This window comes from Saccostrea cucullata, unplaced genomic scaffold, assembly GCF_032062105.1.
Source record: "Saccostrea cucullata isolate Sc308-1 unplaced genomic scaffold, CSIRO_AGI_Scuc_v1 ctg340, whole genome shotgun sequence".
In the NCBI taxonomy this organism is placed as follows: domain Eukaryota; kingdom Metazoa; phylum Mollusca; class Bivalvia; order Ostreida; family Ostreidae; genus Saccostrea; species Saccostrea cuccullata.
The window spans coordinates 331,984-404,072 of NW_026932925.1; the positions used below are offsets into that span (position 1 = coordinate 331,984).

General features: G+C 32.4%; 1 protein-coding gene and 1 long non-coding RNA gene across 2 annotated transcripts; both read left to right on the forward strand.

Annotated features, from left to right (window-relative positions):
• Positions 1-18,315: 18,315 nt before the first annotated feature.
• On the forward strand, positions 18,316-19,499 carry LOC134236542 (uncharacterized). Its single transcript, XR_009985633.1, has 3 exons — positions 18,316-18,664; positions 18,859-18,968; positions 19,227-19,499. It is a non-coding gene; the product is annotated as an uncharacterized LOC134236542 (long non-coding RNA).
• A 33,473-nt stretch (positions 19,500-52,972) lies between these two features.
• Positions 52,973-70,295, forward strand: LOC134236525 (uncharacterized). Its single transcript, XM_062718701.1, has 7 exons — positions 52,973-53,061; positions 64,579-64,798; positions 65,930-66,046; positions 66,179-66,263; positions 68,117-68,262; positions 70,091-70,150; positions 70,273-70,295. Exons 1-7 carry the CDS (start codon positions 52,990-52,992, stop codon positions 70,293-70,295), a joined length of 723 nt encoding a protein of 240 aa, XP_062574685.1. The 5' UTR covers positions 52,973-52,989.
• The last annotated feature ends 1,794 nt before the right edge of the window (positions 70,296-72,089 follow it).

Consider the following 72,089-nt stretch of genomic DNA (forward strand, 5'->3'; position numbering starts at 1 on the left):
AAATATTTTAGCATTGTAATGATTTTTTGGGGTATTAACTTATTATATATTTTCCTCAAAACTCACATTATATAGAGGTGAAAGAACGTGTTGTATTGGATACTACTGGAATGAAAAGGAACAATCTTGCAAAGGTTAGGGAATTGTTTGCTCCAATCTTTGATTGAAACATCGAAAATACTACTGTATATTCCTAATTATACGCGTGGAATTAATTTCCGCGTAATTTCGCGAGAAGCGTCACTCGCCAAAAAATATTACTCGCTTTTATTTTCATGGTGCTGAAGTCAATGTAAATTCTGTTGATCAACCGTACATTCGAGAATTATAATTCTAGCGGTTTGACGTTAAAGACCAAGTTCGCGATAAAACGTACTAGCGAAAAAAAAGGAATCTGCAGTAATCAATCAATAACTATATTTCAAGTAAATTTCAAGTAAATGAAAGAACACATTTAACGTAGCCAAAAAAGGCTTCAGATCTGCTCTCTACCTTATCTTCATGATAAATTGTATCACGTCGTTGGTACTTACAGTATATAGATTTTGATTTTTAGAATGTGTGCTTGGTCATTTTGGTGAAAACTGTTCAAAACTTTGTCGATACCCAAGTTACGGTAAGGGTTATCAGAATAAGTGCACCTGTCCTGAAATATTATGTGTTCCAGCACTTGGTTGTGTTGAAATAGAGGGTAAGGAATGTCTGTTTCTTTATTTTTATGTTAAGTAATCTGAAATTTCTGAAATACGTGTACCTGTACAAGTTATAAAATATTTAAGACTGGTTAGTTTTTTACGTATGTGTTGATAACGATGAATGAGACAAAACAATATATTTAACAAGTATTTTTGAGACGATGCAAAAAATGCAAAACCAAAGGAGTACTTGGTATTATAGGAATGAAGAAAGGATCAAATATTACAAAGAGAGAAACAACTGTAATCTCAAACTCCCTGACCATTGGTATCGCTGGTGTCGTTGTGAGTCTTTTTCTCTTGATAGCTGCAATAATTCTAAAGACAGCCCTTAAAAGGAAACCCGAAGTTAAAGAAGAAAACGCCATTCATCATTTACAAAGCAATACTACTTCTGCTGAAAATAATCGATCATGTTATAGCCAACGAATGTCAAATGTTTACGATATCATTTCGGAAGATATCGAGACTTATCGAGACACTAAATATACAACAAAGTGTTTAAATGCTGGAAAGGTGACTAATAAAAGTGAAAACTTTGGTACTACAAATGAATATCTAGACACTTGCACCTTACCCCCAGGTGCACAGCCAATTAGAGGATCGAGTCATTTTTATTCACCCCTGTGAAAATATACTTTTTAAGACGAAAAGAATATACATGAAAATTTACATTAAGGACAATAAAAATGACCACGAACAAATGTGTGTTTTGAGTAGACTGGGGAAAAGGAGGGGTGCAATAATAGAGCAGCATTTTAAACATTGTTTCAGCATGTTCCATTTTTCTGTGGCTGGTGAGATATTAAACAACCTCTGAATGTCATTCTGCATTAACCACATCATACAAATCCTTTGAAAACCCTTATGTACCGTAATATATACTCTCTGCAATAAATTTTCTACTTTATTTCTCACATTAAAAATGTTTATGTTTTGCACTTGCAACAAAATTTTTGTGCATATTCGAAAAAAAAATCCGGATATTCAAAAATGATATTTAAAAAAAAAAACACACAAAAAATAGGCAATGCGTCCTTCATGTCTTTGTAATGATTTTCACCGAGAGGAAAATGTATTGAATTGATTTGATTTCTTCCGTTGGTATTTCGGTTTTATAAAAAAAGTTTTTAAAGCATGATGCCATTTGTACTAAATAAGAGAAAGGGAAGTCAATATTATTCAATTTTCCCTGAAATCATAAATTTAGTACCACGACCCTTTGTTGGAATAATAAGGACATCATTTAATAATTATAAACACTACACAGACATATATTCCATAAAAACAAATAATTATTAACTTTATTCTTAATTGATCATATTTAGGACATTATATTATATGAGAAAATTGTTAACACATAGGTATGAAAGAGATTTCAAAATACGTACGAAATATTTCACAGCTATCTTCATGGCTTTAGTATATATGGTTAGTTGTTATACTTTATATCAATTAGAATAATTTCCATATATACATAATTATTATGTGATAAGAAAAAGATATCCTAAGTCAGTTGCTTAAGAATTTTACAAGTGATCCTTGAATTAATACTCCAGTATTGTTCCAGAATCTTTAAATAAGCGTTTGTGGTAAGTTAAGTTTCATTCTTTTTGCGCCCGCAAAGCATAATCTTTCCCTAATTTGTTTTTCTCTTTATAAAAAATTAAAAAATGTTTTTAATACTTTTCTATTTTGGATACCCTAAGATGATTTTTTACTTAGAATTATATTAAATTGATAGGCAATTCCGTTGCCATGGCAGCCATTTTGTACAAACTTATTCCCTTAGACCAGTTTTTGTTATTTTTACCAAAGAAAAGCAATCGTTATTTTTTTATACAATTTTTTCGATTTTTTTTTTTGGGGGGGGGTGGGGGTGTTAAACTATGATATATATATTTTTAGTAAAAAAGAAAAACAAGATATGCTTGTGAAACTCTGTGCGCCCGGCGGTAACAAAGATAAAAAAAGCTATTTTTAGCATATAGGTTACAATCAAGGTCACAAGGTCTTTGACCTTGGTGTCATTTGAAAACACTTAACGAGTGAAGTATGCATACCGAATATAAAGTCTATATCCTATGGTTCAAAAGTAAGAGCGAAAGTTCGAAAAATCTATTTTTAGCATATAGGTCACAGTCAAGGTCACAAGGTCATTGACCTTGGTGTCAGTTGAAAGTGTTTAATTAGTGGAATGCATTCTAAATATGAAGTCTCTATCTCGAACGGTTCAAAAGTTACTAGTAAGGCGATAGTTAAAGTTGCCAACAGACAGAAAAACAGACAGACAACAGCTAAACACACAAACAGACAGACAGGACATAACTAATATATGCCCCAAATAAATTCAGTTGCATAAATATTTAACATTTTAACAAAAACTTGGTATTGAGGGACGTAGTTGTTGACAGGAATAAACTTTTCTCTCTTACAATAAGTCTGTCCATTGATGCAGTCCTTTCCGATAATAACTTTGTAACTTAGAAAAATTAGAAGTTTATATTCTAGAACATGTCCACGTATACATTATGATTTATGATTTGAGTAAATCTCTAATTCAAAGTCTTTTCAAAAATTGTTATACCATAATCATTTATAAAATTCAAATGACTGGCAGATGAAAATATGAAAAATGCTATTACTAATAATTGGATTTCATCATTTATCATTTTACGGAGGAATTCATAAAAAAAATACATCTGTATCATCAGCATAATTTTGCAATATGAACATTAAAATTTTGCATAGCATGAACATATTTGAAGTGCAGAAATAAGTACAGTGTGTAGTGAAACAACATATAGACTTGTATTTTTTTTTTTATATTTATGAATTTTTAATTTATGATTCTATAGCCAAAGTGTTGCCCGCGTGGCGCAGTAGTTTGAGTATCTTTCTATGGAGTCGCGAAGTAAGGAATCGAATCCCACCAAGGGACGGGGAGACCGGTCTTTCCTTTGACTTCGTATAAAATGAGGTCCCGTGTGTAGTAGGAGAAAGCACAAAAAGATCTCTTGCTGATCAATTACCCTAAGTGCCGAATTTCGGTTAGAATCTGTTGCCCTTCATCTGCAAGTGGTGGTATCTCAATATAAAGAAAAATTCTCAACAGGGACATTAAACAACAATCTATCAATATGTGTATAAATGGCAGTGTCCATGTTTTGCTATGGGAAACTCAAAATATATGTCGGATCAAAAAGTAAGATGTGCACAATGGCAATATGTAATAAAGATTCTGTGAAAGTTTCATCAAATTTCATCCAGTGGTATAAGAGGAATTGCGGATAAGAGATGGGTACCCCAAAGCGTAACAGACGGACGGACGGACGTACAGACGGACGGACGGACAGACGGAATTAACGATTACTATATACCCTCCTGCTTTTCAAGCGAGGGGTATAAAAATGTTAAAGAAAACACTACAAATTCATGTAACTGGCAATTCAGGAGATAAATAAATTCAATAAACAGATTTGTTTGTTTGATGTTTTATATACCCTTTCTAGAACTTTTTTCGAAATGTTATGTCTCGATTCCGAAATGAGATTTGAACCCTGTACTTAAGGATCGCTATACTCTGCCACTCATGGGCAAATGATCTAACCACTGCGCCACACAGGTGCACCAATAGACCTGGTGAAATACTGGAATCTTATTTTGATATCATAGAGGGGGAAGGGTGCAATCAGTAAAATATACCGAGTAATTAATGATTTTCTAGTCTTTTGCCTCTTCGATAAAAAATTAATTTCAACTGGTACAGTGTACTTTTTGAGATTTTTCTGAAAGAATTCAACTACACGGGTAACAACCTTTACTGAATTAAAAACTACGAAGGTAACAATGACACACACCACTTTCTCTACACTCAAAAAAATGTATTTTAAAACTTCCTATCTGTAGAGTCCGGAAAAGAAATCACAATGTTTTAACTAGTTAATTAAAATAAAAAAGAAATTAATTAGTATAATATTTAAAAACAAATAAAAATAAAATAGTTGAGGTAAAAAAAATCAAAATCATGTTGAGTGCTACTGCAGTAGGCTAATCAGTAACAAAAAATGTTTAGAGAAAGGGTATATGACTACATGTATATGTACATGTATAACGGGTTCTTCAAAATTCGTATTAATTTAATAATGCACACTATGATAATTTTTATAATAACAAATTTACCCCCAAAATTCAGAAATTAAATTAATGAATTATTAGAATTAAAAATGTGATGCATTTTTATTGTTTTGTAGCACCGTGACTATATAGATAAAATGTTGATTCAAAATTTTCCTACTATTTTTTTTTTTATTTATTTTCATTAAGATCTATTTATTATTTTTATTTTGTACATATAGATTATGCAATAAAATTAAATCATAGAAATATCAATATTATTTTAGTTGTCTATTTGTACTCAACATTTATAGAAAAAAAAAATATTTTAGTTGGCTTTATTGAAATTACTAATGCCCCGAACTTCTTCGAATAACGTTGAATTTTTTACACGTCTGGTTGGCCGTACATTTGTTGCCTTGTAAACAGGTAAACAATGAACGATACGGGAAGAAATGACAACGTATACATAAAGTAGATATGGAAATATGCACATACAATAAACGTATTTTAACATGATCAAATAATTTCATAAAATGTATACTGTGTATATATTTCTTTTATGAACTGATTTAATGTACAGTAGACGAAGTTCGAGCGATTCGAAGGTCAAACTTGATCATCGTGCTCCTTGTGATCCACACCCATACATTCACACATCAACAGATAATGTCGATACCGATAAAATATATTCTTTAATCACAAATTATATGTTTAAAAAAAAGATATGTCTAGAATTTATGTTGGAAAATATACATGAAGCAATCGATAGATGATGCTACCTTCGAAATAAAAAAAATTCAACACATGTCAACAACGTCGTCGTCATTCTCCGTACATGCCTGTGACGTCACGCGAGTCAGAAAGTGCTATTTTTCTCAAGGTTTTTTAATTTTTTAAGTGTGTGCGACTTTATGAACAAGATTAATTTTTTGAATGAAGACTTTTTTTGACAATATCTTTTACGTGTGTAAATATCTTTCTTGTTCAAGGCGTCGCACATACCTAAAAAAGCCGATAACGATGCTAAAAATGCCACTTTTAGACGTTTTCTTGTAAACTTAGTCACTTTAAACCTTCAATTCTCTGTATATTACTTAAATCAACATATCAATTTAACCATACAAGAAAAGTATAAATTCTAATCTTTAAAAAAATATCAATTTCATTGAGGTTTATTGGCGTTTAAATTGTAACAAAAACGGGGGCCAAACTATAATAGAAACCCTATATAGTTCTTTATCTTTGAGTCAAATGCTGACTATTGTCGTTCATACTAATTGTTAGTACATTATTTTTACCCCGAACTGATGACTGTTTTTTCAATATATTTCCGAATCATTACAAGAAACATACGCGGGTGCTCACTCTACCATGACACCTGATACCACCTCCGATGATTTGGAGGAATGTTTTGCTCTGCTCCTACTTTGAATTGTTTTATATCCTATTGATCGTGAATGCTGTTCGTTATCTCCATTTCTTTTATACAAAAGGTAAACAATGTATTTTTTAAAATAAATTTGGCACAGTCTAATTCGTAAAGCACAGTTTTTATTTAAATGAGAGATAGTTGATCACTTCAAGTAAAGCAGCACTGCTTTAAGAGCTTTACTGCTTAATACGATCGTCATAATAGTATAATCTTTTTTTAATACTAGACCTGGATTATATTTCAATTTTATCTCAGTATGCCATCAGAAAATCATCATCAACACATACGAACTGAGATTACTAGAAAATATAGTTATATTAGTATCTAGTATGTACATGTCTCAAAATACATGCTAATGACAGAAATAAACATACTATTAGAGATAGTACTAAGTCTTCGAACTTACACAAATGGAAAACATTACAATATATGTACATGTATGAAGAACTAAAAAAATGGAAATACCGTTTATAGCAAAATTATGTGCATGTACCTCACAAGTAAAAAAAGGACATAATCCAAGATATATACAGTATATGCAATATAAATTTATATCCCCTACCTTCAACAAAAATCTTAAATAAGACGATATTTTTGAATTAATGACCTTTAGACCTCAAAATGAATAAATTTCCTCCTCAAGGCATATACATCTATTATGTAAAATTTCATTTCAAAAGTACAAAAGCTTCTCGAGATATTGCATGGAAACAAAACTGTAAGAGACAAACAAGACTACAGATGAACAGTTGGCATGACAGACAGACCAAAATTTACATCCCCAACTATCAGCGGGAGACAAAAAATATATTACGTGGTCACACAATTATGGACCTGTACTTATATCAATTAGTTTACAATCACCCTTTTACCTATTTCATGTACCAAAAAAAGAAAAAATAAAGGCATTCATTTTCTATGACTTTTTTTGAAAATTCAGGTGTTTGAAAACAGGCTTTGAAAAATATATGTTCTTGAATTTTGCAGAAGACATGCGTATTTAAATACCTTAAAAAATTGAGATATTAGCACAACCCATGATCCAAAAATTAAAATATGTTTTTTTATCTTCAGAAACAGATCTTTCATTATATAATTTCATATCTTAGAATCGAGGTTGAGTTTGATATGAATCAATCATAAATTTATTTATTTGATTAGAAAAGATGACGCATTTTATGACGTCATGCTAATGTACTTTGACTCGAGAGAAGATTATAGCACGTTCAATAGATATGGAGTCAACGATAATAAGTTATAAGGTTATAAATAGTCGATTGTCCAAGTTATAAATACTGCTTAACTGAGCAGTTTTCATTTTTAAGAAATTCTCAGGACCAAAAATGCCCAAGTGCACGTGGTTCTTGCTCTTTATATTGCTTTGCTGTGAACAAACTTTTGAATAAAAGTGTGGGTGGCATTCGACTTGTTTTTGTTTTTTTTTTATATGCCTTTCTTTTATTTTACTTGACATAAATAAATTAAGGTAAAAATGGCAAAAACGTGTAGGTCAATTGATTGAAGATCTTAAAGTCAAATGTGCGTGTACACTCTCAAGAATGCTTTTGATATAAACTTTAAATTATTGCACCATATTTTTTTACAGCTACAATTCAATCATTAGGTCCATTACACTTGGAATGTATGGTAATTGTCCCCCGCTTTCGCGAAAGCGAGGGGACATTAAATCTCATTCGTCTGTCTGTCTGTCCGTCACAAAAACTTTAACCTTGCCCATAACTTTTGATTTAGTGGAGCTATGACTTTCATATTTCACATGTGTATTCCTTGTGACAAGACCTTTCTTTGGGTACCACCAAATTTGACCCTTTGACCTTGACCTTGGAGTTTTACCCACTTTTACACAAAAATTCCAAACTTTTACTTTGGCCATAACTTTTGAATAGTAGTTACTATGACTTTCATATTTCACATATGTATTGTTTGTGGCAAAACCTTTCATTGGATAACAATAATCTTGACCTATTGACCTTGATTTTGGAGATTTACTTACTTACGAAAAAACTTTAACCTTGACCATAACTTTTGAACGGTGAGGACGAAGGCTTTCGTACTTCACATATGTTATCCTTGTGAGAAGACCTTTTATTGGATTCCAATAATTTTTGCCCTTTGACCTTGACCTTGGAGTTTTAATTACATTTTTAAAACTTTAACCTTGGTTACAACTTTTAAACAGTAGATACTAGGACTTTTATATTTCACATATGTATTCCTTGTGGCAAGACATTTCATTGGATACCAACAGCCTTGACCTTTTGACCTTGACCTTGGAGATTTATCTACTTATGAAAAAACTTTAACCTTGACCATAACTTTTGAACGGTGAGGACTAGGGCTTTTGTACTTCACATAATTATGTAATCCTTTTGAGAAGACCTTTCATTGGATACCAATATCTTTAACCCTTTGACCTTGACCTTGGAGTTTTAACTACTTTTTAAAATACTTTAACTTTGGTCACAGCTTTTGAAGGGTAGATACTAGGACTTTTATATTTCACATAGGGTGAATTCACCATGCATCGGACACATACCTTGCTTCGGACAACTTTAGACAATAGATTCTCTTTCAACTTAAGAGTTCCGTGTATTTAGTTGTTTCTGTCTAGAAGCTGAAGATTTAAATTTTTCAATGATACCGATTGTGATTATCATGTTGTGATAAAAATAACCCGAGAATGGCCTTGAAGTTACATCATATTTTACATCATCAAAGGGGAATAACCAGAAATTTAAGATTTTTCGATTTTTAGAGTTATCGTTCTTAAAATTCGACTTCAGCGGAACGAGTCAGACTTTGGTAAATAAAGTCAAAGATTGGTAATTTTACATAGATTTTAAAGAAATTGTACATCAATATTCGTATAATTCTTTATAGAACTGGTTTTTACTAGTATGTTCATTTCTCCGTACATCGGACAAAAATTAACCATGCATCAGACACTTTCCGATGCAATGGTAAGTACTACCATTTTCATACAGAACCCATCTGATAGCTGTTTTTTGCGGGAAAGGAAAATAAAAACTCTATATTTTCAGTCAAAATACAAGTTATCGATATATGACGTCTGGAATTTGACTCAATTTATTTCTACAAACCAGAGTATGATAAACCATGAAAAAAGGGCGCGAATTACCGCATTATAAGCATTTTAAAGCATTTCTAAGGCAGACTGAGGTCTCTTGAATTGTTCTACATTTGTGCAACGATATCGCCAATTAAATTTAAGTTGAGGGTTATTTCTTAGATAAAAGATAAAAATATATCCATATCAAGCATTTTAAAGCACTTTGATCGAGGTATGATATTTTTCTGGTCAAAATACCGTCTGTCCGATGCATGGTAAACAATGTCCGATCCATGGTGAATTTTGAGTTATCACTAAAAACTCGATTTTTGAGGATATTTTCTCAATAAAGGGCATATAATTGTGTCCCAAAATGGTATTTTAATCACAAACTAAATGTTAAACTCTATTTTGATAATTTTCCGTCGGTAGCGATATAGCTAGAACTTACTGAAGTACAAGGGTATCCGATGCATGGTGAATTCACCCTATGTATTCTTTGTGGCAAGTCCTTTCATTGGACATCAACTTTGACCTTTTGACTTTGACCTTAAAGATTTATGTACTTATAAAAAACTTTAGCCTTGACCATAAATTTTGAACAGTAAGTGCTAGGGCTTTCAAACTTCACATATGTAATCCTTGTGAGAAAACTTTTCAGTGGATATCAACAACTTTGACCCTTTGATCTTGACCTTGGAGTTGACCTACTTTTAAAAAACTTTTTACTTTGGCCATAACTTTTTAACGGTCAGGATTAGGGTTTTCATCCTTCAAAAAAATCAACTTCAGTGTTACTTTCTAAATAAATGACATATGATAGGATGTTCGTATTACACACAATATGTCATAAAAATAACATCTCACCCACAAAGACACCGAAAGCGGGGGACCACAATTCTTTGAATTTGCTTATGGTAAAGTGGTTTTAATATCAAACGCCTGTTGACAATTCGAAAACCTCATAATATATCTAATAGGCTGTATAATGATTTAATAGGCGTATTAATTTCAAAAAGTACATTATAATTGAATTAATTACCTGCATCACAGCGTGCGAAGTGAAACTCTTGAAAAAAAAATAGTATGCGACTTCAACTATCACTTGGAAATGACAAAGATAGCTAAAAGAGTACTTAAAAGAAAAAATCATGTGCTTATAACAAAATTTCAAAATAATATATTAAGTTTTATCTCTAAAAAAAAAAAGAACTAAATACGTGAGAAAATGTCTGTAGTACTATAGATGAGGGATATTTATTAGTTCCCTCAGTGTATTTTTATCTTGCCCATAAGTTTTGTACGGTACTTCCGGTGTGGCGACGCACATGGCGTAAAGCGGGAACGAGGGCTGAGGGTCTTATCGTAGAGGTTTAGTGTGTGGGCCGTGGTATATTGAATGTAATGTGCTCTAGTCGGGTCCCCAAGTAGGTGCGGTTTGCGTTTGTGCAAGATTCAGGGTTGCTGCATATCACTGGATGCACCGGGCGGAGGGACCATTCTTTTCTTCGAGGAAATTCGAAAAGTTCAGGAAATAAGATGCCACGAACTGGAAATAAGGGGAAAGAAAAAGAAAAAGACAGTGCGCAAGGTGATGAAGTGTCAAATAAGACCTAAGAGACATATTTTCGAGTCTTATACAAAAATTAGAAAACTCAATGAGTGAGAGGCTTTCTACATTAGAGAAGAAGCTAGAGGAAACGCGGACTACTGTCAAGGAGGAAATTATAGAAATGAAGGCAGCTTTGCAGAACCAGGATGACCGTCTAACGGAACTGGAAACGATTGACAAAGAGAAAGTACAACCGCAGAGTGAAAGGATAAGCCAATTAGAGACGTCTCTAAGACAGTTGCAAGATCATATCACATATTTAGAGACAAGATCGAGAAAGTACAATCTACTGTTCTACGGCATTGCGAGAGAGGAGAATGAAGATGTGCCGGCTGTCATTCTGAACTTTCTACGCCAAAAATTGGGCGTGCTGTCAGCAGAGGATATCCTGATTCAAAATTGTCACAGAATCCCTAAAAATCCAAATCTCAATTACAACAAACCTGGAGCTCCAGATGCAATCATTGTCAAATTCGTTCGGATGGAAGACCGAAACCAGATATTGATCCACGCAAGGAACGCTACCTTACCACAAGGTTACGCAGTAAGGACCGATTTGCCGGGTCACCTGAAGAAGAAAGAGAGGGGAATTGGCGCAGAAAGCATACGAGCTAAGGAAAACGGGTAACAAGACAAGGATCCGGGAAGTCAAAGATGACTCATTCTTGAATATAGAAGAAAAGACGAAAAAGAATGGATCAAATTCTGTGGTCCGGCAATGTAGTTTTAAGAAGTTATTTTTTCTTCTGCAGATAAAGGTTATTGGACTTATGGTGAAGGTGTTTGAATGTTATAACTTTATCTATAAAGTGCTTTCAAGTGCTTACTTGTTTAGTTTATACTCAATGTACAATAACAAATATAATCTAAAGGTATAGAAAGAAAGATGTACATTACTTTTTTAAACAAATGAAAACTTAATGTAATCAAATGGCTCACAATCTGAATTTGATAATTTGACCAAGTTTAAGTGATAAGATAAGACCCAATGCAGTCTACAACATATTTTTTTTTCTCTGTAACTGTTCTATTACCATACAGGAAGTATTTTTCATTTTTGATTTATGTGTGAAAGAAATGAGAGTATGCAGCATGTATATGTTTTCATCTTTTTTCAACTTAACAATATAGATGTAATATGACTCAGTTCAAATATTACTTCTGTAAACTGCAGAGGCTTACATGATTCCGCAAAAAGAAAAGATGTATTTAACTATTTAAGAAATTTAAAATCATCTATATATTGTTTACAAGACACCCATTGCACAGAATCAGAGAAAAAATCAGTTTATGCCCAATAGAGAAATGACATATATATCAGCTCAGGAAAATCAGGTGCAAGGGGGACTTTAACACTTTTTAATAACAAAAATGAAAATAAAATTTCTAAAGTTTATAGTGACGGTGAAGGAAATTTTATCATATCAAATATAATGGTGGATAACAAATACTCAATCACCTTGGTAAATTTATATGGTCTAAACAAAGATAATCCTAAATTTTATTCAGAAATTAGTGATAAAGTGGAAGAGCTATTTGACACTGACTTTATAATCATGTGTGGGGACTGAAATGTAGTACAGGATTACCAGTTAGATTGTTATAATTATGTTAGGGAAAATAATCCAAAGAACAAGCTTGAAAGTGAAAAGTTAAAAACTAAATTTAACTTAGTAGATCCCTGGAGGATTAAAAACCCAGATGAAAAAAAATAGACATGGAGTAGAAAGAACCCAGTTAAACAGGCTAGACTTGACTACTTTTTAGTATCAAAGGAACTCTTATCAATTGTAAGTGACGTTAATATAAAGCCAGGCTATAGGACTGATCACTCTATCATTGAATTAGATATCACTATTAATGAGTTTAAACGTGGAAAAGGATTCTGGCGCTTTAACAACTTCTTATTGAGAAACAAAGAATTTGTACAAAATGTTAAAAAAATTATCAGAGAAACAGATGATGAATACCGTATTGATGAATCAAACTTAGAAATTCCGGAAAATCTTTTTCTTGATGTTCTATTGATGAAAATAAGGGAAATGGCTATACAAATGTCTGCAAAACTAACTAGAGAAAGGAAAGATCATCAATTGAAAATTGAAAATCAATTAAAAATTTTACATGATATGCATGCAAAAAACCATTTGTCAATTTATCTAGATATGATAAATGATCTTGAGACAGATTTAGAGGAGATTAGAAAATATGAATTAAAGGGGCTTTTACTAAGAAGTCATTGTAAATGGATAGAAGGGGAGAAACCTACTAAATCTTTTTGTGCCCTAGAAAAAAGAAATTATGTCAATAAGAATATCAACAATTTAATCAATGATGATGGCAAATATGTAAACAAACAACAAGAGATCTTGGAAGAAGTAAGAAAATTTTACAAAAAACTATATGAAAATAAAGATCACGATGAGCTCAATGATGTTAATCTTGAGGATTTACTTCAAAAGTATGAAGTGCCCAAAATAAATAATGATATAAAAAGTTCTATAGATGTGGAAATTACAACACAGGAAGTATTTCAAGCTCTTAAAAACTTTAAAAATGACAAAACGCCTGGGACCGACGGTTTCACAGCAGAATTTTTTAAGTTTTTTTGGACAGATATCAATTCATATATTCTTAAATCCTTTAATTATAGTTACAAATCAGGTCAGCTGTCTTATACGCAGACACTTGGAATAATTTCTATTCTCCCTAAAGGCAACAAGTCAAGGAAACACTTAAAAAATTGGAGACCAATTACATTACTGAACATTACATATAAACTTCTATCTAGTGTTTTAGCCAACCGAATAAAACTAACCCTGTCAATAATAATACATAAAAAACAAAAAGGGTTTCTTGCTGGTAGATATATTGGTGAAAACTCAAGGTTATTATATGATGTTATTCATTATTGTAAAGAAAATGATCACCCAGGTCAGATCCTTTTAATTGATTTTGAAAAAGCATTCGATTCTATATCTTGGAGATTCATTTTCAAAGTACTCAGATTCTTTAATTTTGGTGAATTTTTTTTAAAATGGATAAAGATTTTACTTAATGAGCTTAGGTTATGCGTTATCCAAAATGGTTTTTTTTCAAACTTTTTCCAGATGGAACGAGGTTGTAGGCAAGGTGATCCTATTTCACCATATTTGTTTTTACTATGTGCAGAAATAATGGGAATTATGATTAGAAATAATAAATTGATAAAGGGCATTGTTATTGAAGATAAGGAATATAAACTATAACAATATGCTGATGATACAGTTTTATTGATGGATGGCTCAGAGGAATCCATAAAATCAACTTTATCCTTAGTTAATCAGTACTCCGAATTCTCTGGATTGAAACCAAATTATGATAAAACACAATGTATTAAGATCGGGTCAACTGTCCATACTGATAACAATTTATGTGATAAATATCCAAACTTAATGTGGTCACAGGAGCCATTTACAGTGCTAGGTATAACATACTGTGTAGATTTAGATCCAGATGCTATATTTGCTTTGAATTTTTTTCCAAAGATTGACACTGTCAAAAAACTTATATCATCATGGTCTAGAAGATGTTTATCAACGGCCGGTCGTATAACTGTTGTAAAAACCTTGCTTTTACCTAAATTTAGTCACCTATTGATTACTTTACCTAGCCCATCTAAAGAGAAACTAAAGGAAATTGAAGATATATTCTTTAATTATATTTGGAATTCTAAAACAGCTAGGGTGGCTAAAATTACCATATGTCAAAGTTATGAAAATGGTGGTATGAGAATGACATGTCTTGATTCCTTTTGTAAAAGCTTAAAAATCACATGGATTCACAGGCTACTTGATGGTTATTGTATATCAGCCTAGAAAGAATTATTAAAGGATTTAAATCCAGATCTTAAATACTTGAATATTTATGGAAGTGATTTTTTAAAAAAAACTCAAGAAAGATACAAATAATGTTTTTTGGAAAGATGTTTTTTCAGCATTGTTAGATTTGAGGTTAAGTATTGATGATCAAATGTCTGTTTTAAGTCCTATATGGTATAACCAATCTATATGTATTAACAAAAAAAGTATTTGTTATAAGTCATGGCTGAGAAAAGGCATACAATTTATTTTTGATTTTTATGATACAAATGGTACCTACTTGGATTATCAAGAATTTTGTAAGTTATATGATTTAAAAGTACCATTAACCTTGTTTTTAGGAATACTGAGTTGTATAAAAAAAATTACAGTTGAATTATGATCAAATGACAATTCAAAGAAACCAGCCTTTTTTCCCAAAATTCTTACAAGTAATTATAAAAAGCAAGAAAGGTGCAAGAGATTTCTATGATATTCTTGTTAGTCAGAAATACAAAAAAACCAAAGAGTGAAATGAAATGGGAGAATATTTTGGATTTAAATGTTGATGACTTTTGGTGGAAAAAACAAAATATTTTGTTCTTTAATGTAACAAATGATATACAGCAAATATGGTTCCACTATAGAATTGTACATAGAATTTTAGCCACAAATACATTTTTATACAAAATTGGTGTTACTGACTCGCACCTATGTAGTTTTTGTAAAATGCATCCAGAGACAATGTGCCACCTCTTTTGGGAATGTGAGTTTGTTGTAGAAATTTGGGAAATGTTTGGAATTGGATGTTAGAAAAGTTTGGACTTGATATAAATCTAAATAAGGTTGATGTTCTGTTGGGAAAATATTACAAATATAACAATACATTTAATCTAGTAATATGTATAAATAAAAAGTATATCTATAGAACCAAACTAAAGAAAAATACATTTTACTTCAAGATTAGGCAATATTCAGAAAATAATAAGACCCTAGAACCGTGTGCCACGAGCTTATAGAGGGCTCACGACCCACAATATACAAAAGAGTGGGAAAGTGAGCAACCGTAAATGCATAATATTTTATGCAACATAATAAAGAACAAAGGCACAAATCAAATGAGCAATTGTTCAACCACACTCACGTATGCTTCTCCTGTCGAGTATACTTGTGAGCGACCATAAGCAAGGGTCACCCATAACAGGAACTTTATGCATACTAATGTGAAAAACCAATGAGATAAACACACACAACTGCTAAATATTGCAGATAAAATGTGTACACACAACAGCTGTTGTGAAATATAAACAAGTAACACAAAAGTCTAGGGTCAAATGATTGTCCGAATACCATAAACAACATCGTTATATTAAACAGTGTAAAATAATATTGTCAGGGTGTTATGCCCTGTTAAGATACATTAAAACTTAAAAACATCCACGTCTATGACAAATACCAATGGCAGATCTAATGCTCTTTGTATATTTCAGCATTCCTAATGGATTTAAATGCACCCCATCACAGAGCATAAGAGATCTGCTGTTTTGCCAAAAACCGAGGTGGTGCCAAAAGGTAATCTTTGGATTGCCTCGGCATAAATGTTCAATATGTTTGTTAACTTGATAAACAATGTTGTTAAAGAGTTTCCCGCAACGGCGAGAAAACCTTCGCAACAATTGACCAATGATAATATGCTTAACGTTGTAAGCTTGAACTATAAATGAGGCGAAAGAAACAATATCGCGCGCTAATTTTGCAGGATCCGAGTCAACTCGAATGTCATTGCCTCCGACCTGCAGAAAAAGCACTTGAGGTAAAAACTTCTCTAAGATATTCATATAACAAGGTTTTTGCAAACATTTCTGACCCAGTCGGACAGTTCCACCCCCAATTCCTTTAAAACTAACAAGAAATTGACCGGCATCGAGAGATAAATTTTTCCACTCTCTGTGAGATATGATAAATTCGTCAAGACGACGAATGAAGGAATGACCAAAAACTAACACCCGACAGGTCATAATGAATGCAAAAATATATTATAAAAGAATTATGGTTCGCCTATACCTTTTAAATCGTCCTTGCAGTGCGCAGCCCAATCAAGGAATGCCGCAAACGATTCAGACCCCTGGAAAATCCCGGGGCGACACATATTCAAAGACCAATTAAAAGCGCGCATTCCGAGGTATGCAAAATGATGCAGAGTTAACTGCGGCTAACAGCGAAGATTTACTCGCACTGAGTCATGTTTCATTTCCGGTAATAGATTACGCGTAAACTCTAGATGCTTGAGTTGAATAACAATATGACAAATACAAAATAAAATACTTATATCTAAACTTGTTGTCATAAACTATTTTATTTTCCCATAAAATTAATTATCTTTTGAGAGAGTCAAACAAGAAATTGTATATTACTATAATTGTGAGAAATATATTTATAAGAAAAATGGAGATATGGACAGCTTCAAAAAACGATGGAATGCGATAACATTTTAAGACGAAAATTATTGCCTGACGTCACGGCGTCAGGATTGATATACCCAGCAGGCACGCAACGTTGTTTCAACGTTGAAAGGAGGTGGAATATAGGTTGCAACGTTGATCAACTATATTTCAACGTTGTTTCAACGTTGAGGTTTCAACGTTGAATCCTCAACCTTTTTTCAACGTTGAAACAACGTTGAAGCTGCAACGTATTTTCAACGTTGAATGTTCGTCGATATTTCAACGTTGAAACAACGTTGAAGCTGCAACATATTTTCAACGTTGAATGCTCGTCGATGTTCAACGTTGAAGCAACGTTGAAGATTCAACATGTTTTCAACGTTGAGTATTTTTGATTATGTAAAGTTAAAACAAGGTTTAAAAATGCTGTCTCTTGATTTCAACGTTGAAACAACGTGGAAGATGCAACATATTTTCAACTTTAGGAAAGTTAGGAAAATTTAACGTTAATACAACGGGTAACGAGTATTGAGCACTCTAGTTTTTAAGTTCAAAATATAACGGTGTCTTTAACTTCTTAATTCATGCGATTTTTCGCAATATACACACAGCTGTATGCATTGTTAGAAAAAATTATATATACATGTATAATAATTATACTTACTAAATGAAACGCATGCATTATAAATTGATTTACTCAAAAGAGTTGTGCCAATAGCTAGTACCATTATAAAATTTTAAATATGAGTTTATATGAAGCATGGCATCTACATTTAACACTTCATTATAATTATAATTGTTTCAAAAAAGGTTATTTTTTTAAATAAATTGTGAATGCTATTTTTTTTGGACATATTTATAAAATACGTTGAATATAAGCTTTTAATAAATAATAACATCTTTATCCAACATCTCACTGTAATTCCATTTTACTTTAGAATTAATAAAATAATTATTCCGAATTAATGTTCTTAAAGTTAGACTCGTATAGATCCGTGCCGTATACTCTTGCGCAGATTATACTATACAGAGTGAATCTAAGAAGTTTTATTTTATTAGATTGTGCGTTTGTTGTGTGTATTAATTCTACAATCTTTCTTTTCACAAAATATAAAAAAATTCAAATAAACACATAAGATTTTCCACACTGACAATTAACCCCGGTCAAGTTGCATTACTTAAGATCCACTCCCCAAAAACCTTCGAGATATCAGGTAAGGAGTGCCTCTCGCTTAGTTGGTCAGTTTCAGTGTCAGGATAACCTTGTTATGCAATTTTCTTGCTGGGCAGAGTATAGCTGTTTGCAGCTTATCTAGGTCAAAATTTGAATTCAACTGATGGACAAGAAGTGTGCGTCTCCTTGCTGTTCATATTTAATGTGTTTTAAAGCTATATCCACAAGGATTAAGGCTGGAATATCAACTTCTGCTCAGTAAGTATTTTTCCTTTTTTAAGAAATTAATTTTTTAGTATCTGTACATCATTTCATTCTTGTTTTATAAGTATATTTGAAATCTGCGTGAAATGCACATCCTTGGTTCGTGTATTATGTGTTTTGTTGATATTCATTTGGTTATGAAATATGAGCTAGTACACTAATATATTATACAATTTAACTAATTGTAGTTCGTCGTAAGGTTCAATCAACCAGTGGTGCTGGGAATTGCTTGTATAATCAGCCTTGATTGCATCAGATTCTTCGCCCGTGAAAATTATACAAAGGAATGCAACATTTTGTAAGTACACTATGTATATGTATGTCTATAACATTTTTCTTTAGTAATAATTATTTATAAGCATACTTATGCGAATTTCAACATGAAGTCAACTATAATTCTTTTAATCATGTTAATTAAATCCAAGAACAGGAATATATTCCTTTGTCTGATTTTTTAAATCATTCATGTATATTTATTTTTATCGTTTGAAATAACGTGTTACGTACATTTTATCAAACAAATGGCTTTTAACATCTTTATTTCTTTTATCAATAGGCTTTTGCTTTAGAGGGTGGATTCTCCTGTTCACTTCTTTCATTCGTGGGACTTAACTATATGCGAGATTAAAATCAATGGATCCGCCACTTTGTGGAACTTAGTAGTGTAAGGCAGACGCGTACTTTGAAGGACCTGGATGTGATTACTGTGACCCACTTTTCACTAGGAATATAAATTTTGTCAAGCAGTGATTTTTGAGATTCAGTGATTGAATCCGAATTTGTGTTTGTCTTAAAAATACATGTAAAATAAATTCTCTCACAATCATAATACTGGATCACAACTTATATAAATATTACGCAACTTGAATAAATTTTTTTATTAGAATTTGAAATGTATTCGTTTATAAAGCAAAATGTAATATGAATTCAACGTGATTTCAACCAAATATCAACGTTTGTACAACCGAGAAATTTCAGCCAAATCTCAACCTTATTTCAACCATTTGTTCAATGTTGATATTTGACGTTGAAACAACGTTGAAGCTTCAACGTTGCCTCAACTTTCATTTGCAACCAAAAATCAACCATAAATCAACCAAAAATTCAACCCATTTTCAACGATTATTCAACGTTGAAAATTGAAGTTGAAACAAAATTATGTCTCAACGTTGCCTCAACTTTCATATGCAACCAAAATTCAACGTTGATTTAACGTTGAAGTGCAACGTTGATTCAACGTTGAATCAACGTTGAAATGCCTGCTGGATAAGGATTGATATTTCCGAGGTGCGAAGGGAAGAAGTCACAGTTAGCCAGCAAAATTTTGTGCATGCTGATTATCACTGGAATTTGTTACCTCCGTTTCAACAAAACATTTAGCAGAAAAAAATTACTGTCTTACTGATACAATATATTGATGTGTTTATTTCCTTTAGTTTTTTTGCAAGCAGCTGTTTATTTCATAGACGGACATGTCCGTTTGTCCTTTTTTCTGCGTTTCTGTACCATTGGATGAGTCCATTTGTCTTCTAGGTAAGGTATGTCACAATCATTTTGCGCCAAATGTCACGTGTATACCTTCGCGCCCTTTTCCTGGATGATTCTACTGCACTGAATGGAAATGAAAACTTCAAGTCTGTTTGTTTTATCGGAATTTCGAACTTTGGGGAAAAACATATCCGTGATATTGTGAAAGAAGTTAGAAGTTAATTCATTTAAAGTAAATAAAACGAAACGGAAACTGGCCAAATATACATAATATTTCTGATCATATCTCGCCGGACTCGCAGCCCCCCCCCCCCAGTTTTCAGAGATGAAATTCTTTCTCCTATGAAACACAGAAAATAAACTTTCTTTTACTATATATAGGAAATGTTAATTGAAAGGTTGGGTCCCCCTGTATATAACAGGAAATTGATTAAAGGGAAATGCAGTATTTAATGCTAAAAAAAATTGGTACAGAAAAAAACTTGACACTTAAAAAAAAGTTTGTCAGTACCCCCCCCCTCCCCCCCCCCCCCCCCCCCCCTGAATAGGATTTTCAGCTTTGGGCATATTCATTTTTTTTGCAGGTGAGTGAAAAAAATTCTCTAGCTGCCCCCCCCCCTTTCAAAAATGAGGCCTCCATTGCTTTCATAAGAAGCAAACAACTTAAAATTAATGCATGATGTTTTGTTCGACGTCTTCATAATTTACTCTAATGAAATAATTACCTCTCACCTAATGTAAACGTTTATATATATAACTTATCATGATTACAGGTTCTATAGATATTGATTGCATTAGTCAGACAAGCTTTTTTGAAAAGCTATTACTTGTGTATGTAGATTAAGTTGTATAAATGCTATTAAGTACAGAATTGCAGTTTTCAGATGTGTATTTTTTTTATTGACAAAATCTTCGCTAGCTACTGATATAGACATATGCATGCCTTTGTAGTGAATGATGAGTGAATGGGTTAACAAAAAAAAATTTGTCCTATCATAAGATAAGCTTGTGTTGTAACCCTGTAAGCATAGTGAATCCAGGGCCCCAACCCTGGCACTAAGCACTGTACTTTAATATATGATGGGATAATAAAAAAAAAAAATTGAAAAAAAAAGTTTTGTACGGTAAATGCTGGGACATATCTCCTTATATGTTATTTTTGAGACAAGGCCTATCAAAGGATGCCAACATATTTGATCTTTTGACCTTGGAGATTTATGTGCTTAAATTAGAATTATCCTTTGTCATATTTTTTTGAACGGGAAGGGCAAGGTTTAAATACTTCACATGCATGTAAAATGTCTGTGGCAAGACCTTTCATTGGTAACCAAGAACTTTGACCTTTTGACCTTGGAGTTTGACCTACTTGTTCAAAAACAAATGTTGACCATAACATTTAAGGGTTAGGACTAGGGCTTTCTTACTTCACATATTTAATCAATAATAATGTGATAAGAATTTTCATTGAATACGCAAAACTTTGACCCTTTGACCTTGAACTTGGAGTTTAACCTACTTGTTTTTTTTAAATTACTGGCCATAACTTTTGAACGGTTATGGTTATTGCTTTTTTACTTCACATATTTAATTCATGTGACAAGACCTTTCCTTGTATACAAAGAACTTTGACCCTTTGACATTGGCCTTGGAGTTTGGCCCACTTTTTTTAAAACTTTAACCTTGGCCATACCTTTTGAACAGCTAGGACTATGACTTAAAACTTCACAAATATAATCCTTGTGAGAAGTCTTTTCTTTGGAATCCGACGACTTTGAAACTTTGACCTTAACCCTTGGCTTTCATTCTTCAAAAAAGTACAAATGTATTTCTTGTGGAACAAGAATTTACTTCGGGTACCAAAGAAAATATTTGCATTTAAGAAAGGATATTCTTCACTATGCTAGGGGCATCATTGTTTCACAAACACATATTCTATTAATGTCTCTTTTTTTCTTTCTTATTTTAAAATTTAAAAACACGTAATTTTCCAAAGTTAGGAAAAAATTGTCTCAACTGTTTCTCATCTAGAATTTCCATTAGGTTCATTTCATGCATAAAATGGTTCTGTGCCTCTATCAATTATTTAACTATCACCCTCTATTCCATTTCATAAATCAAAAGACTCTAATTTCCTATTAAGAAAATTCTTATTGAGAATCCAGGTGTTAAAAACAGGTTTTGAGAGAAATTATCTTAATTCTTGCAGAAAACGTGCATATTTGACTTCCATTAGCAAAGAATCAAAATATGAGCAGAGCTCACGATCCAAAAAAAAAAAAAAACAAATCATATTTTTTTCTATTTTTTAGAACAGATCTTTTGCTATTTATTTGCATATTTTAGATCAGAGGTTGTGCTCTATATGCTATATTAAAAAAAAGTTTAATTATAGGCCATTTTCAAAAGAATTTACAGGATATAGGAACGCAGCACAGTTAAGGTTACAGTAAGGAAGCGGTGCCTAATTTGTACGGAAAATGTTTACTATGACGTCACACATAATACAAGGCCTTCAAAATACCACAAAATGAAATTATATGCTATTTCAAACACCTGGATAGCTATATAATACATACAAACTTAATATTACATGCAGTTTTGTCGTTTGTTATATCCCGCACAACAGTATATAAACGATGCATCGATCGCAATGACTTGTCAATGTGACGTCATCTCGCAAAATGACGCAGTTCGTACACAGTGAAAGGCTGATCAAGTCACATTTTGTACAATGAAAAATTTCTTTTGTTCTCAAATAAAATATTATTTGCAGTTAAGTAAAAAGCCGTTAACTTGGATGCGATGTCTATTTTAGTATTTTATTTATAAACTACACGTACATTCTCCAGACAAGCGATACTAACGTGTCGCTACATGTATTAATTAAATCAAGTATTGCAAGGTCATACCCTCAATGTATCTTGTCAAGATTTTAAACATAAACTCAAGAAGCATTAATATATTTGAAAAGTACTGCGAACTTCTTGAAATCTTGTAAATAAATTAATTATAGCTATATTTGATGTAGTTGACCAGCAAAATATTCAACCTGCCGTACATCAAATTAAATTTTATCAATTAAAAATGGGAATCTATATAGGTTCGCAGAACTTTTCACAAACTACATATGGTGTTGAAGAGGATTATAAATTAAACTAAGATCTTTAACTTGGTTATGCCCTTGCAATATTGAAATTTATAGATGACCTCTAAACTGCAAGTATAATTGCTAAAGTCATGAGACATCGACATGACATGACGAGTCTAAATAAAAAACAAGTAGAGCTTTTCAAAAAAGCTTACCGTCTTTAGCAACAACCGTAAATAGTAAACTGATTTATACCTATCAGGCCGCATAATTCTTTTAATTTCTTGATTTTGTATTTCTACATTAGCTTTTTACTGGCATTAGCCCTACCACGGTTGTCGCTCGGTCATCTCCGTGAACTTTGACTGGCCGAGAGCTTTTGGCAAAACCTCGGCTGATTCCGTTACCTTCTTCAAACGAGAAAGGGGAAAAGAATAACAAAAAATTGTAAAGCCTGCAAGCAATAAAAATAAAATCTATCTACAATGAAATTAAAGAGACCTTTTAGGTTATTGCTATAAAAAATAACATGTTATTATGAATTTAATTACTGCTGATTTTGTTGTTCGTTTTGTCATTTTTTTAAGATTGAAAATCTTGCAAAATTGTTAAGTCGTACGAAAATTAGATCATCAGAAAGTTATCTCCCTTGCATTGAACAGCATTTCAACCAATGAAATAATTGAAAATTTTCTCATCATGCAATTTCTGCCAATCACAAAAGAGAGTAAGTGCATAGTCCGGAGACTGTAAAAAACTTCACCTAAACAATACCGTCTTCCAAGGAAGACGGTAATCAACATGTAGATTTAAACCACATTACATTTTTTTGTATCACTAAAAAGCCTAAAAAAGTCCTAAAAAGAATCGCCCATCCTAATAAAGTATGTATTTTTTATCTTAAAAAATCGCCGATATTTCCATTTGTAACCTTAACTGTGCTGCGAAGGATGACGTATTTACGACCAATGCATTAACTAAAGGGGAAAGAAATACGTTATGTTCAATAGATTTATAATCAGCGAGAGTCCAATTGATAAATACTGCATTTTCGGTTTATTCTGAGCAGTTTTTCAGAAATTTTCATACAATAGCAAAAACATAGGACACAATAAATATAATATACATATTAAGTTAACAAAATATCAATTTTAGCCTGACATATTAGAAATCAAGGATGAATTTTGAAAGATTTATTTTAGTTATAAAGTCAAAGCAAGCGTGCTTGTGTGCACAAGAACAAAAAATAGGTATATATTTTCTTTTAATGAGTTTCTTTCGAAAGAGAGACAATATTCTTAAATCAGTACTTTGTTTTTCTTGACTGTGATTTTAAGGGGTAACGACATCTTAATTCAAATTATCAAAATTTTTAAGAGTTGAAACGTTTATGAAGTGTGTAAAATTGACCTAAGTATGTCATTATAAATATATCCTTGTTTTTCTTGAACTACGAAATAGTCAAACATATTACAATAAACTCATATCACAACTAACATCTGTTGGGAGCACTAAAGACCAGAAAAAATGTTTCATGAACAGAAAATATGTTTGTTAATGCTAGTTATCTTACATGTTGCAAGCGCAACTTGTTACAGGTAAAGTTTTTTAAGTTTTTTTAATTATGAATCTCTAATGTAAAAATGTTATTTACTGTAAGAAATTCTACTTTATTTATTTATTAATTTATTATAAAAAATAAGTTAAATATCTCAAAGTATTTGCAATAAATTTCTTTTTCGTTTTGTAATACAAGAGGAAACAAAACTTGTTGTTTCGGATTCTACTGGAATGAAAAAGAAGAACGATGTACAGGTAAAAATAAGGAAAAACGTTGTATCACATGTAAACTTGTATCAGGATATTAAAGAATTAAGTTTGAATGTGAACAACAAACATGTATGCTCATAACCGTGTAAGATATATTTTACAATAGAGAAAATGCATACAAATAATAACTAATATTGATTATTTGATAATTTTTAGATTGTGTTGTGGGTTATTTCGGGCTTAACTGTGTAAAACTTTATCGGTATCCTAACTATGGGAAAGGATGTCAGAAAAAATGTGCCTGTTTAGAGGCATTTTGTGTCCCAGCAATTGGCTGCGTTGATGCAAACAGTGAGTTTTAGCATACATTTTATTAAAATCTTTAGAATAAAGAAAAAAAAATTAAAAATTTTGCTCGATTTGTATGAGATTAAAAGACAACATATTTCTGAGAAATTGGTACATTTACATTCATTTTGGAAAAAGTTGAAATGTGAACAAAAAATTGTTTCTTTGTAATACAGAAGATCAGCAAAGTTCCATGAAAAACAAGACTACAGCATTTGAGATTACTTCTCATGGAAACCTAAATAAGGATGATGTATTCTCCACCTTGCAAGTACAACAAAACAGAACTAAACCAAACAGAAAGAACAATATAACCAATTTGACTATCTCCATTGCAGTTATGGGAATTCTTGTCCTAATACTTATCGTAATACATGTAGCACTTAGAAAAGTCGTAAGAAAGAAAATGCAAGAAGTGGACAAAACACATCAGCTACAAATGAGTGCTCCCTCAGCTTCTCTCAACAATAGAAATACACTCCGTCTAAGTGAATCAAACATATAAGATGCTATTCCTGAAAATGAGCAGTCACGAGAAAGACTTTGTTTAAATGTCAACCCGCTGTCTGATTTAACTGGCGATTCCCAGTAAAAGAAACTCACAGCAAGTGCTTCTAATGCTGGAAACATTCACCTGGGCACTTGGCAGTCATCGTCATCGCCTTTATTACACACACACACACGCACACATACCCTCCCTCACACACACACACATAGAGAGAAAGAGATAGAGAGAGAGAGAAGCTTATTAAGATATGAAGTTATATTGAATTAAAACAAACGTTTCTTATCTTTTTTATTTGTTTTACTTTTTTTTAATTTTATCGTACAGTCATACGTGTTGATGTTTTGGTGCAATTACATGGATTTATGAGTTAATGTACAAATTAGAAATATATACGTTTACTTAAATTGATCAGTTCAGCGCTAACGTTTTAAAACCTCATGAATTTTTCATACCGATAGTTGTTTTGTTTTTTTTAAAAAAGGAAAAAGAAAATTCAATGTTTTTATAACCATCACGGTGGTTATTTGTCGCAACAAAAGTGATAGGTGATGATTTTTCAGTTGTGTATTCCTATGTGATTAAAAAAAACCCAGAATATTTCAATTTAAGAGAGATATTAGTTATGAATGTACATTATAAGTTGATCAGAAGATACTTACTAGTTTATACATATACTGTTCATTGGAATTTGATTTCTTTTTAAACAATAATTTTTATCATTTACTAAATTGTATAAATGAAGGCAACAAAAGTAGAGATAGAGATTAAAATAACAATATTATATATTCCTTGCGTGTATTTTAATATTTAATTCATCATAGAAGAAGTTTATATTTGTAAAAATAGAAAGCAAGCATTAGAATAGCGTTCTTCCAAAAGCTGAAAAAAATGCACTTAAACATTTATTTTAATGGCTCTTAAAAATCCAAGGAAAGTTAAGCTGCGGGGTAAGCAAGTACATGTATAAGTAACTTTATGATAATAAAACACATTATGCTTAGTGTTTGAGTTCAGTATGATATCTTCTTCACCATTTACATTTTGTCATGCATGCATTCTGTGTAAATTTCAAATTAGAAAGAGTAGAAATATCTTATTGACACAATAAATTTAATAGAGTACTTGAACAACAATAATGACAATTAAAGGTTTCAGCTGTTAAAGCTTTTGAATATAGTGCAAAATACAAGATTAGTGTGGAAGGATGTTTTTCCTTCGTTGGTATGAATGAAATCATTGTATCTTGTACCATGAATTGTAATGATTTGTAAATTTGAAAAATACTCTACAATTATTTATTCTTATAAATATTCTAAATAAATTCATTTTTGCTGCTTACTTCAAATGTTTTCTCATGTGAAATAGATACATTCTACATGTAACATTTTGGAGTGGATTTCTCACTGATAATTAAATTAAAAGACCATTAATTGTTTTAAATCTGTTTCGGAAAAAAAAAAAAACATTGTACGTGCTCTACATATAACTTCCCCATATATGAGGTTCAAAGACTACATTGATCATCTGAGTCATACGGAATTCATTGTACTTAAGAGAAAGTTGTTCTGTCGCAAACATTAATTTATAGATAGGAACCCATACTGAAGCTCACATACCTTCACAGCACTAGAACTTGGTAGAGGTCTCAATGCTGATTACAACCATGCAAACAGTTTGACTGCTTGATGTCCAGGAGTAAAGAGGATTTTAAAATATTGCATCATTCTATTTTTAGTGGATTTGGCCCCGCCCTAGCTGCAGAACTATAGCGTTATGGTTTTATCTGTTTGTCTTTGACCATCAAGGAAACGTCGGGTCTAGAATAAATTTTTAATATTTCATTCTTTGAATGATCATTCATGAATTTTACCTGATATTGCCATTTGTTTTCACTGAGTTATAAAGTAATAAGACACCAAAGTTATATGTGAACTGACTGCAGGTTCACATGTTGGCAGATAAAGTTATCTCGCTTGCTGTGCCATATACTAGTCAAAATTTCTAAGTCCCCGGGCAAGTTTCGCTTTACACATCTCTTATATTGAATTATCTTAACAGTATAATTAAATAAGCTTAAGTATACAGGATGAAAAAGTAGCAAAGTAATTTTTCACACTTAATTTATTTTATTGAAGCACTAAATGAACACATTATGCAGAAACGTTAAGGCACCCTAAAAATAAAAATTCACAAGGTTAAATACTGCATTATATTCCATTCAAACGAATTTACAGCAAGACACCGTTCCTCAAAGAGTTCACACTATTTAATAAAAATTCTTTTATTAGATGTTTTTTTCCATGTGGAGACTAGGTCGTTCTGTAGTTCCGCTAGATTCTGCTGCTGGAAAAGCTGTCTCAGACTGTGTCTATCCTCTTCCATACATATAAGTTAGGGTTAAGATAAGAATGACGAGGGGGCTTACCGAAAGTGTCTGTGACTTGCTGACAATAGTAACATAATGTCTTTTTACATGTATTCCCCACTTCTCCAGTTTGACATTGGGGGAGGGCACTTCGGGTTCCGGTTCCATTAATTTTTCCGGATAAAATCTAGGATGATGTTGTTGTGTTTATTAAAATCTAGTGATTTCTAATGATTAAAAGGAATTCAGCTATGCTTCGTAGGTTTTCGGGCGGTAAATATAAAGGTTTTAAGTAAAATAAAGTCATACAGTGAAAGGAAAAAAAAAAATTTCGTTAATTACGACCAGCTTGGGCCATTTCAAATTCACTTTCACTTTGTTGTGTGGACATAGATCGCATTTTAATCATTTTTTTTCTTTTTTTCCTTATCAATTAAAGATGGAGAACACGTGGAAGTAAAAAATATGAAGAATACACCCACATTTGGAACTCGAAATTCATGCTTTTTAACAAAAACAGTCACGGTCAAGAAATAACACGTTCGATTTTTTTATTACCTTGACAGGTAAGTATTGCAAATTAAAGGCAAAAATGTTAGCAACTATTGAACTGGTACATTGATGCTAAGGTTCTGAACTCTTAGAAAAATAAAAGTGGGGACTTAGAAATCTTGACAAGTCTATATCTTCTAAGAATAAGCATTATCATGTAATCATCATATAATAGAAATTAAAACTAGAAAGTCTGCTATTGCAAGCAATAGCATATGTCGCCCCGTACTGGACAAGATTTTCATTTTTATCATCACTAAAACAATGGTCCATTAGCTAAGCTTGGACAACCATCGAGTCGTATCAGTCCTTTCCGTTGGAAACGGAAGACCTTTATTGGGTACATCCCACTAATTATTTTAGAATCGGTAGGAGAAGAAAGTAGTGCAGGAAAAAATTACAAGTTCCTAAATTTGCAGACTTGCATACAAGAAATTGGGCAGATGTACTGAACTGATCTTAATACTTGTTAATTGGCAATATCTTTCCTACCAAAAAAGATTGGCAAGTGTAATTTATTAAGAAGATCAGCCGAATTATTTTGTGTATTATAACGCCAGCGAGAACTCTGAAATTTCCCTACTTTCACTTTCATTTTTAGAGGTTCTGTCGGAAAACGAATCTGACATGCCACCTTCAATTCGAGCATTTCTGCATTGCACAGAGCTGATGTTTGTTATGAGATGCTAAATCATGTGTAAACTTTCTCCGTTTAGCGGAATCATGAACATTTTCGGCGAGATGAATGTTTTGTATACAGTGGTGATCAAGGCTTTGCGCACCTGCAGGAGCGGATACAAGGATTTATGAATGAATAAAAACTATGGAAATGACGTACCAATTTTCTAATTTATACTTGCACTATCTAATGAAATGAATAATATACAAGTAATAGATATACAAGAAAACGCGAAATGATAATAAATGCAGCTGACAATCGTTATTTTTTTTTTTATAAAGGTAAAGTAAAATAATTATAAATTCAAGAGATAAAACAGAAGGAGAATAAATGATGGCAAAATATCACTTGACGGGAACTAAATTTTATGAATGAAACTTTTAAAACGTTACTTGTAAGTTGTATATGTTATATCTGTGTATTCTACCTGGCTGTGCGCTTCAAAAGGGGGGGGGGGGTCGTCTTGAACATAGTACCTTAGCCATAACGTTTGAACGGTAAGGGCTTTCGTATTTCAAATATGTAATCCTTGTGAAAAGAACTTTTACTGGATACGAAGAACTTTGACCCTTTCACCTAGGCCTTGGAGAACACATGTGTACATCTTAACCTTTTTTTCTGTTTCGTTTCTATGGCAACTGTGAGCGACTCATTACAATTATTTTAAAAGTAGAAATCACTTTGACACATTGCAAGGAATAAACATTGAAAGTTTCAAAACGATTGCTTGCGTAGTTATTGAGAAAATCGAAATTAAAGAATTTTAACTTTCCCCTGGTTTCCATGGCAATAATCGATTATTTGAAAAAAAATGCGAATCGCACAACTACAGATACTAATCATTAAAATAAGAAAAGTTTCATGAAGAACGTTTAAGGGACCAGAGAGAACACTCGCGGACAAAATTCGTCGCTTTTTACAGGTTTCCATGGCAACGGTAGACATATTGGAACTGAACGACCTCACTGCACAACTACAACCAGTGATCATCCTTTGAGGAAAGTTTCAGGAAGATTGTCCCAGCCATCTCCGAGAAACAGCCTGGATAAAAAAAAAACATGCGTACAATATCAATATGTCGTCCCCGACTTCGTTCGGGGCGACATTATTATGGCCATACGTTACCTTTAATGCTACAGATCCTTTAATGCAAAAACGGTGCAGAATTTTTTGCACTGTTTGGAGAGAATTTCCCCACTATCCAACATCGGTCAATTTTCTGCCTTCTAGGCATATAACTTATTTCATCTGTATATTTTATCCATCTTCCAACCCTTTATAGTCGTCTCTACAAGTGATAAACTCGCTTGATTAAAATTATTTCTTAGATTGCTGAATATTTACTTCAAGCGAATTTATTGCCTGTAGAGATAATATAAAGGGTTGGCAGGTAAATACAATATACATATTGGCTACAGAATGTGTCTAGACTTACGAAGTGAAAGGTAGTTAATTGACCAATGATAGAAAGTGAAGAGTGCGCAAAAAATATCGCGGCGTAAATTGCACATTTTTTGCATTACAGAATCTGTAGCGCTATGGTCAAAGACAAATATATAAAACCAAAACGCTATAGATCCACAGCTAGCCCCATCCCTAATGTCATAGTAGTGCAGGATCCATGAAATGCACTGTCTTTTTTATCCCCTTTCCAATATATATTTTATGCCACAAATGGTTGGATTTGGTTGAGTGGTTGCCGAGAAAAAACATAAATAGTTCAAATATTAAAGGGCGACGGACGAGGCAAGACGACGGACGAAAAGAAATAGCAAAAGGTCACCTAATATGATCTCATATTATATCCTTGTTTTATCAAAAATTACATATTCAACAATTCTTTTTATGATTTTTGTCCAAAACACTGTGTAGTTTAGTACTATATCGACAGTTTGCAGTTTATATCAAATTTGAAATATTAAATGGCTTTACCATTATTTGATTGTAGAGAAAAAAATCCATTGTTTTTCAATCGAATTTTGGTGAATACATGTATCACAGTTTGCTTTCGCGACGACTGTTCATATTGTTTTTTTAGGGTCTTCCGTCTTCAGCGGAAGACCCTTCTATTATTCTTCGGTTTCTTTTTTACCTTTATTAGGGTCTTCCGTCTTCAGCGGAAGACCCTTCTATTATTCTTCGGTTTCTTTTTCACTTTTATTATTATTATTATTATTATTATTCTTTTTTCTCCTTACCGATTTTGTGCAGAAGATTTCTCGAAGATGGCTCGATCGATTTGGTTCAAATTTTCGGTGTTGATGTGCTTGTATCCGAAGTTTGTACCGGCGCTTCGATTTTGAAAAAATCACTTCCGGTCGGAAGTTATCGCCCTTTTATTGAAATTTAGATGACCTCCTTGTCTGTGATGGAACTGAAAAACGGGTCAAGCTAGAAAGCTGAAATTTTCAGGGATGGTAGAGGACATGTTGCCATATTGCACCTGGGTTAGGATATTTTCCGGAAGTGCCTAGTATGGGAGCTCGGTAGGGGTCAAAATTTAGGACACGAATCATGACCGATTTTTTTAGACGTTTCGCATCATATCTTTTTAAGTATAAACATTTTGTTAAAACATACTGAACATCATTTGTGCAGAACATCAAGATGTTTCATATGATACCAAGAAAAAAGCGCTGACTCATCACATTAAGGGCAAAAAGGGGCCAGAAGTCTTTAACCGATAACTCTTTAACAATCAATATTTTGGTATATATTACTGAACAAAAAATGTTAAGCTTAACAATGTACAACTATATATTATGATATTCATGTCGTATGGTACATAATTAGGGGCCACAAGGGGCCAGAATACCAAATCTTTGATGCTTTATATCTCGAAAGAGAGAAATATTTTGACAAGCAATATTGAACAAAAGATGTTCAAAATAATGTTCTGAACAATATGCAACCTTTAATTTTTTGCTAAACGTCCCCATTAAGGATGAAGGGTTGGCCCCTAAATATTTCTTTTGCTAATAGCTCAAAAACGAAAAAGAATTTCTGAATAGTTATTGAACAAAAAATGTTCAAAATCCTCAGATCTTTAAGATGAGATCCCGAAAAGGGGGCTGGGCACTCGAATTAGGGGCCAAGAGGGGCCAAAAATCTTTTTTCGATAACTCTTTATCAATTAATATTTTGTAATACATTACTGAAGCAAAGATGTTTATCTCAACCATCTACAACTATATATTATGATATTCATGTCGTATGGTACATAATTAGGGGCCACAAGGGGCCAGAATACCAAATCTTTGATGCTTTATATCTCGAAAGGGAGAAATATTTTGACAAGCAATATTGAACAAAAGATGTTCAAAATAATGTTCTGAACAATATGCAACCTTTAATGTTTTGCTAAACGTCCCCATTAAGGAGTTGAAAGGTTGGCCCCTAAATATTTCTTTTGCTAATAGCTCAAAAACGAAAAAGAATTTCTGAATAGTTATTGAACAAAAAATGTTCAAAATCCTCAGATCTTTAAGATGAGATCCCGAAAAGGGGGCTGGGCACTCGAATTAGGGGCCAAGAGGGGCCAAAAATCTTTTTTCGATAACTCTTTATCAATTAATATTTTGTAATACATTACTGAAGCAAAGATGTTTATCTCAACCATCTACAACTATATATTATGGTTTTTATGTCGCATGGTACATAATTAGGGGCCACAAGGGGCCAGAATACCAAATCTTTGATGCTTTATATCTCGAAAGGGAGAAATATTTTGACAAGCAATATTGAACAAAAGATGTTCAAAATAATGTTCTGAACAATATGCAACCTTTAATGTTTTGCTAAACGTCCCCATTAAGGAGTTGAAGGGTTGGCCCCTAAATATTTCTTTTGCTAATAGCTCAAAAACGAAAAAGAATTTCTGAATAGTTATTGAACAAAAAATGTTCAAAATCCTCAGATCTTTAAGATGAGATCCCGAAAAGGGGGCTGGGCACTCGAATTAGGGGCCAAGAGGGGCCAAAAATCTTTTTTCGATAACTCTTTATCAATTAATATTTTGTAATACATTACTGAAGCAAAGATGTTTATCTCAACCATCTACAACTATATATTATGGTTTTTATGTCGTATGGTACATAATTAGGGGCCACAAGGGGCCAGAATACCAAATCTTTGATGCTTTATATCTCGAAAGGGAGAAATATTTTGACAAGCAATATTGAACAAAAGATGTTCAAAATAATGTTCTGAACAATATGCAACCTTTCATTTTTTGCTAAACGTCCCCATTAAGGAGTTGAAGGGTTGGCCCCTAAATATTTCTTTTGCTAATAGCTCAAAAACGAAAAAGAATTTCTGAATAGTTATTGAACAAAAAATGTTCAAAATCCTAAGATCTTTAAGATGAGATCCCGAAAAGGGGGCTGGGCACTCGAATTAGGGGCCAAGAGGGGCCAAAAATCTTTTTTCGATAACTCTTTATCAATTAATATTTTGTAATACATTACTGAAGCAAAGATGTTTATCTCAACCATCTACAACTATATATTATGATATTCATGTCGTATGGTACATATTTAGGGGCCACAAGGGGCCAGAATACCAAATCTTTGATGCTTTATATCTCGAAAGGGAGAAATATTTTGACAAGCAATATTGAACAAAAGATGTTCAAAATAATGTTCTGAACAATATGCAACCTTTAATGTTTTGCTAAACGTCCCCATTAAGGAGTTGAAGGGTTGGCCCCTAAATATTTCTTTTGCTAATAGCTCAAAAACGAAAAAGAATTTCTGAATAGTTATTGAACAAAAAATGTTCAAAATCCTAAGATCTTTAAGATAAGATCCCGAAAAGGGGGCTGGGCACTCGAATTAGGGGCCAAGAGGGGCCAAAAGATTCTAATCGATAAGTCTTTATCAGTTAATATTTTGTAATACATTACTGAAGCAAAGATGTTTATCTCAACCATCTACAACTATATATTATGATTTTTATGTCGTATGGTATATAATTAGGGGCGACAAGGGGCCAGAATGCTAAATCTTTGATGCTTTATATCTCGAAAGGGAGAAATATTTTGATAAGAAATATTGAACAAAAGATGTTCAAAATAATGTTTTGAACAATATGCAACCTTTCATTTTTTGCTAAACGTCCCCATTAAGGAGTTGAATGGTTGGCCCCAAAATATTTCTTTTGCTAATAGCTCAAAAACGAAAAAGAGTTTCTGAATAGTTCTTCAGCAAAAAAAGTTCAAAATCTTAAGAGCTTTAAGACGATATGAATAAAAAGGGCCGATTCTTAAAATTAGGGGCCATTAGGGGCCAAAAGCCGATTTATTGAAGTCTTTAATGTTCAATGTCTTTTTACAGATTGTGGTAAATCATTATTTTAGAATGAAAATCTCAATCAAAATCTTATCTCATCTCATCAAGAATCGAACGGAAGACCCACTCGTTGCTCGCAACTAGATCGTATCTAGTTATTATTATTATTTTTCTTACTGATTTTGTGCACGCGATTACTCATAAACTACTGGGCCGATTCTCATGAAACTTTAACATCTGAAAGGTAATGATCTGAACCTTATTGGAAATTTTTTCCGTTGACGTCGTCACTTCCGGTCGTGAGATATGGACAATTTCCTGATTTTAAAATGGAATTTTGTCTTGATTTAGTAGCAAAAACTGCTTAAGATATGAACTGAAGATTAATTGGAGATGATAGTTCATGACTTATAGCGTTGCAGAATCGCCTTGCCGTGCGTCGTCAGTACTTCCGGTCGAAACTGGAAGCGAATTTAAAAATCGGAATTTTTCAACTTTTCTTTTTTAATATTTTTGTTTTAGAATTGAATAGAAACCCTTTTGCAGAAGCGAAATATGTAATTTGTTTGAAAATCGAAAAAGCCAATCTCGAGATATTTGCATTTTAAAACGCGAAGCGGCGATCTCAATGGCTAAATGGTTAGCGCGTTGGATTGTCACGCGGGCGACCCGGGTTCGATCCCCCGTGTGACCAAAAAATTTTATCATTTTTTCTGCTCGATTTTTCGATATTTTAAAATTTTAAACCAATTGGAACAATATATTATAAACTTTTAAGCATATCTTGCGTAATAAGGGGTCACAAGGGGCCAGAATATCACATCTTTGACGCTTTATAGCTCAAAAAGGGGGAATATTTTGATAAGCAATATTGAACAAAAGATGGTCAGAATAATGTTCTAAACAATATGCATACTTTGAATTTTTGTAAAACGGCCCCATTAAGGACTTGTAGGAGTGGCCCCTAGATATTTGTATTTAGCATATCTCCACAACGAATAAAAATCTCTGAAAAAATGTTGAACAAAAAATCTTCAAAATCACAAGACCTTTCATTTGATATCAAGAAAATGGGGTTGACCCCTCAAATTAGGGGCTCAGAGGGGCCAAAAGTCTTTTATCTATAACTATCTATTGATCAATATTTTGTTAAACATTACTGAAGCAAAAGTATTTATCTTAACGATTTGCAACAATATATGATACAATTTTGATCATATGTTACGTAATTAGGGGTCAGAAGGGCCAAAATGACAAATCTTTTACGCTTTATATCTCGAAAAGGGGGAATATTTTGATAAGCAATATTGAACAAAAGATGGTCTGAAAAATATTCTAAACAATATGCATACTTTGAATTTTTGTAAAACGGTCCCATTAAGGAATTGTAGGAGTGGCCCCTAAATTTTTGTATTTAGCATATCTCCACAACGAATAAAAATCTCTGAATAAGTGTTGAACAAGAAATCTTCAAAATCACAAGACCTTTCATTTGATATCAAGAAAATGGGGTTGACCCCTCAAATTAGGGGCTCAGAGGGGCCAAAAGTCTTTTATCTATAACTCTCTATTGATCAATATTTTGTTATACATTACTGAAGCAAAAGTATTTATCTTAACGATTTGCAACAATATATGATACAATTTTGATCATATGTTACGTAATTAGGGGTCAGAAGGGGCCAGAATGTCAAATCTTTGACGCTTTATATCTCGAAAAGGGGGAATATTTTGATAAGCAATATTGAACAAAAGATGGTCAGAATAATATTCTAAACAATATGCATACTTTGAATTTTTGTTAAACGGCCCCATTAAGGACATGTAGGAGTGGCCCCTAAATATTTCCATTTAACATATTTCCACAACAAAAACAATCTCTGAATAATTGTTGAACAAAAAATCTTCAAAATCACAAGACCTTTCATTTAATATTAAGAAAAAGGGGCTGACCCCTCAAATTTGGGGCTCAGAAGGGCCAAAAGTCTTTTATCTATAACTCTCTAATGATGAATATTTTGTTAAACATTACTGAGGCAAAAGTATTCATCTTAACGATTTGCAACAATATATGATAATATTTTTATCATATGTTACGTAATTAGGGGTCGCAAGGGACCAAAATGCTATATTTTTTATGCTTTATATCTCGAATAGGGGGAGTATTTTCATAAGCCTTATCAAACAAAAGATGTTCAGAATATCGTGATAAAAATGAGAAACTTTAACTTTAACACGGGAAAACTCAATGTCATTCTCTTTAAACAAAAATCTCAGTCAAAATCACATCTCATCTTATCTAGAAATTCAACGGAAGACCTACTCGTTGCTCGCAACGAGATCTCATCTAGTTATTATTATTATTTTTATTCTTTTTTCTTCTTACAAAATTTGTGCAGAAGATTTCTCGGAGATGGCTCGTTCGATTTGCTTCAAATTTTCACGGTCGATGCGTTGTCATCTGAAGTTAATTCCGGCAAATCATTTTTTTGAAATTCACTTCCGGTCGGAAATTATCGCCCTTTAATCGAAATTTAGAGGACCTCCTTGTCTGTGATGGAACTCAAAAACGGCTCAAGCTAGAAAGCTGAATTTTTTAGTGATGATAGAGGACATGTTGCCATGTTGCAACATGGTCAGGATATTTTCCTGAAGTGCCTAGTATGGAAGCTCGGTAGGGGTCAAAATTTAGGACGCATTTTATGAGTGATTTTTTAAGACATTTTGCATCATATCTTTTAAAATATAATTATTTTGTTATAATATACTGAACAACATTTGTGCAAAATATAAAGATCTTTCATATGATATCAAGAAAAATGTGCTGACTCATCAAATTAAGGGCTGAAAAGGGCCAACAGTTTCTATTCAATAACTCTTTTACAGTCAATATTTTGTTATACATTAATGAAGCAAAAATGTTTATCTCAACAATCTACAACTGTATATTATGATTTTAATATCGTATGGTACATAATTAGGGGCCACAAGGGGCCAGAATGCTAAATCTTTTACGCTATATATCTCGAAAGTGAGAAATATTTTGACAAGTAATATTGAACAAAAGATGTTCAAAATCATGTTCTGAACAATATGCAACCTTTCATTTTTCGCTAAACGTCCCCATTAGGGAGTTGAAGGGTTGGCCCCTAAATATTTCTTTTGCGAATAAATCGAAAACGAAAAAGAATCTCTGAATAGTTGTTGAACAAAAAGTGTTCAAAATCCTAAGAGCTTGAAGATGAAATCCAGAAAAAGGGGCTGGACACTCAAATTAGGGGCCAAGAGGGGCTAAAAGTCTTTTTTCGATAACTCTTTAACAGTCAATATTTTGTTATACATTACAGAAGCAAAAATGTTTATCTCTACAATCTACAACTGTATATTATGATTTTAATATCGTATGGTACATAATTAGGGGCCACAAGGGGCCAGAATGCTAAATCGTTGATGCTTTATATCTCGAAAGTGAGAAATATTTTGACAAGTAATATTGAACAAAAGATGTTCAAAATCATGTTCTGAACAATATGCAACCTTTCATTTTTCGCTAAACGTCCCCATTAGGGAGTTGAAGGTTTGGCCCCTTAATATTTCTTTTGCGAATAAATCGAAAACGAAAAAGAATCTCTGAATAGTTGTTGAACAAAAAGTGTTCAAAATCCTAAGAGCTTGAAAATGAAATCCAGAAAAAGGGGCTGGGTACTCAAATTAGGGGCCAAAAGGGGCTAAAAGTCTTTTTTCGATAACTCTTTAACAGTCAATATTTTGTTATACATTACTGAAGCAAAAATGTTTATCTCAACAATCTACAAGTATATATTATGATTTTTATGTCGTGTACTACATAATTAGGGGCTACAAGGGGCCAGAATGCTAAATCGTTGATGCTTTATATTTCGAAAGTGAGAAATATTTTGACAAGTAATATTGAACAAAAGATGTTCAAAATCATGTTCTGAACAGTATGCAACCTTTCATTTTTCGCTAAACGTCCCCATTAGGGAGTTGAAGGGTTGGCCCCTAAATATTTCTATTGCGAATAAATCGAAAACGAAAAAGAATCTCTGAATAGTTGTTGAACAAAAAGTGTTCAAAATCATAAGAGCTTGAAGATGAAATCCAGAAAAAGGGGCTGGACAATCAAATAAGGGGCCAAGAGGGGCTAAAAGTCTTTTTTCGATAACACTTTAACAGTCAATATTTTGATATACATTACTGAAGGAAAAATGTTTATCTCAACAATCTACAACTGTATATTATGATTTTAATATCGTATGGTACATAATTAGGGGCCACAAGGGGCCAGAATGCTAAATCGTTGATGCTTTATATCTCGAAAGTGAGAAATATTTTGACAAGTAATATTGAACAAAAGATGTTCAAAATTATGTTCTGAACAATATGCAACCTTTCATTTTTCGCAAAACGTCCCCATTAGGGAGTTGAAGGGCTGGTCCCTTAATATTTCTTTTCCGTATAACTCGCAAACGAAAAAGAATCTCTGAATAGTTGTAGAATAAAAAGTGTTCATAATTCTGAGAGCTTTAAAATGTTATGAAGAAAAAAGGGCTGATCCCTAATATTAGGGGCCGCGAGGGGCCAAAAGTCGATTTTAGAAAACTTTATTGTTCAATGTCTTTTTACAGATTATGGAAAATCATTATTTTAGAATGAAAATCTAATTCAAAGTCTTATCTCATCTCATCAAGAATCGAACGGAAGACCCACTCGTTGTTCACAACGAGATCGTATCTAGTTTTTTTTTTCAATTTCAATCTCTGTATCTCTCACACTACAATCACCTTTTCCTGTACCTCTTTAAAAAACTAAACAGTAGCAGATTAAAGCAGTGCAAGATTCTTTTATAGATCTTCTGGTTCTGATTTGTAAAATATATATAAAATCTTTATTAATTGAAACATCATTTGTCTTCTTTATTTTGTTTTCTTGTATCCGCCGCATGTAATGTTATTCAAAATACCTTTTAGATTTATTAGCTCAGTAAAACGAAAGTAGATTTTTCATCACTTTACCGCTGTAAAGGAAAAGGCAAGTAGCACTATAATCTTTTCTACGGTATTATCATAAATTATGCATTTAAGGTGAAGTATAATAATATACACTGAAATCCATAGCTTTAAATTTGAATTCACTTTTTAAATGAAATACTACTAATGTGTTTTTAAAAAGTCCAAGTTTATGAACCCACTATATTACACAATAAATACTAATTAGCTTTTGCTTTACTTTAGAAGGACGGTCGGGGGGGGGGGGGGTATGGTGTTAACACATGTTTTCGTTGATATAAATCATTGCACCATATTTCTTTTTACAGCTACAATTCAAACATTAAGTCCATTACACTCGGAATATTTGGTAATTGTAAAGTGTTTTTAATATCAAAAGCCTGTTGACAATTCGAAATCCTCATAATATATCTAATAGGCTGTACTAAAAATTTTTGTAAATATAATGATTTAATAGACGTATTAATTTTAAAAAAGTACATCATAATTGAATTAATTACCTGCATCACAGCGTGCAAAGTAAAACCCTTGAAAAAAATTGTATGCGAACTATAACTATCACTTCGAAATGTCAAAGATAGCTAAGGAGTACTTTAGAGAAAAAAATCATGTGCTTATACCAAAATTACAAAATTAATATTAAGTTCTATCTCTAAAAAAAGAACAAAATACGTGAGAAAGTGTCTGTCATGCTATAGATAAGGAATATTCATTAGTTCTCTCAGTGTATTTTTATCTAGTGTTAAATCTAGACCCTAAAAAGGGCATGGTAATCAAGGAATCAAAAGGACACTTTGTGTCGCCACAGGATTTCTCGAGGGAACTTTTAAAACAAATGTTTTAAAATGTCTTTATAATGATTATATTAATCATTAATTTTTACATACTTTATCATGTTTAATTACTTTTAATATCCTTTCATATTGAAATATTTATTTAAACAAGTAATTTAAAGATAAATTCATATATCTGTATTCCATTCATTTTTTTTTAAATATCAACACAATTAGCACACCTGGGCTGACATGACAATTATTGAAACAAAAAAAAATATAAAAAATGCATTTACATCCAGTTTCTTTAATCAAAAAAGTAGTAAGGTTACACTTGAGAAAGTAATGATATTAATATAGCTGAAACATCTTCAGAAATTACTAAAGTTTGGAGGTATGATTTTTTTTTTACCTGCTTGGACTGTGTTATTTGTGTACTAGTACAGTCAATTTAAAAATACTTTTCTTTCAGGGAAGGGGGGAGGGGCATTTTGAAAAATACATGTAGAGACCATTCTATTTACTTGGAAAATATTCTACCAACAGGATAAAGTGAAAACTGGTCTTACTCCCAAAAAAATTACTGTCATGTATATTTTGTTAAAAAAACTCCTCAGCTTATCAAATCCATCAGTTCAATCAAAGAAACTAACTTAGTTTGTTGTTTTTAAGCCTTTTTATCACATTACATTCAGTTATTTTGTGCACTGTAAGTATTTTATTCAGATAAAATATCCGTTTTTTCTTCAAGTTCAACTATGTGTTTTACTCTACCTTCTGTTTAAAAAACAATCCTGATTTTCATTATTAAATAGTTTACATATTAATTTATCCTTGGCCTTGGGCTAATTCTTGCATAATCAATGCAATCAAATGACAAGTTTCTCAAGTTAAATCCTCTACCCTGACAGCCTGAGGCATGTTAATTAGCCAGGTGGCTGTGTGCGTGTGTTCAAGCGTGAAGTGATTTCCTGTCGTTGTGTAAACAAAGGGATTATAAGCATGCACTGAATAAACAGAACAGCAGAGGAATATTGCCTTAACTGGGCATATTTATAAATTTTGGATAAGGAAATAAGGGCATTGCGCTGGAAAAAAGGGCATGGCGCCGAGAAAAAGGGGCATGGCACCGTGCCATGCCAGTTTGCTTTAGATTTAACTCTATTTTATCTTTTCGAGAAAATAGAATTCAGAATTTTTGAATCCTTGTCAATCTCAAGATTTTATAATTTGAGTATATTGTTATAAATTTTCATTGAAAAATTCTTTCATGTACAGTCTATTCAATTTCTGCTACAGTATAGCGGGTTATTTCAGCAGGGTGATAAATTTGTCTTATTTTGGCGTTTTGATGAAAATACGCTAAAAGTTTAATCGCTAAAAAAGTCAGTACTCTTCTAAGTGTCAATCTCCGTATTTAACGACCTCATAATGCATTTACTAAAGGAGAAAAAAAAATACGTCATGTTCAATAGATTCAATACTGCATTTTCGGATTGTTCTGAGCAGTTTTTTTTCTCAGAAATTCTCATACAATAGCAAAAACATAGGACACAATAAAGATAATATACATATTAAGTTAAAAATATATCAATTTTAGCCTGACATATTAGAAATCAAGGATGAAATTTAAAAGATGTATTTTAGTTATAAAGACAAAGCAAGCGTGCTTGTGTGCATAAGAACAAAAAATATTTCTTTATTTTCTTTCAATGAGTTTCTTTCGAAAAGAGAGACAATTTTCCTAAATCAATACTTTGTTTTTCTTGACTGTGATTTTAAGGGGTAAATATCTAAATTCAAATTAACCAAATTTTTAAGAGTTGAAACGTTTAAGTGTGTAAAATTGACCTAAGTATGTCATTATAAATATATCCTTGTTCTTCTTGAACTACGAAATAGTCATACATATTACAATAAAATCATATCACAACTATCATCTGTTGGGAGCACTTAAGACCAGAAAAATGTTTCATGAACAGAAAATATGTTTGTTAATGCTAGTATTCTTACATGCTGCAAGCCCTACTTGTTACAGGTAAAGTTTATTACGTTTCTTTAATTATGAATCTCTAATGTAAAAATGTTATTACTGTAAGAAATTCTACTTTATTTATTTATTTTGTATTAGAATATGTTGGATATTGCAAAGTACTTGCAATAAATTTTCTTTTTCGTTTTGTAAACAAAAGAGGAAACAAGACTTGCTGTTTCGGATTCTACTGGAATGAAAAAGAACAACGATGCACAGGTAAAATTAAGGAAACTCATATTTGTATCACATGTAAACGTGTATCAAGAATTAAAAGAATTAAGTTTGAATGTGAACAATAAACATGTATGCTCTTAACTGTGTAAGATATATTTTACTCTAGAGAAAATGCATACAAATATTATAACTAATATTGATTATTTGATAATTTGTATAGATTGTTCTGTGGGTTATTTTGGGCTTAACTGTGTAAAACATTGTCGGTATCCTAACTATGGGAAAGGATGTCAAAAAAAGTGTGCCTGTTTAGAGGCATTTTGTGTCCCAACAATTGGCTGTGTTGATGCAAACAGTGAGTTTTAGCATAAATTATACTTAAATAGGTATAAATTACAAAAAAAAGGAAAAATTATGCATAGGTATATATAACTTAGGCTTTTTTTTAAATGTCATAAAAATTCAATAATTCCAGTTAAGATAGACGAATTTGTGTCATTTTCTGTACAATTCTATATAAAACATTGCTAGTTTTGTGTGAGATTGAAAATAAAATCTCTGAATAATGTACATATATATTTAATTTGGCCAAAAAAATGATTTGGGTTATAAATGTACAAAATATTATTGCTTCTTTGTAATATAGAGGATAATGAAAGTTCCGTGAGAAATAAAACTGCAAAATTTGAGATTACGACTCATAGAAACGGAAAGGAGGACGATTTTTTCTCCACTTCTCAAGTGCAACATAAATCAACCAATCCAAACAAGAAGAACGATATAACCAATATGACTATCTCTTTTGCAGTTATAGGTATTCTTTTCATAATGCTTATTGTAATAGCACTGAGAAAAGTCCTTGGAAACAAAAAGCAAGAAGTGGATAAAACTCACCAGTTACAAATTAGTGCTGCCCCAGCTTCTCTCAACAACAGAAATACATCCCGTCTAAGTGAATCAAACATATACGATATTATTCCTGAAAATGGACAGACACGAGATAGACCTTGTTTAAATGTCAACCCACTTTCTGATTTTACTGACGATTCCCAGAAAAAGAAATACACAGAGAGTGCTTACAATACTGAAAACATTTATCTGGATACTTGTCAATCATCGACATCAAGAGAATCAAATCATTTTTATTCGCCACTGTAACACACACCCTCACACACACACACACACCCTCACACACACACACACACACAGAGAGAGAGAGAGAGAGAGAGAGAGAGAGAGAGAGAGAATTTGGCTTATTTAGATATGAAGTTATATTGAAATAAAACAAACGATTTTTCCCTTTTGTTTTTATTTTTTTCAATTTTTATTATACAGTCATACTTGTAAATGTTTTTGGTGCAATTACATGGATTTGTGTAATTAATGTACAAATTAGAAATATTTACATTTTAAAAAATGATCCTCGTAATTAGTTCAGCGCTAACTACATGAAATTTTCATACCGATAGTTTTTTTTTTTTTTTTTTTTTTAAAAAGGAAAAAGACAGTTCAATTGTGTTATTATCATCACTGTGTCTTTTTGTCGAAACAAAGCTGATAAGTAATGATTTTTCAGATGCATATTTCTATGCGGCTTTAGAAAACCCAGAATATTTCAATTTAAAAAAGAAATAAGTTATGAATATTCATTACAAGTCGATTAGAAGTTATATAAGAACATGAAATAACTAGTATATACATGTACTGTACATTGGAATTCGATGTTTTTATTATAATTTAAACCGTTTGCCACATTGTATAAATGAAGGAAACAGAAGTAGAGATAAAGATTAAAATGACAATATTATAATCATATTCCTTGCGTGTATTATTATTGAAGAAGTTTATATCTGAAAAAAAAATATCCAAGCATTAATATTAGAATAGCGTTCTCCCAAAACCTAAGAAAATGCACTTGAACATTTTTTTTCTGATGGCTCTTAAAAAAATCTAAGGAAAGTTTAGCCCTGGGACAAGCAAGAATAAAGAAATTTATAATAATAAAACAAATTATGCTAAGTGTGTGGGTTCAGTATGATATTTTGTTCATCGTTCACATTTTTTCATGCATGTGTTCTGTGTAAATTTCAAATTGGAGAAGGTATAAATATCTTATTGACACACATAATTTTCAGTAGAGTTATTGAATCGCAATTCAATGACAATGAAAGGGTTCATCACTTGAAGCTTTTGAAATATAGTGCAAAATACAAGATTTGTGTGGAAGGATGTTTTTCCTCTATATGTATCAATAAAAGCATTGTATCTTGTACCATGAATTGTAATGATTTGAAAAATACTCTACAATTATTTAATTCTTCAGAAATGCTCTAAATAAAATCATTTTGCTGCTTTCTTCAAATGTTTTCTAATGTGAAATAGATACATTCTAACATTTTGGAGTGGAAATCTCACTGATTATTAAATTTAAAGATCATTAATTGTTTTAGATCTGTTTTGGAAAAAAAAATACACGTGCTTTACATATTACTTCCTCAAATATTAGGTTCAAAGCATATATGGATCATCAGAATCGTACAGAATTCATTGTACTTCTGAAGAAAGTTGTTCTGTCGCCTATTTAAATTTATAGATGTGAACCCATATTAAAGCTCACATATCTTCTGCAAATGCTATCACGACTAAACAATTCTGAAATACTGTTCAACAGAGGATTTCCTCTATTGATAAATGCATTTTACATTTTAAACGTCAAATTCTTTTCTCTACTTTAGAGACAAACTTTGAACCGAACAGCTTAATATTCCAGTAAACACAAGCAAATTCCATATTTAATAAATTGATTTTTTTCAATTTTATCATTTTATAGAACATAAAAATGTTATTTTTTAGAATAAATTTCTGTTAACGTTCATCAACTTCTCATCTGAGGATAGGAAGATCTCAAATGATTCTTAAATTTAAACAACGTGTCTCCTCAACCCCACAGCTGAACCCATTACCAAAGTTCGTATGATGTTCATTTATCATTACCTTAATTGTTTTTTACTTAAAGAGCAAATATTTCTGGGGATAAATCACTTGAACTTTTCTAAGTGCATACTGTGAGATTAATAAATTTGAATTTGCTATACAACTGGTTATGTTTATTTTATCTCCACTTCTTTCATGCCTTTGTAATTTATCTAAGACTTTTTTCGAAGGAAAACAAATAAACGGTTTGAATTAATATTGCTCAAAAGGTCGCTTCTTCGCCATTCGATTACTTGACGTCACACACAAATATACAAACAACCTGTCACGTGCAAATATATTGTTTGGTGTTGATGCTGTTTATAAACATTATATTAGAATAGAAGTCGTTTTTGACAGTTGCTTTCCTGATCAATAAATAAATGAAACATCATTATGTTGTTTTATGTATTTTTTTCACAACATTTTCAAAATGTCCACACGTGTTTTAAGCACGTGTTACTTTCAAACCGATCGGAATTTTATGAATTTGAGTGCTGACGTCATGCGCCAAGAAGTCGAAAAGCGAGGAGGCAACCTAACTCGTGATGCTTCATTTGTCGGTGATAGGGCCGTTTAAATGGCGGTAGCATTATTGTAATGTCGATTAATTGTAGAAGAATCATCTTTTTTTTTAATTCTCGCGTCTCAGGAGTTAGCTCCGCGAAATAAAGTTGCTAAAGGTAGGCAGATTTGCGAAACCAGCTGGTGTCGCTGAATTCCCACTTTTCAATATGGCCGTTACTCTGACTCTCCCCTGCACAACTCACAATGTAAAAGCAAAGGTTAGAGTCAGAGGAATCTCGGATTACGTGAACTCATACCTCATAATTTACAAACTTTTATAACGCTACACAATTTTGCTATTTTTTGAGATCAATACAATTTTTTACTCATTGTAAAATTCACTGAAAAAGAAGGAAGGTAGATGTGGATGTTATTTTTCGACGTTGGTTACCGTCACAGTAGTCCATGTCGTAGAGCTCTCACTTTGTATCGTTAGGTCGCCTTATCGAATCATGGCTGCAACTTACCTAAGTGGATGAACATAGGTACAGTGTAGCAGTTGATCATTCCCAAAGTGCCTGACACTTTAAAATGATTACTATGGGTCTTTCGGATGGGACCTCACTGAGGCCTCGTATCAAAGTCTCACTGCTCAATGGCACTGAGTGCCGAGTAGAGATTTAAAATCGAAGGTAAATGGTGAGGTCTCTATTTGAGTGAAAAATTCTCGCCTGTGACTTGAAAGACATTAATTCAATTGGAAGTGGCTAAATCATCGATTTGACTGAGGGAACAGCGATTATAATTGTTTATTATATGATTCAAAATTGATTCAAACAAACCTATTTGAGCAATATTAATCAAAACCGTTTATTTGTTTTCCTTCGAAAATATCTTATAGCCAAATTGCATAGGCATGAAAGAAGTGGAGAAAAAATAAACATATCCAGTTGTATAACAAATTCAAATTTGTTAATCTAATTTAGGTGCAAAGAAGAGAAGGTGCAAGGAGAAGGTTCAAAGGACAGGCTTAAAAAGGTCAATTTTGATAAAAAAAAATGAAAAATAGGGATAAATTTGACACTTTACCTGAAAAAACCTTTGATAAAGTTTAATTTTTAATCTATTTGTAATCCTAATCAGAAAAATGAACCCATCTATGTATGGAAGGTCAAGCGCAGGGAAACATAACGCACTATGAGTTTTTGCTGGATCTCAAGGTAGGAATTTTCTGTGACAATTTAATGGATCCGATAACAATACTCAGATGCACCAGCGTTAAGACATCCCCCCCCAAAAAAAAATAAAGTATATATATATATAGGTAAAAATAAAAAAGGCAACACAGATTAAAACGTTAGCGCTTTCATTACATCTTCAGACGTTTTACAAATGCATTCTTTATCCTGACTGCAATGTCTTACAAAACTATTAATACTTTAAAAATCATTATCTATAATTGAATCTGACAGCAATCAATTAAATGCTTGCAGTTTGCTCACACCTTTGAAACCAAATCCGATATGTGTTTATAGTCTTAGCCGGAGAACATCGAAAGGTTACACTCTGTGTGAAAGTTTTATCAGAAATCAAATTAAATCAAACTGTTAAGACTGGGATTAAATTTTTGAATGAAATATTTCTCTTTTTCTCTTCTTTCTGTTATATTGTCTTGAAAAAGTTTATAAAAAGGGAACACTTTAAATTGTCCTTGTCCGCATCTATCAATGTGTTCGCTGAGTTTGATCTTACGGTACTCAGGAACTTGAATATGCTGTTTTGAAGAGGCGTTATTCAATATAACTATGCACTTGGTTAGTTCATCTAATACCCAGCTGCAGGAGCAGAGAATAGGATTTTTAATATAAAGAATAAGTGTATTTTGAAAATATAACCAATAGAGCCCCGTCAAAACACAAGACACAGGAGCCATAAGATTCAAAATTTTGGAAAAGGCATTCTTGCTTAAAATTTGGAAAAAGACAATCTTTCTCATCATAACTATGTACTTGGTTTGTGTATTTCTTTAATACCCAGGAGCAGAGAAAATTTTCAAAGAATTTTTGCATTTTCACTATATGAGAGCCTATTCGAACACCAGAATCCCTGGCCCTGGGACTTTGGAATTAACAGTTTTAGAAAGATAGCCTTATTCAACATAACTATGTACGGGGGCCATAAAAATTCACAAATTTGGAAAAGGTAGACTTAATAACCATTTCTATGTATTTCGTTAGTTTATTCAATGCCCAGGAGTAGAGAAGATTTAAAAGAATAATATTTACATTCAGTGTAATTTGCTTTATGAAATCATCCACCAATCCATTAGAAATCAATGACGTTCAAATTTCTATAATACACCCGTAACCTTGTCACAGCGAAATAGAATACACAGTAGAAACTACATGCATTTTTAATATTTAGGAACGCCAAAATGTATATTTTTTTAACTCAATTTCGTTTAAAAAAACTAATCTTTCAAAGTTAACATGTAATACAACAAATGTGCATCAAAAATTATTATGTCATATGTTTCCTCGCAATGTTTATTTGCGTTATTGAACTTTCAAACGTCACAAAACGCTTTCCAAAGTCACGAACGGCTATTACGTTTATTAAACACACCGATACCGAAGCTAAATTCATATTAAACATGAACGAAATAAACAATTATGATGAAGGAAAATTAGAGAATGTAAATATAAGCATTGAATTCATATCTATTCTTTAAATTTTTTCCCCATAGATGCTTTATGACACAACTGGTTGGATTTGGATGAGTAGTTGCCGAGAAGAAACTTAAAAGGTTCACAATATGAAAGCACGACGGACAAAATAAATAGCAAAAAAAAAAGATCACCTGAGTTTACTAATAAAATAGAATCATAGAGCATATGGCGCCTTGAGTTTCATGCAAAATAATTGACGTCAACGTCACTTCTGTATGGTCACATATTATTTCATTGTTTCATCAAAAATAACAGGCAAATCTTTTCATGAATTTTGCCCAAAACACGGTGTAGTTACATGCATTACATCGACAGATTGCATTTTATATCAAATTTGAAATACTAAATTTCGTTACCATAATTGATTGTCGAGACAAAAAAAATCATTTTTTTCAATCGAATTTAGGCTCATACACGTAACACAGCTTGTTTTCTCGACAGCTGTTCATAATTTATTTTCAATATCAATCTTTGTATCTCTTACTCTACGAACCCCATGCCCGGTACCTCTGTTGCAGATTAAAGCAGTGTACGATTCTTTAATAGATCTTCAGGTTCCAGTTTGTAATACATGTATATATTTATTAGTTTAAACATGTGTCTTCTTTGTTATCTTGTATCCGCCCCCATGTAATGCTATTGTAAATACCTTTTTAGTTTTTTATTCAGTAAAGCGAAAGTAGGTTTTTATTCACTATACCATCGTAGAGGAACAGGCAAGTAGTACTAATCTTATTTACGATATAATCATCAATTTTTAATTTTGAAAAAATATATGCACTGAGATTCATAGCAATAACTTTGAACTAACCTTTTAAATAAAATACTACTACATTTTAATGTGTGTTTAAAAAGTCCAAATTCATGAACCCACTATTGCACATTACCTATTTAGCTTTCGCTTTACTAAAGAAGGACGGGGGAGGGGGTTTATTAACACCTACAATTGTATATTGTTGAGAGAGCATAGATTGATCTTTGTAAATAACTTTTTTTTCTGTTGTATAACCTTAATATATATCTTTAAAACAATTGAAAAATAAAGATCGATCGATTCAATGATTGAGTTCAGTAGTTTGTACAGGGTGTTTGAAAAAAGGTACAATTGTAACACTCTCAAACGTCAAGAATGCCGGTTAAAAGTTAAAGACTTTATATCAAAATATGTACACATATAAAGCAGACATGTAAGTTTAATCTGAGAGCTTAATTTAATATATGAAAAGAGAACAAAATATTTTAGCAGCATTTAAAGTACATAGTACCAATCTGTGATTTCAATAATTTAATGATGTTCATAAGTGAAGTCCTTTGACGAGCCCCCCTTCCCTAACTCGCACTTTGAAATTATTAATAACATTTTGGCACATTACTTTGCTGATCTTCTTAACTTAACGTTTGATATTTGCAAAACATATTTGTTCCCACCGATTTTGGTTTGTAAACGGAAGACTTGAGGTATCCCCAGAAAAAAAGCCAAGATTGTCCACACTCCTTCACTTCTGGGAATCGCCAGGAAATCACCTTTTCGCCGAAGATTTCTTTGAGATAATCTAGAACAATATTTATTAGATGTATGTGCTGTAGCACCATCTTGATGAACCAGATATTTGCTTATTTGCTGTTCGTTTTCGAAGCACAGGAACAAAGTTTTATCAAAAGTGAAATGTATCGTTGTGAATTAACAGTGTCCATAAACACTTAAGGGCCAATCACTTCATGTGAGGATATGGCACACCAAACAGTTAATTTTTCACTATTCACTGGTTTCTGTGTAACAATAAGGCTGTTCAATTCCCCAGAATCTCATTTTGTTTACATATACGTCCCTATAGATAGTTTTCGATGGGCCTAAATTTATCAAAAGTTACCTCCCGTCAGCCGCCATATTGTAGGTCGACTTGGTGAGTTTTCCTCTTTGTCTTACCAAGTTTAAGAAAATATAGCAGAAATAATTTGTAGAAAATCTTTATAAAATATTTTTTGAAAAAAAATGAGGTTTCCAAAAATTTTTATACTTCAGTAAAAAAATGATTCCTAATTCAAAATCGCAAATATAAAAATCTAAAATTGGTTGAACAATGAAGGAATATGAGCATTTGGACCTCCAGTATGGCGGCCAACAGGAAGTAACTCTTGCTAAATTTAGGTCCCTCAAAAACTGTTTATAAGAGGAAATGTGATTCGTCCGAAAACCAAACATTTTGAAATGCGTCTGCGTAATTTTCAGCAACTTCAGCTGCCCAACGACAAAAATGAAATCTTTGAACCTGATCCGAGATATTCAAACTCTGCATTATCCTCATTTTGTATGGAAAAAGTTTCAGATTTTCCCTAAATACATGTATGTCATGAACACAAGTTTTAGGGATTCCAGTCTCTGAGGACGAACGTCTAACTAATTTCTCAGGACTGTTAGAGAACATATCTCGAAGCGTGCTCACATTTTCGTAGCTCCGACTTGACCTCGGCTGACCTGCTTTTGGCGCATCTGCTACTGATCCTTGTCGCTCAAATTTAGATATGATCCTGCAGACATGTTTTCTGCTTACATTAAAATTCTTAAAATGTGATCCAAACTTTCGCTAACGTCTGTTACACAATTTGTTTCATTAAATTGTTTGACTATAAAAATACGCTGTTCTTACGTAAATCCCACCATGTTCAAATAACGTTTAATTAAAATAACGTCATAGTGTCGGAACGTCATACGTTTTAGCGCATAATTTTTCTCAAAGTTAAAACTTTTATAAATAGCTCGAGAATTAGCAAAGTTTTCAAAATGTTAAAGTGTTACCTTTCTTTTCGGACACCCTGTATTACTCATGTTATTGAGGCGTAGAGTTTCCACTTATTGACAAATGGAAATCTTTTAAAGTCAATATTAGCATACTTCTTAAAATGCACTGACATTGAAATAACTGAATGTTGAAGTTAAAAATAATGCAGACGACAAAAATAATACAGACTCCGTCAAAATATATGTGTTGAATGTTTGTACATTACTGCTTCAACATGTTCAATGTGTAATAGAATATAAATACTGAACGGAACAATTGTTAATCCTTGACGAAATGATGTCGGATTAAAACTATCTATCCTCTGCCAATATCGTCGTTGACGAAGAAGAAGGGGCTAGTTTTATCTTCTGCTTACATTTTATGTCAACTTATGATTGTCCCGGTACATTGTAAGACTGTGATAATCTTAAAACTGGGAGATAATAATCCTGTGAAGTTGTGAAAAAAAGAAACAAACATGTTACTCTGTACAATTGGTGTGAATGTTATTTTACATCTCACCTATGTTGATGAAAACAACAACAAAACTACATTTTATTGCATTTGTTATTAATTCAAAGCATGAATTGACGATAGCGTTTCTTAAGTTTTGCACAACTTACACTTAAAATTATTAGGATTTTTTTTTCTACATTTACGTTTACAAGGTCAATTTGATTTTATGTAGTGAAATATCAACGCCCCAACAATTTTGAAGAAAAATACAGTCATTCATTTGGTAAAATGAAGTGTAAATTAGAAATACAAAATAACAATATTTATATATATGTGGTTAATGGAGCGATAAGAATGCCAATCTGTTGTCCATGGAGCGGCAAAATAAGAAAACTATTGTTTAAACTCAAACGCAAAGGATATATATGTGTATATATCTGTACCATTAAACCTTAATTGCCAGTGTAAACAATAAGCATGGCATCCACCTCTTAGTACAACTTTCTTATAAACTCTTCAGGCCCAGAGTTACAAATATTTTTGGAAATTCTGTGTTGCGGAAAGGGGGCTGTTTGTGTGTTGTGTAATTTTTTTGCTTCCAGATGCAGATGCCGACTTTCACCAATAGCAACAAAAACTGTGTTTGGCTGTGTTATGTTTTAAGGAAATGATAATGACAATTTAATAAAGATGCATAAAATCGTATGTCAAGATTAGAAAATTGATTATACATATACAATTTTTTTTCCATTTAGATATATACATACGTGTATATAATGAATGCTGAATATAAAATGAAGAAGACTCGTCTTTTGAGGTGCCTTTTTGCAATAGCATTGATACAATTTGTAAGTGATATATTCTTTTTTATTGTATGCCTTTGACTCATATTATAAATGTAAGAGTTATCATTTAGCAATTATATAGTGGGGTAAACTTTTTTTGGAAAACTGTTTGATTTCAGGTCTTATGAAAATCTTTTGGATTTCCCAGAGGTTCAAATAACACACCACTTATAATTACATGTAGACCTATGAGCAATCATTAGAATAATTTGATGCAAAATATGTTGAGAATTTTAAACATTAGAAAAAAAATAACTGATGTGGTTTTTAACCCGATCGTACGGTATAGCGGCGATGTATTTTATATCAACAATAGCTAGTTGCATTGAGATATTCACTCAATATATTCCTTGAAATTGATAAACAACTAATTATAAAGGAACTGTGAGCAGTTGTTGCAACTATTATTTTAGAAACGACCACTTTTGAAATAATTACTATACCCCCCGCTTGAAAAGCGGGAGGGTATATAGTAATCGTTAATTCCGTCCGTCCGTCCGTCCGTCTGTTACGCTTTGGGGTACCCATCTCTTATCCGCAACTCCTCTAATACCACTAAATGAAATTTAATGAAACTTTCACAGAATCTTTATTACGTATTGCCATTGTGCACCTCGTATTTTACTTTTTGATCCGACACATATTTTGAGTTTCCCGGCCACAGGAAAACATGGACGTTTTCACCAGTTATAACCATATGGAAGGCCGGGGGTATCATTCAGTGAGCTCATCGCTCACAGTACCTCTAGTTTCAATTATTATCATTGAGAGTGCATTTCAAAACCAAACACATATCATAACCACTATTGAAATATCTTTCACTGTTGAAATAGCTATCTCAATAGTGATTGAAAAGGCACTTCAAAATAATTACAGGTTGCAACCAATATTGAAATAACGTTCACTACTGAGACTTTGATTTCAATAGAGGTTGTCAATGCATTTGAAAAACCTTAACCAAGTTGCAACCATTATTGAAATAATGTTTATTATTGAATTTAAGGAATTCCATTTTAAAGCTGACAATGCATTTAATGAATTTTCAGCTTTGAAATTGAATTCCAAAGACAAAACTAAACACTCGCAGATACTTATAGGCTTGCTACTCTACAAATATATATAATTAATCCAAAGTCTATTTGTCGAGACATTTAGAAACAGAACTGGAATGGAGTTACTGTACATGTAGTATAAACATCAAATGTATTACATGTAGGAAAATGGTTATTTCTTTCAATTTTTGACACCCATACATAACTTCAAGTGAAATAATGTCTGATATTGAAATAATAGTTAAAGTCTTCACACACCATTAGCCACGGACTGACAATAAACTGTGAGCGCGTTTTCCTTTCGTATGCATTTACTTTTAATTTTTAAGATTATAGTTTTAATGCAGGTATGTTAAGGCATAATAGATCAGAATTCGCCAAATTTAAACTTTGTTGTAACATGTAATACTGATAATTAAGAAATGTCTTGTATATAAAACTTTTTCTATCGATATCAATTCTTTAGACTTCAATGTAATGCTCACTACAGGAAGTCCACAACGTCATCATGTGACGTAAATAAAAAAAATATGCCTTAATAAAAAGTGAAAAGTTCAACACTACTCCGGGGATAAATAACAATTTTTGTCAAAGAATTTGGAAATGGTCTGTATAACTTAACAATTCAAATTTCTAAAATTATTTAGAGTTTTAGAATGTTAGTATAATAGTTCAAACTTCTAAATTTCAACAACTCAAACTGATTTCGTATATTACACTGTAGAATTTAATATTTAAGTTCAAAAACCTAAACTTTCAATTTTCCAAACAGGTTTTAACATTTTGAGTTTTTATATTTTTACCTCTAATTTTCAAAATTCAAATTTCCAAAAACAAATTTTGTATTCTAGTCTTTTGAGTTTTTAATCTACCGTTTGTTTAGAAAGTTTACGCTTAACAATCTAAAATTCGATAGCATTTTCGACTTTTCATTATTAGAGAAAACTACACATATATAAATTTCTTAAAGTTTAATGGCGAATAATGGCCATGGCAGCACTACAATTTTCAGGAAAGTACATTTAGTTACTGGTTACAATCGTAACCAAGGTTACCGACCCAAATACATTGGGCGATTTTGGCAACCCAAATGGCAAATGGCAAATACATGTAAATGAAAATCATCATGAAATGGGCAAATACATTGGGTGATTTTGACAACCCAAATGGCAAATGGCAAATACATGTAAATGAAAATCATCATGAAGTAGGCAAATATAGAAATGAATATGAAATAGGCAAATATACAAATGAAGCTGTTAAGCAACCTACTGGCAAATAATACATTGCAAATGTTTCATCCAGTCTAACACAAATAAGCAAATTGAAATTTCACACATATTGAAAATAATTATGTACAGTTGTAGCGAGCCCTGGGAACAGATGCTCACTAAATATAACCCTATTTAAGTTCAGCTAAAGATTGCATGGTCTTATTCCATCCGTTATACATACAAATCGGGAATCGTACGAAAATCAGTCACATGTAAGACAACAGTGAGCTCTGGGGCAAGATACTCACTACACATATAAATCAATATTCAAGTCCACCGACAGATTGCAGAAGGCATCTAGAGAATTGTAACTTCATTGGTGCAGGTACGGTAATAGTTGGTTACATCAACAGCCATCGGAGGTTGCAGCCATGCAGTGCGCCATGACGAAGTTAGGTGTTGAACTACGGGATTACAAGGTTCACATATAAATCACTATTCAAGTCCAACGACAGATTTTGGAACGCATCTAGAGAGTTGCAACTTCATTGGTGCGGGTAAGGTAACGGTTACATCAACAGCCATCGGAGGTTACAGTCATGCAGTGCGCCATGACGAAGTTAGGTGTTGAACTACGAGATGTACAAGGCTGAAAATAGAAAAAATTCAGGCAGCAGAAAATTGACACTAAACAGACAATTTATTTAATATTTTCATACATTACATATAGGGTGTTGGTGGGTGGGAATTTTTTAACACAATATAAAATAAATAAACAAATTTTTATCTTGAGATGCAGGATATGTCTGCTCCCCTTCATTCTCTAACGGAAAAGGAAGTCCTAAGGATTCGACTAAAATACCAAAAGTTGAAAGAACGGGGAAATACTAATGACCCAATAACCCCGAATATGGGCCTCTCCAATAACGCGATTTAATTTTCAGCAATTAAATCGAATTATTAGAGAAAACCACACATATATAAATTTCTTAAAGTTTAATGGCGAATAATGGCCATGGCAGCACTACAATTTTCAGGAAAGTACATTTAGTTACTGGTTACAATCGTAACCAAGGTTACCGACCCAAATACATTGGGCGATTTTGGCAACCCAAATGGCAAATGGCAAATACATGTAAATGAAAATCATCATGAAATGGGCAAATACATTGGGTGATTTTGACAGCCCAAATGGCAAATGGCAAATACATGTAAATGAAAATCATCATGAAGTAGGCAAATATAGAAATGAATATGAAATAGGCAAATATACAAATGATGCTGTTAAGCAACCTACTGGCAAATAATACATTGCAAATGTTTCATCCAGTCTGACACAAATAAGCAAATTGAAATTTCACACATATTGAAAATAATTATGTACAGTTGTAGCGAGCCCTGGGAACAGATGCTCACTAAATATAACCCTATTTAAGTTCAGCTAAAGATTGCGCCAATGGACACTATGTGTCCACCGCCACAATGGCGGTAGCTGAACGCTTATGATTCCCCCCCCCCCCCCCCCCCGCCCCCTAGTTTTTAAAGAATGGCAAAGCAAATAAATTAACATTGCATACCAAGACAAATGTGTTTAAAACAATCACATCAGCTTCATCTATTGTGTGTCTATTTTAGTGCGCTTTACGTTATTTAGTCAGTGTAATAGAGTGCCATGGCCATTAAAGCCCACCCTTGACATTTTAAAATTATGCAATGCTTTCCTCAAAGTTTCAACAAATATCGATCTCATTGCCTTGCTCTGACAAGTGCAACCCATCCTCTTAAAGTAGAGTATGATCAACCAAAGTGAACTCTGGGCAACAAATATATCCCCCTTGATGGGCCAACAACAAAGCTATAAACTCAAAACCCGACTTTAGTAAGAGCATGGTTGTGCCTAGCATTACGCCCAATCAATCTAGGTAATAACTGAAACCAAATAATTTTCAATATTTGTTGTTTGGTAACAGAGCTAAAAATTGAATCAAAAGAATTATTTATTCTATAATGCAAAACACATAATTGAATTTGACTAATGACTTTGCCATTGCAATGTAGAACCAGATTATAATTTTGTAGTATCTTCATACCTTGACATTAATTTGATTTTTGGGAGGAGATGTCACCATCCCATGCCACCTTTACCCTGCCACCAGATATTAGCTTTCAATGTGGATAACCTAAAATGGGAACCCCCTCCCCCCATTTTTTCTAGCATAACCAAAACCAGAAGTCTCTGTCGAGACTGTAGCTGTACTGGTTTATACTTAAAACAAAGGAAGAGAAAAGTAGCAGTTGATACTTGAAACTTTTAAACAGCAATAAATAGAAAAATGATCCTTGCCACTCATCAATATAAAAACCGATGCGCAGAATAAAGTATCCTAGCATAGTCCACCTGTGTGCCACGTTATCTTGAAATAAGACCAAAACTGTAGGAGGAGTAGCATTTTGAAAGAATTTCAAAGAAATTTCTATTCTTAGTAATCATGGCAGCACCATTCGTTGAAATCCCAAAATCATGCCATAATATTGACAATCCAAAAAAAAATGTACATATTCTTACACCCTCTGAAATATTTGTAAACAAAAATGATCATATTTAAAATAAGATTTAGCATAAAGGTGTTAGAAAACCTATCAAGCTATACTGCTTGAGGTGCTTAAAAAGTAATACAAACAATCGAGTCTTTAGCCATCAATGAATTTGAGGTTGGTATTCTTATTTATCTCTTGTAAGCTTTTGATCCCCAACAACCTAATTGTTGATATAATTGGCAATCTAGCATTTACAGAACTTTGCAGTCTTGACATGCCTACCACCATCTTTTTCATAACAACAAAATCTCAAGTACCATCAAGTTTGCATTTAAAGCTTGTACCTGACAGATAAGTTCTTACCGTAGAATATGACAGATTATCTATTATCTATTTTTCATCAGGATGCCAAATCGGATGCGACCCACAAGATAATAAGACAAGCCTTGAACTGTATATTGTTTAAACTGAAACAAGCTAAAAAATGTTATGTTCCTGATTACGTTAGTACCAACCCATTCACTTGGCCTCTTAAAAAACAACCAATGATTCTTGAAGAAAGTGCCACTACTTAATTCTGAAATCCATGATCTATCAGTAAATAATTGGAGTTGATCATTGTCTACTCAGTCAATTTGTGGAAAGTAACTGCAGCCATTGAACAAATTTAAAAAAGTAAGCCACACTTTCAAGTCCTCCTTAACCACCACAGAAACCCTGATAAAGTGATGTGGTTTACTGACCCCTTGCATGATGTCATAAATTATGCCTAGTGAATGCCCGGCCTAACAGAATGGCACGCAAACAAAAATTCAACAAACCTGCAAGAGCCTTAAATTCCTTTAGGGTAGCCTTCTTTCTTGACATAAAACTGTTGATCAAATCCTTTAAACTATTCTACTTATCAACTGGGATTCTTTACATCATTTCAAACAAATCTAACTCAAAACCCAAAAAGGTCAGGGGAGTGGAAGGCCACACTGTTTTATCATCAGCTATAGAGGGGACACCCAACTGCTCGCATAGCCCCCCAAAAATGACATGAGTTCATCACATGTATTCCTAACTGCCCTACCAGAAAACCAAAAATAATCTAAGTAATGCACAACAGATTTCTGACCAGACTGTTGCTTCAATATTCATTCCAAATATGATGAAAATTCCTCAAAGACTACAAGACACCACAAAATATTTATTTAAATCCTAAAAGCTCAAAGATCTGCCGGGTGAACAGGAAGCAATCTAAATGCAGACTTCAGGTTCATTTTTTCCAATTCAAGGCCCCCTTACCCAACAAACTTAGAAACCTAACTGCATCATCTAATGAGGAGTAATTGACTGAGGAGAAAGATGGATCAATAAAGGAATTAACACTAAAGTTTTCCAGTTTAGATAAATGATGAATCAACTTAAATGATCCATCTTTTTTCGGTTCTAAACCTGCAGGTGAATTAAAGCCTAAGACTGGGAAAGTGTCTTGAATGGAATGGGCCAGTAACTCTTTCAGCATAATTTTTTAAAACTTTTTTTTCAGAATTCCAAGCTCATTATCCCTAGCTGACTTTAAATCAAAACAATTAGTAACTACCCTTTTGACCATTAAATTAGAAACCTTCATAAAACCCCTTTGGCAAAATTTCTGAACTCTTCCTATTATAATCAGTTTTGTAAATAAGGTGCATAAACTTCTACTTTAAATGGGGAATAACCTAGGTCCTGTAGATTGTGGTGCACTGGGGTATCATGCTCAAGGCTTGGGTGGTCTTGATGAAAGTCTCTGGTTCCTGTATTATAATGGGTACCTTTGACCTGAAAAATCTCTAGAAGCATATTGATATTTAGCAGACGGGCCTTTTTAGATGGATGAGGCCCGCTACAGTTCAAACATTTATGTAAATAATGGCACTGCTGTTTCACACAAACCCGATAATTGTTATAGTCATAGCATTTACACCCCCCCCCCCCACCCCGGAAGGTTTTGCACCGGATCAATAAACGATGGTACCATGTACAGGAGCTAAAGTTCCTGATCAAATATTGATGTGACACTTGAATTTCTTGCAATTCTCATTTGAAATTGACCATTTTAAAAATGCCACCTTGTATCTGTTAGCCTACCTGCTAGCCCCTACACAAACAGTGTGGATTAAGTAAACAAGCCTAAAAAGACATTCTGTAGGGTGTACTGTGGCATATACTGAAGAGAAAATAAAAGATGCATCAGTCCACTGCTGTACATTAATTTTAACTGTAACCCATTTCGGTTCAATTAGGTGAGAATGGTAGTGTTTGCTTATCAACCATCAGGACCGGATTGGACAGTAGCTGACCTAACTCAATGAATTGTCCCTCTACATTTTATGTTTGATTTATTCTGTAGCATTTTCCCCCAAACTACGGCATATACCATCGATCTCATTACCTGTTGTATCAACATGATTGGCTGTCTTGCATTGAAATCAGATTCATTGCTGGAACTAGTGGAAAAAGTAACCACACTTGTAGTAACCATGGTAACAATAATCGTCTGTACAGGCCCGCCGAGGGTATGTTTTCCTCTGACGAAACTTCTGTAGATTTGACTGATCCCATTTTTTGGTTTAGGCCCGCTCGTAGATGCTGATTTCCGCTTCGCCGGCTTGGCAGCGGGTTTAACTCTAGGCATTTTCTGAAACTACGGACTTTGGAATAAGAAATACAATATAGAAATAGGCCTAATAGTAAAGTTATTATTATTATTTTTAATATTGACTCAGCGTTACGACTTCGATAACTTTTGTAAATAAAATTATTATTATTATTTGCTCAATTATTGACTAAGCGTTACGATTTTTCTGTTTTATATTAAGCATGTGGTTTTTCAAAATCGAAAAACATCCGAAAAGTCATGGACGTAATGATGCAAATACACACGAAAATAAAGATTGCTAGAAACATTCTCCTTAAATTTCATGCATAGCATGAATTTTTTAACACAATATAAAATAAATAAACAAATTTTTATCTTGAGATGCAGGATATGTCTGCTCCCCTTCATTCTCTAACGGAAAAGGAAGTCCTAAGGATTCGACTAAAATACCAAAAGTTGAAAGAACGGGGAAATACTAATGACCCAATAACCCCGAATATGGGCCTCTCTAATAACGCGATTTAATTTTCAGCAATTAAATCGAATTATTTAAAATTTACTTTAAACTTCCAACTTTCAAACGTTTTAGATTTTTAGAAATTTAGAACTTTTATTCAAACACTCAACTTTTAAATAACCAAAACACTATTGTACATTTTGAGTTTTTAAAAGTTTGCTTCAAAAATCCAAAAAATCAGATTCCATACCTGGTTTAAATTTTGGATATCAAAAGTAAAATTCTAAAAACTCAAAGTGTTTAGGCTATTTGAAATTAGACATTTGAATAAAAATTCTAAATTTCGAAAAATTTTAAACGTTTCAAAGTTGGATTTTAGAAGTTAAAAGCTAATTCCAAATAACCAAACGACGAAAAATATTTCATTTCCGAACTTTAGATTGTTTAGTGTAAACATTCTGAACAAACAGTAGACTAAAGACTCAAACATTTGAATTACAACATTTGTTTTTGGAAATTTGAATTTTTAACATTTTAGGTAAAAATCTAAATTATTAAAATTCTAAAACCTGTTTGGAAATTTCAAAATTTAGATTTTTGAACTAAAATATTAAATTTCAATATACTAAATCAGTTTGAGCTTTTGAAATTTAGATTTTTCAACTATTATATTAACATTATAAAACTCTAAGTCATTTTAGAAATTTGAATTTTTAAGTGTTACACGGACCGGAAATAACACTTGGGTCATGTGTAAACAAGTAAAATGAATACCTTTCACCGCATGATTTTAAATTTTTTATTCAAATTTGCTCAAAAATGGAAGTGAAAAATATTCTTATAGATTAACTAGAGGTACTGTGAGCGATGAGCTCACTAAATGATACCCCCGCCTTCCATATGGTTATAACTGGTTAAAAAGTCCATGTTTTCCTGTGGCCGGGAAACTCAAAATATGTGTCAGATCAAAACGTAAAATACAAGGTGCACAATGGCAATATGTAATAAAGATTCTGTGAAAGTTTCATTAAATTTCATTTAGTGGTATTAGAGGAGTTGCGGATAAGATGTGGGTACCCCAAAGCGTAACAGACGGACGGACGGACGGACAGACAGAAGGACGGAGGGAATTAACGGTTACTATATACCCTCCCCCTTTTCAAGCGGGGGGTATAATAAGAATGGTTTCAGAAGACTTTTTAACATCAAAGAAAGTTTACAATTTCTTTATATTCTAGATAGTTACTATTTGCCCCATTTGCCCCATTTACAATGAAATTAGGCAAAAAAATGTACACCAACCCAGGCATCCATTTTTTTGGATATGTATAAGAAGTTATGTAAAATAATCTCTGTACCATAAAAAGTGCTGCTAGAATCCTACTCTCCTATCAGAGAAATAATTATGAAATACTTTCGGGTGAAACCTTGACAATTTTTTTTTACATTTAGTACAAAGAAAGAAAAACTTATCAATTCCCGTTAGCCATACATTGTAGCAGCACTTTCCAAAAACAAAAAAATAAGAACTTTTGATAGACATAAAAATTATGTTTCAAAGTATGCGTCATAGTGTTGATCTTTTGAATCTTTTTTGTTACGAACGAAAGAGGAAAGGCTTATCGGGAAATATTTCCATTTCCAATTGTTTTCTCTATGATAAACACTACAAAAGTGAATCTTGTTAATTTCATCGTAATACCCTGTGGTATGTATATTTCTCTATTACTGAAAGGTCAAGTGTCAACCTGCATGTAAATCACTGGCCTATAAATATATTAAAGAAAAAATAGATGTTTTGTTTAATTGTTTACTAGGTAATTTGATATGATATATCTTTTTAACAAACAGAATAAATAATGAATTATCTTCGGCTCGAAAGCAAGTCACTAGCGCACCGCTGTCCACTATCACCGAGACCTCGCGAGACCACTTCCGTAAACATGAGAACCAGCCACGTGGAGAAATTGACATTGCCACGTGGATCTGCACGTACTCCATCATCTGATTCAGACATCGTCCCTCAGTCATTACCATCCGACTTCTTAAGCAACTCAACTTCTTCTGTTATTTTAACATCAATACAAATCGGTTTCTTAACCATGCTGACCAACTCCCGTTTCATCAGCTGCAACAATTCTTTCAATATGGCGGCGGAGAAGTGACATAGTGCATACATATATTCGTGCTTCCGACAACCTAAATCTAGGTCACATATACAATTAAAGTGAACAAGATTACTTTGATCATAATGTAAAATTCTTTAGTTGTTTATTTTATAAATGTTGATATTTGACTACAGTAACTTAATAATCAATACATTTGTTTCGTGTTTTTTTGGGACTATTTCTTTATAGTAAAATTTGACGTTATGGGGCCTTGTGCATTTCAAATCTACTCAATTAGAGGGTATTTCGATTTATTTTAAGATGGTTATTTCAAGTAAAAATGGAAATATAAGGAATCACTGTCTAGTTTTGAGGGTATGCCAGGGACATCAACAATAGTGGGAAACATGGAATAATTTTAGCATACATGTAACGGGCTTCGTCCGTTATGCAAATTATCCCATGTTTCCCACTATTGTTGACGAAATTGTAGGAATATTTAAACCTACTTTATTCATAACCTTTATTTCCGCCTGAATCACATATGATATTCATGCTAAATGCTTTTAAACTCCGATTTTTTGTGTCTGTTAACATGAATACTCGTTATGTTTCACTTTCACTAATACTAATGTTAATACTGATCAACAATTATGACGTCACGGGTTTGTTATTTAACCCCCTTGACAAAAGCATATAAATTCATACAACCTAGAAACGACAAAAGTGTGTTTATATGAAGCTGGATATTTTAATTCATTTCTACGACCTCAAATCAATTTTTAAATATGGATTTTAAGAGATTTTATCTCTTAAGACAAAGTTCATTTCAATAGGCTTACTATGACGTCATATTGTATAGGCATTATGCAAGCAGAATATCTGGTTGTAACCTTCACATACCGGCGAATATTGTACATGTACATTATTATACAGCCATATTGCCAATTTACCTAAGTATTAAAAACAAAATTATAATTCGTGAAAGTGCAATGACGTGTCAATTAAACTCGACTAGAAATTCAAAGTTTCAATAATTTTGAAATAAAATATGATTTTTATTATGTTTTCTTTTGAAATGCTATTGCAATATATAAGTCGAATGGGTAATATCATACAGAAAATTTGGCAAAATATTAACTTAAAATATGTGTCGATGCATCTTTAAAAAAGCTGATTATTTGGTATTTTAATTTTATAAAAATAGAAGTGTTTCGGGTCCAGTGTCTGTAATTTATGACCTCCTTAAAATATCTGTATTGTTTAAGAAGACTTACAAGATTACTCATTGCCCGGGGTCTTTACCTTTCTGGGATGTGCACCTTTTTTCCTTTTATTCTATTTACTTTCAGGTGTTTTACTTTATATATGTTAATTATGATACTACATGTACTTGAATTAAAGTATTAAAATATGGCGCCTAGACGATCATAGAAAAAGCAACAAACTTGGGTTTAAAAAAAATATATTTTCACGTTGTAAAACATGACTCAGACTTTCTTTAAGTTTTTTTTTTAAACAGGTGTTTGGACTTAATGAAGGTAAATACCCAGAATCATTGCCAACGGTAAACGAAGTTCCAGATTGTCCTAGAAATAAGGAAGATTGGCAAGTAGCTGCAGAAGGAAAGCACTCTGACCAAATAAAAAATATTGACAACACTCCGTTTGTTTATCACTGTCTGATAAATGCATGGGCAAATGCAACTATCGAAGTTTGTGCTCCAACGTGGTATATATCGGGTGAGTTATTGTCCCCCGCTTGAAAGATGTGGGATATTAATTTGGGTCTGTCCGTCCGTCCCTCATTCTGTCTGTCTGAACGCTTTCGTTTCCACACGATATCTCGAGAACCCTTTGAGCTTTCGCAATGAAATTTTGCATAGCTACTCCCTGTGGACTAATGGAGTTTTATGAAGAGACTTACTTTTACAATCGACGACTGGCTTTTACAATTTAAACAGAGACAAACTTCATTTACTAAAATGTTAAAGTCAGCTGTCGAATGTAAAAGTAAGTCTCTTCATAAAACTCCACTAAGAACCCTATTGATTTTGAGGTCAAAAGGTCAAAGGCCAAGGTCATTAATTTGCAGATTCTGTCTGTTAAAACACTTTCGTTTCCGCACGATATCTCGAGAATTCTTTGAGCTTTTGCAATGACATCTAACATAACAACTCCCTGTGGCCTGTGGCAGACTTAATATTCTTATTACATCCATTAGAACTCTTTAATAAAGCTTAAATTAGACACCATGCATTGTGTAAAATTTTGACAATATCGAACGTAAATAAATATACTTGTATGTGACTTCATCTTTGCATATTATTTTCACCAGTTGAAAGCGGTTCCGTGGTGTAGTGGTATGTCTCTCGCTTTACATGTGATAGCTCCCGGGCTCGATTCCCGAGCGATCCATTTTCTTTTTTTCCCTCCGAAATACTTTTTTTTATTAAATGATACTATTCAGCATGTTAAATGAAAAAAAAAAAAATTGAGGTCTAGCTTGTACAAGCTCATAAAATTATCATTACAGTGTGATACATATATAATATAAAAAAAGAGTCTTCTATACACATAATTAAGAATAAGCAATCAAATCTTTATATCAATATTGACATATTTTCTTTGCTTCAGTATACATGTATACATTAAATAATTCTACAAATTCAGTCAGGAGGATCAGACCCCCCCCCCCCTCCCCGAACTGCGCATGGTTTACTTTTTCCCTAAGCGGGGGACACATATTCTCTGAATTAGCTTGTTTAAATGTAGAATTGGCATTACTATTGATATACTTAATTGTTTTGAAAATATTTACTTTAAAAAAAAAACCAAAACACATTTATGCTAAATTTAAATATTTCGTTTAAGGTTACTGTGCAATGTACAGTATCCCAGATGCTAGAGTAATTGACAATGAAAAGTACGACTGTACAAAATACACCCCTCCATGTCCAACACGCTACTTATCATCAGAGGCTTACAAATGTAAGAAAGGTTTATAACGGAAGCTTTGCAGTATGTAATGTGATTTTTTTCGACTATTACTAAGAAAGAAAACCCTTCTTGTGATTAAAGGTTAATAATAAAAAAATCTTTTTACTTTATCTTTATATACAGATAGTGTTTGCTATGAGATTGTACGACCAGCAGTAACACTGTTTATGACACAAGTCAGCAAAGCCGAAGAAATCTCAACGCAGAGGTAAAAAAAAACATTACTTGCAACTGTCCAAAACACATACTCAGTACATGTAGATATAAGAGAATTCAATATCTACCAGGGTTGATCCAAAAGTTCGTGGAATTTCTTTCTAAAATTTTACTGTGATTTGATAAAAGCGAACAATAGGCATATTTATAAAACAGAGTCATGTCCAATTGGAACACGTGATTCTACAAAATGCTGCCATTTTCTCCATTTTCCCACAAGAAAAGCTTGAATATCCTCTCGCACCAATTTATCTTCATTATTCACTCATATTTCAAAATACCCCTATCTTTTCATATGATGTTTCGATTTCAGTAGGACTGTGAAGAACAGTACGTCAGCCGAAAACTACCATTAACGCTTTTAAATTGTCTAGACGGATATGCACTCAAAGCAGAGACTCAAAAAGGCGACCACAACTTTATTTAACGTACATGAAAGTTCTTTTTTTATTCAATTTCTCACGCCACCTTAAAACCAGTAACTAAATGCATTTTCCCCAGTCTGTGTCAATTATATAGTAACGAGTCCAAGATAGAGTGATCCCGGAATTTTCATAAAACTTATGACTTAACCGAATTTTGACGTCGTCTTACAACCTATATAAAGAGGACCAATAAATTATCAGCAAACAAACAAAATATCAAGTAAAATCAGTAAAATTGACACACAGAGGTTAATTAGAAAAGATCAAGCAATCGTAATAATGACATAATTTTTGTTTTCTATAACACATACCTTTAAGACGATTTCATTCTCATTTCCAGTATTAAAAATTAATATGATAATAAACGCGTTGTCTCCCCCGCATTTCCAAACATCCGTTTCTATGGCAACTGCCATAGCGTTACTATAATAAATATCTAAAATATCTTTTTTATATAAATATTCAACAAGTGTCTCTATACTCATTTGAAATTTTCAGCCAAGTTCACCATTAAATAAGTAAAATATAAAGAAATTCCACGAACTTTTGGATCATCCCTCGTATATACATTTTAAAACTGTTACATATTCATATAATGATATCAAAGAACTCACTCGAATTTTAAGAACCTTAGACAGCAGAGAACTGATGTTAATTATGAGCAGGGTTCTTCATCGTTTTAAATTTTACTGTGTGGTAGAGTTTACGCGAAGCACTTAAACGTCGCGTTGTTTTCGCGGTCAAACTTGCAACTGAATCACTATTTATTATAAGAAAGTAAAATTGTTGATATATAACGCGGTCTTTGCTTTAGACTATGTCCAGCACATGTGCTAAACAATTTTTCTCCGTAATTCAGTCATGTCAGAGTTTGTCAATCAGAATTTGATGAAACACTTACCCCATTATAAATGTATTACTTTTGTTTATCTTGTGCGTTTTTGTTAAATATTTGGACACTCAATTTTATATATTTTATAACATAAATGTTGAATATTTTTATTTAAATTGTTTTAACTCCGCAGAAACGACCGGCAACTTCAAACTGTCATATCAAATAAGCCACTGCCTCATGGAGGCAAGTAATTAACCGTTACATAAAAGTGTGGAAAAAATTATTTGTCTTTATTTTTCACTCAGGCGAGTGTCTGGGAGATAATTGATTATACAAGCTATGAATGTTTGGATTTTCTGATTATAACAGATCTTACTGTGTCGGCAAAATTTTTACTGTGTCGCACGCATAAAATTGAATCGTTACTGTGTCGGAGAAAATTTTAATGTTTCTGGACCAACACAGTAAAACAGTTCATGGAAAACCCTGTTATGAGTCAAAAGCTAATGGATTGTTTTGGACAATTAATAAAATAAAATGATAAAATATGAAACTGTTAAAACCTCAATAAAAGATATTTTTCAGCACTGAAGAGGTCACGCCTACAGCCAAATTCACCTCAGTGCATTTGATACTTACAATCATCATTCCAGCTATATTGCTTTTAGCATTATTTGGAGGATTCGTCTTTCTTCGTAGAATCATCTCAGTCAAAAGGGAAAGTCGAGAAAGTATGTGTCATTCTGTTCCTTTTCTTTTCATTCTGCCAATCCCTTGAGGAAAATAGGTGATCTAAAGTAATGTAAAATATGATGTCAAGTCACTGTAAACTTGAGCTGATACACATGATGGGGAAAGTGTTATAATCTATCTTGACATTCCTATCAATATAATTTTTTTTTTGGCGTTCTTGTTTCATTCAAGTGTCGGGATTGTATTTTACATTGTATAATCTCAAGTGTGCTGTTATGAGGATAAATATTTAAATAGCCTTATTTCTTTTGCATGTTCAATATGCACATATTTAAAGAAAAAAAAAAGATTTTTTGAATCATATGTATACATGTATATTTGACTGGCACATGTAGTTTAAAAGGATAGATTTAAGATACCCTCAACCCACCCCGTGTAAATCTACAAGAGAAGTATGTCCTCTGCATGAATTGTTTTTTTTGCTCGAAGGTTTAATATTACTTGTATTAGTCCCTTTCCGGGGAAACCGAAATAGGTTACCTCTGAGTCCGCCCGCCTAGCTGTCTGTCTCATGTCAGTTTGTCCCACTTGGTTTCCCGCATATTTCTCCTAAATGCTTGCAGACATTGGGCTGATTTTTTGTATGTAAGTGTATCCAAATGAAATATAGATTAAATTCCAATTACGTTCAGCGTCATTGATTTTTGAGGAATTATTGCATTTTCTTTTTTTTTTGTGATTGGAATAACGATCAGGTTTGTGATGCTCTAAATTTATGTTACAAACGAGCTTGTATCCTAAAGAGAAAAGGGTAACCCGGTAGTGAACATGTACCGCTTATATTATGCAATACTCCCAGAATGTTTGCTTATCCTATTTTGTACATGTACATATTGTTATAAAGAGTGGGAAATATAGCCTTCTTTTTTGTGAAAGTTGAGTTTCTCCTAAAATATTTTGGAAAGAAGTAAAATTTAAAGTTGGCCCTAGCACTTTATATGTACCAAAGATCACGATAAAATGACGTATGAAGAAAAAAACTTTTCAGAATCATTCTGTTTTGCAGTTCTCCTCATGATTTTTTTTGCAACATTTATAATCTCAAAATTGGCCGTCACGGGATCAACAAAGTCATGTGGCATCACAAAAATCCTTTTCGATACTTTATTAAACGCTTATCACAAAATGACAGCCGATTCACACATATACAACATATTGAAAGTAAAATCTAGCCTAAAATAAAATATATATTTTCAACGCTTTTCAAGTCTTCGGACAGCGTAGTTAATGGAATCTAATTTTATCTGTGCTTCAAGCTTAACTTAAATTATACACTCCTATACATGTATGCTTACAAAGTGAAACAAAAAGAAAAACATAGAGTATCAGACGCAGATTTAGCAAAAAAGAAGATGAAAGTAATATTTTACACAACAAAAGAAATAATAAATCGATTAATCAATAAAATGAATTATGAAAAATTCTAGAATGAAACAGTAGTTGTAAATTGTAAACAAAATGACCCTTTCCTGCGTTTTTGTTTCACACTATTCTTTGCTAATATATTTTTAAATACAAATTTAAACCCCAAACCTTAGAATAAAAAAATAAAAATATATATACATGCATCTTTAATTTTGACAAATGATGTGGCTTTTATTTTCTTATTTTTGACAAACCGATCAGTAGGTAGTGAGTTTGATCTTTTTTTATTTGTTTCAGAACTATATCTTATGATTTAACAAAATCATAGGAAGATTTAGAAATTCATTAGAACAATATAGAATAATATAGAACGAGAGATATGATAATGGTGAAGAAAAGATTATGATAACTAATATTTTTATAAAATCTTCCCTTATGCAGATGATATGCATGTGGATAATAACGAAATGGAAAATGAACCACTGAATGCAGCAACTCCAGGTACGTTGTATCAAACATTTTATATATTCATTACTCTACGATTATAGAAAATATACATAAAAATTTAAAAGATACATGAATTTGGATTTTTTTTTTATAAAAGTGCATTATTAATTATCCAGGTTCAATCAAGGGTGTACAGTGATTTAACCCAGGTTTTATTCATACACCCTGAGGCCGAAGGCCGGGGTAAATCGCCGTAAACCCTTGACTGGATCTGAATAAAGTATTTATTTCCTATATCCCCAAAAATTCTTTGTAAACATAAGTCAAATCAACTGTATCTCAGCCTATCGATAATATTTACTACGTAGTATTTACATTCAATGAAATCTACGACGTTCAAATACACGCGAAACCCTGTCACCGCGCGGAAGAATACGAAAACAACTGAGGGTTTAAATTACTTTTTCACTTCTTCCCTCGCAATGGTTATTTGTGTGATTAAACTTTCCAACGTCAAAAACAACTCATACGTCTATTAAGCACACAAAGGCTAAGTTAAATATCGTAGCAGTTAACATAGCAGTTAGGTGTTAGATATCTATCTCAATTGAACGGACAGCTAGCTTAACCGCTAAGTGTATATTTCGGATGGAATTATATCTGTAAAAACGTATGGATCCAAAAGCGAAAATGTACATGCAAATTTACATTTAAATCTCTCAGATATAAAATATAACATTTTTTTGTTAAAATCATGTGTTGCAAAATTGTAAGTAAGAAATCCATCTTGGATTCGGTACTCAGCGTTAGATATTTATGGTAGCTCTACCAACATTTAGGCTAGGTTAGATTTCCGTTCGAGACCGCGGCTTTAAGTAGCGGCTAGGATGTTGAACAAAACCCAGTTCTGAATGCCGCATAATTCATAATAGAGATTAACGATTTAAGGTTTCGTCAAAGGTCAACATGTTCAAAAAATTATTTTTACAATAGCCCCAAAACTCTGCGAGGTATAAAGTTAAAACTTTTACAGTTTATAAAGTTTTCATTGCTTAATAGATAGAAAGTATCACATGATAAACTAGATACTTGGAAAAAATATTAATTGAGAAAAAGTGTTCTTAAAAATGCATATGTTTTCAATAAATACATGTAATTAATTCCGTGCTTTTAGTGAAAACCATCATTGCAGAAACAAAATATGTTTATCAATGAAGGGCAAGTTGGACTTGGATAGCCTCTCGAAAGTTGTTTTCATTGTTTATTTTGTCCAAATTTTAAGACTTGAAAGTGAAAGTACATTGCAAATGGCGGATTCTATAGGGGTCTTGTCTTTATACATGTCATGCTTTCAATAACAGCCTTTCAGAGACCATTCATGTCCAACTTGCCCTTCAATGATAAACATATATTAATTTTGCAATGTTGGTTTTCACAAATAGGACAGAATTAAGCAGGTGCATTTTTTTAAAATATGTACATTTTCTGATACAATTTTTCTAAAAACAAAATCTGTTTTAAAATATTTGTTATCAAGTGATACTTTCTGTCTATTAATCAATGATAAATTCATAAACTGTAAACGTTTTGACCTTATACCACACATATATAGTTTGGGAGCTATTGTAAAAATAATCTTTTTGACATGTTGACCTTTGACGAAACCTTAAACAATTATAAAGATAGAAAATTTGAGAATGTTAATATAAGCATTAGATTCTTTTTTTTTTTTTGATGTTGTCAGTATTATAACACCCATGGTGGTGCCGACAAATTATATACAGCGTGTTAGCAATGCTTAACTAAAATGTATTGTGACGTCATGTTGTTTGCTTTTTATTATACGAGGGTTGTCCCAAAAAGTCGTAGACAATGTTTATAACTTTTTAAACATGCAATCAATACTAACCCAATTTTGCATAGACATAATATATATATTTAATGTTCCTTGAAATTATGAATTATTAAGAGGCAGTCTATCGAAAAACCAGGC

Bases quoted from the DNA above. Each gene is read 5' to 3' on its own strand.
- LOC134236525 (XM_062718701.1), top strand. From the start codon at position 52,990: ATGAATGCTGAATATAAAATGAAGAAGACTCGTCTTTTGAGGTGCCTT. The intron at 53,062-64,578 runs GTAAGTGATATA...TTTTTTAAACAG, and splicing joins CAATAGCATTGATACAATTT to GTGTTTGGACTTAATGAAGG. The intron at 66,264-68,116 runs GTAAAAAAAAAC...GATATTTTTCAG, and splicing joins GAAGAAATCTCAACGCAGAG to CACTGAAGAGGTCACGCCTA.